The sequence below is a fragment of the Candoia aspera genome, chromosome 1 (genome assembly GCF_035149785.1).
Source record: "Candoia aspera isolate rCanAsp1 chromosome 1, rCanAsp1.hap2, whole genome shotgun sequence".
In the NCBI taxonomy this organism is placed as follows: Eukaryota; Metazoa; Chordata; class Lepidosauria; order Squamata; family Boidae; genus Candoia; species Candoia aspera.
The window spans coordinates 180,934,546-181,006,634 of NC_086153.1; positions in this window are offsets into that span (position 1 = coordinate 180,934,546).

A 72,089-nucleotide genomic window follows, 5' to 3' on the forward strand; every position below is an offset into this window, starting at 1 on the left:
CATTGCATACTTGCATGCTTGGAAAGAAACATCATAGTTAATAACTACTCCTGGTATCAGGAATAAGTACACATACAAAGAAATAGAAGATCAGGCAGTATAAAGTCTGTAGCTTAAAGGTGTGTGTTAGCCATGACTAGAAGGAGGAATACCTGGGGAAAGTAGTGAGAACGGAGAAAGAGGAGCACAAAAATGGTGGAAGGAGAAGGTTTTGAACACCTCCATTCCAATCCATTCAGATTATTGATTCCTTTTACTTTTTAGCTCTTCGGGAGTGACTTGGTGACCTTGACCTTGATCTCCTATCAAAAAAAGTAACTCAACTTTTATGGAATTTGAGACTGGATGAGCTATATTAGTAGCCTGCATGCTGGATTCAGACTAACCATGGAAAGAATTCTAAAGAATGCCAGACAAAAGGAATAGTATGGCCAATATTTGCCCGTTCCTAAATCCCACGTAGTCCCTAAAATTGTCCTTGTGGACTGGAGGCTGTCTTAGACAGCACAGGGATTATAGTGAAGACTGCAAACAGATAGGATATCCCACGCAAGCCATCTCCTTCCTTTTGGATTCAATCCATTCTGTGAAAAGGAGAAAGCTTTTAGTCCAATGCAAGGCAAGCTTGGATGCTGCTAAATTTGTTAACATAATTGCCACCCTATTGGTCAGCAACTGTCAGATATAAGGATATATTGTACTCTGAGGGATTACAGCAGGATAATGCTTGTGTAGCACTTCGGGCACTTTCAGTTACTCTCTAAATGCTAAGTATTTTTCTCCCTCCTTCTCTTGAAACAGTTCTGGCTCCAAGCTTGGAAAGAAATAAATCAACCAATCAATACTATATGGTTTTCCACCTTCAACACATCCTGTTTCTTTTCTCAGTTATTTTCAGTCAATGACATTCTGCCTCCTGGAATATTTTACCATTTTCACTGAGAAGCAAACTCATTTTGATGCCAACCATTTCAGGGGAAGAATTATTAGAATACATCTGTAAGGATATAACGCTGTCATTAAAATCTATGAGTGTTTTGCTGTTGATTTGAAGAGCTACAGAGCCACTACCTTAAAGCTTCTTAGCAACGTACAGTGGAAACTGCTATTTGGATTTGGATTTTAGAGTCACTTTATCTTTAAAAAGACTCCACATTTTCATTTTACTTTCCTCTGTCTCTTTTTATAGATTTCCACACAAAACCATCCTATCTTCTGTTGTCTGTAACTTTTTCCATCCAAATGGCAACGTATCTGCTTCCTGAGAGTACCAGCCATACCACATTTCCTATACTCTGGAACAAAAAAATTCCCTTTTGGAGGCAATTAATGATAAGCTTCCCATTATTCCCTGTTTCATGTGGTGTTTTCTGGGAGAGTGAAAGTAAAAGTTCATGGAAGAGAGAAGCTAAGCAAGAATAATGCAGACATTAAAGAACAATAGATTTAAAATATTGTTCCACTGAAGCTTTGGAGCTAACTAAATGCTTAAACACGTTAAAGGAAAGTTTGAAATTCAGTTCCAGCATAGAGACAATTATGTTAGTTCTATTTTTTTTTTTACTTCTGATGGTGTTAGCTGCAGTGTTGCTGGAATCTCTGCTAAATGTTTCTAAATTAAATCCATAATATCTAAGGACAAAGGCAGCATGACTACCATTGGCTATATATTTACCAGCTGAACGGTCTTTTGGGGTTTCATTGTAATGAGACTTCAAGGACTGGTTCTTCCAGAACACACTCACATACCAGTCAGTAAAATAATAACTTCCAAGGAATCAAGGATGAGCAAGTAATCCACACTAAATTACAGGAGAGCACATAAAGAATCCTTTGTTAACCCCTTACATTATTGAACACAATAGAGTCAGGTACTTTCCTGCCCACATACCCTTCACTCTCATGTGCTCACTGACCTCTCACACCAAGCAACTGATCAAGAAGCTGGGGTAGGGAGAGGAAATGTTACATGTGCACATGTTGTTTTCCCCCAAGTGTCTTCTCGTCCAGCCCTCCATTTAAAAGCAGTCCTTCTTTTGTTCACCTCAGCTGTAGAATAACATGGTTGTCACTGTCATTGCTGGCCTAAGTCTTGCTTAATGTGCAATTTTCACCTAATGGCCAGCTTCCAGACTGATTTGGTTTCAAACTGGGCCACTCACTGGTTTTCACTCATCCAAGGCTGCATTCCATAGATTTCATTGCATCTGTTTGTTTGCATTTTCTTACCCACTTCTTGCTCAGGCCCTTGTGTGGTTACTGACTTCAGATAGAATCCATCATATTTATAAGAAGGGTCCAGTTTTCACAGCTATATGCTACAACTGGGAAAACTCTGGAGTTACCAATATGCATCTTGTTGTTAGTGTGATGTCTCTACAGTTTAATATTGTGCCTGTCATACTCTTTCACTCAAGTAGCAGATGTCTCTTTATTTTATGGTTACAGACACCATCCCTTTGAATTTTTGAGCCCAAGAAGATAACATTTGTCACTATTTCAATTTATTTTCCTTGCATTTGCATTGGATAGGCATTGCCTATTAACATAAGCTTAAGGTTTAAAAAAACCAAAACAATTGTGCAGAAGATCAGCTTTGGTACTCTCTTCTTTTACCTTTAACCAAAGAGTTCTTCAATCTTCCTCACTGCTACCCATCAGATTGGGATCACCAGATTATCTGAGCTGTTGATGCTTCTCCCAGCAATTTCAATTTTAATTCCAATTTCTCTTTCTTCCAGTCCAGCATTTCTCATAATATATCTTGCATATAAGTAAAATTAATAAGGTGACATGATATACCTTGACACAATGCTTTCCCAATTTTGAATCATAACTTCCTTCAAATTCTTCAGTAGAGAAAAGAAGTGGCCAGGGACCCCTATGTTTTAATGGTTGTATTGTCTACGCAGTCAAAAGCCTTAGGATAATCAATAAGTAGACATCTGTATGGAACTACTTGCTTTTTCTATTATCCATCAGATGTTAGCAATGTGATTGCAGGTGCCCTTTCTTCTTTGAAATTCAGCTTGTAAATATGGCAATTCTCATCCCATGTAATGTTAAAGGCTGGATTGTAAAATTTTGAGGGTATCTTTCTAGCATGTGAAGTAAATGCAGTTGTTCAATAGGCAAGCATTTCTTAGCCCTGCCATATTTTGGTATTGGAATACAAACTGATCTTTTCCAGTTGCCTGGGCACTGCAGTGTTTTCCAAATCTGTACAGCACTATATGGCTTAGTGTTGAAGTACCCACAGGACCATCTTTTCCACCAGAACTGAGCCATCTAATATGCACATCCCAGGAAAAATTGCTGTTGGTCCCTCACTTCCATGGAGTCAGCCTCTAAGTCCAGAAGAACATGGTGCTCACGTTATGGGAGAGAGTCTTTCTATAACATCAGCTAGGGCACTACAAATAAGTAAATAAATGATCTTGCTGAGAAACCTCAAGTAGCACTTTTACTGTCTTGTTAAATCATCTTGTAAGATTTTAAAGTGTTCTGCTGGTATTATTCTGCTGGTAGTACATCAACTTCTGCAGTTTGTCATTAGCACTGTTTTCTAGGGCCCATTTAATAATGTCTGACTGCAGTTCTGTGATCACACCTTTGTATCTGTCACCAATTTGGGAACTTTTTTATAGGGTTCTGTAGATTCATGCCATCTTTTCTTTGTGTCTTCTTTCTCCAATAGATCTTTGCTTCTTTGTCTTTTATTATGCCCATCTTTACACAATACCTGTTGATTTCTGTAATTTTCTTAAATACATATACTGTCATTCTCATTTGGCTGTAATCTTCCATTTCTTTGCATTGCTTATTTAGACATATCCCCTTGTTTCTTCTTGTTCTTCCATGCAACTCAGCATTTAATTGGGTAATTTTTCCTTTGTTCCAGTTGCCTATTGTTTTCTGCCTTTCTCCAGCTATTTTCAACATATGAACAGACAGCCTCTTTTTTTAAAAATTTATTTTGGGATATTTATGTTTGACTCATCTTTGATGAGTACAGATAACTCTAACTCTTTGCTGCTATCTAGTGGTCGCCCAGATGTTTCTTCCTATGGAGATCCTTAATCTTTGATTTCTTATCAGTAACTTTATTTTACTATATTTCACACAACAATGCACTGACTTTTGAGTGGAGTGAATTCAAAACTGCAAAACAGCAGGATAAAATAAATCACATGTCCTTAAGGCTGCAATTGTCTATTCTGTAGATAGAAAACTGGATACTATCCATGTGTTTCTGACACCTCACACAGTCCCTTGTTGCTGTAGAGTTAAAGTAAAATCACTGAAGGAAATTATGAAACTCACCCTTGCAATACACTTTTATGTTAGGCATGTCTAGGCTGTAAAAATCCTAATGTCCATTAGATGGCATCAGAAAGACACAAAAATCCTGAACTGTTTGCTGCCTTCTATTCATCTGGACTTTTGCAGCCAACATCTGATTGCTCTAAATATGGGGAATTGGGAGGTGGGTGGGAAATTATATTGTGCTGTATATGTTAGCTCAACCTCTCTGATTAAATCTTGGTCAAAAGAAGAATGACAAGAGAGCCCCCACTCTCATTCAGAAGTCTAGACTTTTACATAGAGTCAGGAACTGAGTGAGACTCTTCTACTCCTTCAGACCCCTGTAACTCATAACCCTGATCTTAAGCCAACTTCATCATTCCAAATCCACAAGAGATCAGTGAATGGATTAACAGAAGTATAGGATTCTGTGGGTGGGCTACTTGGGAGAAATGACTACACTTGAATAGACTTGTGGTTTGTTAACTGATTAATTAGGATCAGCTTTATTTGATTCAGATCTTATTACTCCCATATAAAAATCTCAAGTCAGAGGTTTGTAGAGTGTTGGAAGTAATATCTCTTGTGGCCTTGTCTTACACTTGAGTGTCTAGGGCTCTGATTCAACTCACTCTGTTAAATTACTGAAAGTTACCTGTTGCTTGTATTGAATCCTGGTTTGGACTCTGATCATCCTCGCTAACTGGCTTCTTCTATAAGTGGCTTATGTGCCCTGGTCTAAGTTCATTCATTCTGTAGCTTGTACCTCATTAGATAGGACTATACTGTATATGTGACGACAGGGGAAGGCAATGGCAAACCACCCTGCTACAGTCTGCCAAGAAAGTGTTGCAAAAGTGGCATCCCCCCAAATGGTCAGACAGGACTTGGTGCTCGCACAGGGGACCTTTCACTTGCGTACTCTATTTAGGGTTTCATTAATGCTTGTAGGGTTGAGTCCCTCCAAACCTGTTTAAGTTATCAGGCCTGGGGGTCCCAAGGGAATGATAAATTGCTGAGGTGGCTCCACTGTGGTTAAAAACTATCATATCTGTTGCTCTCTCCTTGCCTTTTAATCATATTTTTTTAAAACTTAATAGTATATGGCAACTGCATTTTGATGTTTTTTTGTCACCATAAACTTTGAAAAAAAAATACTGCATTTATAGGGCTTCAAAGAATATGATTTCAGAAAAGGAAGAAGAAAGTGGCCCTTTACTCATTAATAAAGCTGTCCATGACTAGTGGCAATTTGTGTGACTTATGTCCATAAACATTTTATATGACCTAGGTTTTACACATATATGATCATTTGTTCAAATTATTATTGCCGGTCATCTTCTTTCCTTCCACCTTTCCAGCATTACATACTGTACTTTTCCAGAGGACTAGGTGTTTGTGTAATGTATCCAGAATATGATAATGTGAGTCTGTCCATTTGTGCCTTGAGTGCAAACTCTGGGTTGATTAACTTGATGATCTATTTGTTTGTTTTCTTGGCTGTCCATGGTATTCTCAGAATTCTTCTCTAACAGCAAAGTTCAAAAGCATCAACATTCTTTCTTTCCTGCTTTTTTTAAATCCAATTTTTACTCTGAAACAGTGTCACAGGGAAAACCATTGCCTGAATGATTCTGATCTTTATAGGTATAGATACCTCATGGCGTCTGAATGTGATTTCCAAGGCCTTCATTACTATCTACCAAGGGTTAGTCTGCAGATTATTTTTGAATGCCTGATTCCTTTACTATTGATAGTCTCTCCTAAAAGCTATCCACCACTTCAGTATCTTCATTTTCAGTTCAAAGGCTGGTTGCTGTATCTGTTGTCATTAATTTAGTCTCCTTTACATTTAATCTTAGTCCCGTTTTTTCACTTTACTAGAGTTTGCAGATAATTTCCATTTTCAGATATCAGAATAGTATCATCAGCATTGTACAGGTTATTCACATTTCTTTCCCTATTTTAAAACCATGCTCGTTTTTAAGTAATTAATGTAATTTGTATAGCCACTCATCTCACAGCAGTGACTTTGGGTGGCACACAAAATATTAAAATATTTTAAAATATTAAAACCTTCTTCCAATGCAGCCACCCTCAAAATATATTCATCATGGAATTCATTAATTACATATGGAGAGAGTATACAGCCCAGTGTTATTCCCTGAAGCCAGTCCATTTCACCATGTTCCATCTAAATTCTGGCTTCCTTCACTTACATAGGGTAGGCATATATACATATATCTCCTTAATGCATGCATATCTTTAGGGCAGCTTTAGCAAGATTTGCAAAAATCCAGACAACCACAAGATGGAAACAAAGAGAGCCTTTTTTTTTTTTTTTGCAGCCAGACATGGTAACCCTAATACCTTACCTTATTTATATTTGACCACTAAACCATCAGATCGTTTTAAGACTTTTCTTGGCTGGTTATTTAATAGCAATCTTGCAGTATTAATGTTTTTTGACTGTTACTATTTTAGAGTTAAAATAGTTTGGTGTCCTCGTTGCACTCATAAGCATTAATGGACTCTCTGTGTTAGTAATTCAGAGCTAAAATACCTTGTGTTTGTCACTGTCACACTTAACAGGGAAAGTCAATAGAAATTGTTTTAACATAGCCGTTTCTCTTGGAGGAAGACACATAATGCTATTGCTCTGCATTTTTTCAGTTTCTGATGATACATACTGAACAAAACATAGTACTTCCTAGAGATAATGACTGGACGTAGACATTAGAAATCCTTGGCACTGGAGACAGATTTTATTTCATGGCCCTGCCAATTGTGATGAGCTAGATATCGGCAGTGATGTGGGGAATCAGTCTCATGCTGCCCCTCATCACCTTGGGGCAGCAGTGCTGTCTGTTTTCAGGGCTCCCTCTGCCACAGTGAATAGTGGTGGTTGATGCATGGGGAAAAAATCCATAACATGCTTTTTCTCCACAGAGCTTTAATTTACTTACGTATTGTGAGAAAGGGAGGGAAAGAGGGAGAGAAAGAAGGATGCCATTCCCTGAATTCGCCCTTCTTAATGCAACTTTCCCTTTTATACAGAATGGAGCTGTAAACTACATCACAAAAGAGTGCTTTTTGCATCATTAAACTCAAGTAATTATGACACAATAGAACAAGAAAAATAAGAATATCAATAATGCATTTCAGTAGTTAGTATACTATATGGTTTAATTTAATAGCATACCCTATTAATTTATATGGCATGTAAATAAAATGCAAGAAATTACAGTAAAATGTATCATCTCAGATAAAATGTGTTGGAATGGTTTAACAAGCTGCTCTGAAAAACAGCACAGATACTGCCAAAAAGCACATATCTACAATCTACGCTGTCAAGTATAGATTTATCCCTCTAATCTATATTTGCTTAAAAACATTGACCAGTGAAATTCTGTCTTCTCCTCATGCTTATGCTCCTTATGCTATTTTGTTTAAGACAATGTAGAAAAACAAGAGGTTTATTTTTAACACAGCAGACTCAGAAGAAGGAGAATTCCAGATTTGAAAATCCCTGGGAACCTCCTGTGTTGGGCACTTGGAGAAAGATGAAGTGAAGCAAATAAGGTGGTACTTACTTTATTTGAGTTTCTGTATTGGGAAACAGAGAGAAAGGCTGGATGAGTGAGCTTATTTTGCCTACTTCTTTTCATAAGTCTTTTTCATCCTATCAGGGAGGTTATCTATAATATTTTTTTTTCTATGTGTGTTTCTACCTTTAAAATTATTGAATCATTGTATTATTGAAATGCATTATTACCATTAAATAGATATCCATATACTTAAAGAAAACTAGCATTGCTTAAAAAAAAAGAAAGACATGTTCAAGACAGGTACCACTACAGAGATGATTCTATTGGCTGATGTTAAACATTTATGGATGTGCAAGTTAAACGGGCCTCTGTAATGCCAATAGTTAGGCAGATCAAGGAAGGAAAAGCTATTTCCACAGGTATATTTGTTACAATTTGTTCAGGGCTTAATATTTGGCCCAACAGCGAAATTGACAGCCACTTCCATTTTTTTTTAACACCAGCAGCTTTGGGCAGAGACCTCCAACTGCCTTCATGGGTAGATACTGGGCTTGGAGGTCTTTCCAGCTTAGTTCACCTCTGCCAAGGAAGTAACTGGTTCCAATTCATTTCCAGTTTAAAAATATGAACTGGGCAAAAAACAGCACCTATCATTTATTTATTTATTTATTCATTCATTCATTTATTCATTCATTCATTCATTCATTCATTCATTCATTTATTCATTCATTCATTCATTCATTCATTCATTCATTCAATTTATATAGCTATCTATCTCTCATATGTAAGTCTGGGCAGCTCACACAATTAAAATAAAACAAAAAAACAGTTACAACTAAACAACTAAAATGAGAACTATTAGAAAAGCCAATTAAAACAGTTTAAAACTTAATTTGTAGGAAAGTACAATCCATACTATTACTAACAATATAGCCAACTGACAGGCTCCATACCACCACTGGATCCCCAGGCCTGATAACACAAGTATGTCTTAAGGGCCTTCTGAAAAGCCAGCAGAGTAGGTCCCAACCTAAGGTCCAGGGAATGATGTTCCGAAGGGCAGGCATCATGGCAGAAAAGGCTCTCTGTGTCATGAGTACTGATGGTGAGCAGGAGGGGGCCCCTATCCAGGGGGGAAAATGCATGCGTAGTAGAGAGAGTTTGAACTGTCATTCAAAGAGAACCAGAACAGATCCGCCTTGACTTTTGGGTTTTATCTGTCTGGGTTTTCCCACACTTCTTCAGTTTGGTAGGATTTTCTGTCTACTGTAGCAGTAATAAACACTAGAGACTCATTCCTCATCTCGGTGTGGTTCCTGCTTGTCAGGACACTCTGTCCTGTCAAATGACATTCCATGATAGACAGGACCCATAACATGCCTCTCCTGCTGGATCTGATGGGATGGATAGATTTAACCAGGGAGAGGCAGTCCCTCAAATAATCTGACCCCATGACCTGTAGGTGTCAGATCCCCCCGATCAAAGGTTTTACGAAACCCCTTATCAGAGCATCTACCATAATTTCCTTCTCCAAGGAATGGACTCCATGTTGCCAGATGGGAGGGGGTGTGAAGTTGGAGTGTGAAGTGGTTTATTATGGCTATGGCAGACATCAAGGACACCGGGTTGAGATATGCCAGGAATACCATCTGGATGGGAGGGGGGTGACATGGTTTCATGGGAAAGGGGACTAACTAAGGGAATGTAGTTTTTAAAGTTAGGTTTGAGTGGGAACTCTTTATTCACAGCTTGCCTTCTATACCATTCATTATGCTTCATTAAAACAGTTAAAGGAATCCCAGCCTCCTGACTGTGATTGTGTGAATGCTCAAATGATCAGGTGCTGACATTAAGCTGCAAATCCATTTTTTCAAAAACTCTTCCTGAGCAAGTAAATCAGCTGAGAGTTGACGAATCATGCCTAAACACAGAAAATCCCAGGCTAAGCAGCCATCACCTTTACTGTCATCAGAGAGGACAGTGCTGTATGCCAAAGTGGAAGACGAAAAAGTTGAGACGGAGGAGAGTTCAGGGAGTGGGGACAGCAAGTGTGAGATGGAACCCTGGCTCAACACTACAGAATTGGAAAGTGCCCTCCGCTCCCTCAATTTCATGAGAGAGCCTCAGATGCCAAGCATTATCATAAAAGAACCACAGATGGGTCCTTCCCAGCCAGGTGCCAGAGAGGAAGAGAGAAGAGCCCTCCACCCATGAAGGCACAAGTAAGGGTGCAGAGTCCAGGGTTGCATGGGACTATACCAGACCGCAGTGGAACTCCACAAGAAATGCGGAGCCTGGAGGCGAGGATGTCTGCTATGGAAGTGGTGTTGCAGCAGGTCTCGAGAACCCTGGAGACCATGGTGTACCCCTTGGCAGAGATTTCAACTCAGCTATCTAGAGTGGCATTGCTGGACTCATGAGGAAGACGCCATACCCTAACCCCAACCCAGGATTTTGAATCCCCAGTGAGGTGCTGGCAGAGTGGAGGCCACCCAGAGAGCCAAGGTGACTGGGGGAGAGCTCTGCCCAGCAGGGCGACACCGGCTGCGACCCTGAAGGACATACAAGTTAAGTCTGATGGAGATCCACGACAGTTGGCGTTCTTGACCAATGTGTCCATATACATGAAGGAATATGGGTCTTGCTTTCCCAGCGAGTACAAGAAAGTGAGCCAGGTAGGCTCCAGGCTTCAGGGACCTGCAGTGGAATAGTTTGTGCAACTGCACGATGCCATGGCCCCGGAGTTGAACAGCCTGAGAGACTTCATGAGGGCACTGAGAGACCAGTTCAAGGACCCACTCAAAAAGATGAGGGCAAAGACAGGTATCCAGCAACTTAGGCAAGGGGGAAGAACTGTGGCGGAGTATGCCATGGAGTTCAAAGCTCTTGCCGGAAAAGTTATGGACTGGTCGGAAACCACTAAGATTGATTACTTCAAAGGGGGCTTGCAGCCAGAAATCCTGAGATGGGCGCTCTGCCGCAGAGACCTCCCCACTTTGAAAGAATGGATCTGCCTAGCAGGGGAGGTGGAGAATACCCAATACCAATTTGGTCAGCAACTCCAAGCACAAACGATGGGAAAGAATACCGTAGTCCCAGGTCAATTTCTCTTCACTTGGAGAAAACTGTTCCATGACAAGGAGGACCCGAAAGACCGGCCAGGGAAAAGAGGCAGCTGTTTCAAATGCAGGAAGGACACCCACAGAGCAGCAGAGTGCCTATGCAGGGAGTCCAACACACCGAAAGGAGCAACCAAACTGGCTAAGACCCTGCCGACCAGACACAAGGCAGCTGCTGCAACAGCGCTAGCCCAAAAGGATCCAGAAGTGAAGTCCCTGATGCACTCCGGTGAAGACTCCAAACAGGAGGAACTGGATCTGGCAGGAAACAAATTTCACCTGTTCTAAATTGTGCCCATGAGCAGGTGGAAACTCCAGGGTGCAACATGCCTACTTCGGAGATAGACGACAAAGAAAACCTTTTGGTGAGTGATGATTGCCCCACCTTGCTGGTGAAAGTAGAACTAAAAAACTTAAGAACATGACACAAAGCCAGGCTGACAGCTATGTTAGACTCGGGGTGCACAAAATGCTTAGTACACCCTGCCCTAATTGACACGCTGAGCCTTAAAACCAAAAGACTTAAAAATCCAATTATTTTCACCCAGATGGATGGTTCTATTGCCCATGGGGGTTCCATTGAATTCTGAACTGAGACTTTGGCCATGAGGTTGGGGGGGGGGGCATAAAGAAACCTTGCAATTTATTGTAGCCACTATCGCCAACTATTCTATCATCCTGGGACTCCCATGGCTAAAGAGTAGAAAACCACAAATTGACTGGGACTCGGGTGCTTTATTGTTTAACAATGGGGCTGGCAACCTCTTTACCATACCACAAACTGGGCGAAATGTAGCCTGCATTCTCCTCAACCACACCCCTCCGGCAGAACCTATGGCACAGCCTGGCATTCCACCCGAGTATACTGACTTTCTAGATGTGTTCAATGAAAAAGAGTGTGACCAATTACGTCCTCACAGGAAAACTGACTGTGCCATTGAAATTGACCCAAAGGCTAAACTACCCAAGCCAAAAATGTATGCTATGATAGAAACTGAGAAACAGGTTCTCAGAGAATTCATTGACAAAAACTTAGAGAGGGGGTTCATTGAGCCTGCCAATTCACCTTTGGCAGCCCCAGTACTCTTCCGGGCAAAAAAGGATGTCTCTCTGAGACTCTGCATGGATTACTGTGGAATAAATGCCATCGCAATAAACAATCAATACCCTCTCCCCTTAATGAAAGACATGCTATCACATCTATGGAAAGGAAAAGTATTAACCAAACTTGACCTCAGGGAAGCCTACTTTAGAATTCAAATTTGGGAGGGGGATGAATGGAAAACAGCATTTAACTGCCCTCTGGGTTTCTATCAATACAAAGTCCTCCCATTTGGGTTAGTGGGGGCCCCTGGAGTATTTATGCAATATATCAATGAGGTCTTCCATGAACATTTGTACAAAGGGGTCCTGGTTTACTTGGATGACATTTTAATCTATTCTGACAACTTCAAAGACCATGTTCAGCATGTCAAAAAAGTCTTGTGAAAACTAAGAGATGCTAAGCTGTATGCCAAACTCTCTAAATGCGAGTTCCACAAGCCCCAACTGGACTATTTGGGCTATCATATTTCTTCCAAGGGTGTCGAAATAGATCCTGCCAAAGTACAAGACATTATGGGGTGGGAACCCCCTCGCACCAGGGGGCAACTTCAAAGTTTTCTAGGCTTAGTGAATTTCTATAGAAAGTTTATCCCCTGATTTGCTCAAATTGCTTTGCCTCTAACTGACTTGCTGAAAACTAGAGGGAGGGGGGAAACCCGGAAAGTTACGTCCCCAGGGGCTAGACTTGCCTGGACTTCTGAGTGTCAAACCACTTTTGACCATTTAAAGCTTCTTTTTACTAGAGAACCCATTCTAGCTCACCCAGACCCAACTCGCCCCTTTATTGTGCAAGCAGATGCTTCTGACTCAGCTATCGAGGCAATTTTCGTTCAAAAAGATGAAACAGGTTTTCCCCGCCCCTGAGCATACCTCTCACACAAATTTTCAGACTCTGAGCGCAACTGGCCCATTTGGGAAAAATAGGCTTTTGCTGTACAAACTGCTCTCACACATTGGAGGCATTTGCTAGAGGGTGCTCGTTATCCCTTTGAGGTTTGGACTGATCACAAAAACCTCCAAGCTTTACAAACCCCCAGGAAATTGAATAGCAAACAAATTTGTTGGGCTCAATTTTTTAGCCATTTTAATTTTACCCTAAATTTCCTTCCTGGCAAGAGGAATTTTCTTGCTGATGCACTTTCTCACCTCCCACAATATCACACTGCCCAAACTCAAATTGTAGACACAGTTTTCTCTCAGAAGCAGCTTGGAATGGCTTGTGTAATGCACAGACAAGCAGTAGCCAGGAAAGTGAAAGTGCAGGCTGACCTAAAAGAGGAACTGCTTCAGGCACTCCCTAATGATCCCTGGCTACAATGTAACAAAGTCCAATTAACTGAAATTAACAATGTCTGGTATTGTAACGGCAAAATCTACGTGCCTGAATCTCTTCAACAGACAATTTTACATCACTCCCACAATATCAAATCTGCAGGGCATTTTGCCTTTACAAAAACCCTTCACTTGGTGAGGTACCAATTTTGGTGGCCCTCCCTTCATGTTGATGTACAGTCCTATGTCACCTCATGCCATGTCTATGCCCAGGCAAAGAGGAAGGGGGGGGGGGGGGAACCGCAGGGACTTTTACAACCCGTAGCCTCCCCCAAGGCTCCATGGAAAGAAATTGCCATGGATTTTATTGTAGATTTACCTGAGAGTAAAAAACAAGACTGTTATTTGGACTGTAATCGATTTGTTTTCCAAGCAAGCTCATTTTATACCTTGTGCTAAAATCCCAACTGCTCAAAAATTAGCCAAGCTATTTCTCACTCTTATCTATAAAATCCACAGGTGTCCCACACATGTAATTTCAGACAGAGGCGTCCAATTTACTTCCAAATTTTGGCGGGCGTTTTTGAAATTAATTGGCGTCCAGCATCCCTCAGCTTGTCGAGCCATCCGCAGATGGATGGAGCAACTGAATGGGCTCAGTCTACTCTAGAGCAATTCTTACGCTGCTACATTAGCTTTCAATAGTTAAAGGAATCCCAGCCTCCTGACTGTGATTCTGTGAATGCTCGAATGATCAGGTGCTGACAGTAGGGCTTTGAAGGTCATTACCAGTACCTTTGAAGAATTGGTTCCTTTTTGTTTAATTAATAACATAGAATACTGAGGTGGATGGTTATTTTTTAAAATTTTCTTCCACTATTTTTTTATCTGGCAAGGACAAATAAAGAACATATGAGTATATTACTCACTAAAGTTAATGAATAATTGATTTGTAGGAGGGATAAATGAATTAGAACTAGTTGAAAGCTAGCATGATTGAAAGAATGTTTTAAAAGAAAATGAGGGGTTGTAATATATGAATATGTATGTACTGTATGCATGTTGACAAAAGAAAGGACAATGGAATAGGAGAATTGGGGAACTGATACAAGTACAAATAAACTAAGTGAAGGAACAACAAGGAAGAACAGAAATTTTCGAATTTATAACTTGATTGTATTTCCTTCATGATAAATATTCAAGACAAGACTGGGTGCTGAGGCATGATGGTAAGTAAAAAACAAATATGCAGCTGCCTGTATCAATCTTTTCCTACTGAAAAGCAGTGATTTTCTATTGGTCAACAAATGGTGGCATATTCTGAAGGGTCACTCTGACCTATCAGTAACTGAATCCAGCATCTCCCTACCCCAGTGCATTTTACTGAAAGCAAGTGCCAAAAGGTTTTTAATTGCATCCTCCCCCATGTTGACGTATCTGCTGTTGGGCCACCCTTCTCAGCATGGCCAGATCAGAACAGGCTTACTGGAATTCGAGTAAGTTAGGGAATTCATATTGACCAAGTTTAAAACAATGACAAATTGCCCCATCTTGCACTAGATCCCGTGTGAATCAGAACACAAAAAGCAGCCCTTCATCTTGCACACTATAGTCTGTGTGATTGCTTGTTTCTGCAATTGCTTGGATTTATTTGTTTGAAAGAATGCATTCCTCACTTTTCATGCATATCTCCTAACAGGCACATGATTCTGGTTAATAGAACAAATAAAAGAAGGATAAGCTACTCTGCTATCACAAGGGGGGAAATCATTTGTATGGTTTAAGGATAATAAAAATGATGAATGACATCCTAGACTTACAGGGCAATACTATAAATGTTAACAAAGAGAATCTTGGCTTCTGCTTCAGTGAGTTTTGAATGTCAAAAAAGTCTTGGCCTCTGTCTCCAAGACAGCACAGGAAAACAAAAAAGAAATTACCTTCAGAGACCTTTGTTTAAGGTCTCTGAATGAATTTTTGATTACAGTTGTTTTGAGTGATTGAGTTTGTTTCCATAAATCCCAAGCGTACAGGGTCTTCAGTTACTTTGTGCCCAGCCATGAAAATCATTTTCCAAGAAGTAAGTAAGAGAAGCTTAGATTGGATTGTATGGAAGTAAAATAACATTGCTGGCATGCCACCAATCTCATCAACCTCCATTAGAGTCTGACTTGTCACAACTAGTATGTAGTCCTATATTGTGCCTTCTTCATATTGCTATGGCACCTTGTAAGCTGCTGGTGGTCACACTGTCTCTCCCTTTCATTACCCTCTCAAGCTCTCCCCCTAGTAAATGAGAGACAGCTGGTACTAGACACAGTGCAGGTCAAAGGCATGAGCTGGTTTTGCTGCAGAAAGATTTAACTTCTATTTCAGAAGCAAGGCACATAGTCTCCAGAGACATGAAAGGTATCTGTTGCAGAACTTACCACTTCACACTGTGGATGAGTTCAATACTGTGACAGATACAATAATGGCTCGGAATGAAGGTGACATCACGTACTCCAAAGGCATATCCATTTAGAACACGAGTCCTGAGTATTTGGCCATTTTCCCATACCACGTGCCATTCTATTTTAGAAGAGTTCTCATTCTGTGATGCAAAAGTCTGTGAGAAGGAGCTTCAGAGACACAAAGTCCACACAACGGGTAGACATCCTTTTCCATTTGCAGAACAGATTGTATAATACCAGTCAGTGACCCATGCTTTTCAATCTTTTTAATAGTAGAGGAATTTTTTTCAGATATACTTTTGCAGACGTAGCCTACAAAAATTGCTAAGGTGCAGGTTTTGAGTAAATTAAGGACACAAATCTATTGAAATGCTTATTCTGTGAGGTTATTATCCTACCTCCTCACCTATGCATTTACAGGAGAACAGCTTTGGGTACAAGTAGCATATTTCCTATTTCTGCCCAATATTATTCAGTAGAGGGAAGTCTTGACTCTTTGCCCCGGAACCAAGTTTGCAGAGGGCCAGTGGCATTTATATTTTCTCTACCCGTCTTACCCCAAACAGCAGGAGGGGCATGCTCAGTGTACCATCAGCTCAGGATTATTGGCTGGCGGGGTCCAGAAGGGGAGCCTTTTCTTCCATGATGCCTGCCCTTTGGAACATCATCTCCCCTGAGATTGCTGAAAGGAGCAAAGCAGCAATACGGATTAGGAAAGTCATGTCACACCAAACTTCTCCCATCCATGTCTGCTTATGAAGAGAGAAGTCTTTGGACCAAGAAGGAGATCTGTCCTTAAGCAAACTTCCTATATGGGGTGGCCCTTCACTGCACAAACTAATGTTATGAAGAAAAATCCACTTGCATTTTTTCCCACCAACTTTTTTTTTCAATCTGATGACTTTTTGAAAAAAGTTATTTCCAGGACAAAGAGAATTTCAGCTAAATTTTCATGGGTGAGGTTGATGATCTTGCACTTATGCAGTGATGAATTGGCTAAGGAATATGTACAATTTCCTGTCTTTTGTTGTTTAATCATCTTTTGACTGGCCTCCAACCTCTCTGGCTTCCCATACTTCAATTAAATCCTCAATATGAAGCATTCTTCTTCTTTTTTAAGTAGGAAGGTGGGCAGCTATGGAGGCTTCAAAATGATGGCAAGAGGTACAGTAGAAGTAACATTTCCAACAGTAGCACCCTTTACCACCTCAAACTATAATGGAAGTTCAAGAACTATCAATATAAAATAAAATACAATGGACAAAATATATAACTCAATAATAACATGCAAAAACAGGGAACTAGACCGTAAAGAAAAGGACTTAAAACTAAAAAAATCCCTTATCTTTAGCATAAGAAAGATAAAGGTAAGAGCATTTAATATATAACAACAGAGAGATCTAAGCTATTAGTCTCCTAATAGCAATGGCAATTGCATAAAACAGGGCTAACGTCTGAGAGACGTTGAGACTGCGTTGGCCAACAGAAAGCAATGCTTTTTGCCATTATGATAGTCCAACCAGAACCGTTTGATAATAAAGGGATTATTAAATCTGCATGCTATCTCATGTAAAAAAGGGCAAAGTAGCAAAGCAATGGATGGATTTAATCTCTTTCATAGGACCATATTAGATTATACAGTATATTGGGGTGGTATTGTATCTATCGTCCATTAGCTTAGAAGGCAAGGAATTAAATCTTGCCAGGTGAAGGCTCTTCAGTGTGACATACTGAAGATATTCAGTTCTACATTAGTTCCCTCATGCCTTACAGAGATTAAATAATGTCTGACAGATCATGCTATCTGAGGTCTACATCAATAGCCCTTTTCTCAGGTTGAACAAAAGTTATCCATGAAGGTCAAAAAAATCAAAGATCTTTCTGTGAAGATCAGTTTAATCCAGAACCTGAACTGACACCCTCATATGAGCTCCTTAGGAAGCAAGTCCTGATTCCAATTCCAAGAATTGGAACAAAGAATTGGAAACATTCCAAGGTACTTGGAAAACAGATCTGTAATATACTGACGGGACTGTTTTGATAGGTCTTATATCTTTATAAGAGCAAATCCAGGAGCCATAGAGGAGAAAGCTAATAATTTTGGTTCTAAGTATGTTTATAGCAGAAGGTATATGATTACCATATCAGCTTCTTACAAAATATAAAAGAGTCCCCCTTTTAGGGGGAGATGGGTGGTGATAGAAATGTGAGTTATAAATAAATAAATAAATAAAATTGCATCTGTGGTCAAATGGGCCTGGTTAGTGACAGCTTTCAACTGTTACTTCCAGGCTACAGAGGATTGAAAGAGTTATGTTTTCTATAACTTAAGCTCTGGAAAATATTGAAATCCACCAACCAAAATTGGGCAATACATTTATCTCATTCCTTTTATATGCTGATGATGTAGTCATCCTCTGTATAACCCAAGTGGGTCTGAGGGTTAGGGTTCAGGCAGAACAAACCAAGGCCATTAAATACCTTGCCATCACCTTTCAATCCTGTAAACACTATACAAAGTTAAGCAGCACAAAATCAGATAAAATAATATTTACCCAAGAGGCAAATGGTGCTCTACACAAAGTAATTATTCCTCCCTGAAATGTTATTAGAATAAGGTAATTTTCACAGTTTCTCAAAGACTGACAAGGATAGGTGAAGTTCTAAACAGAGTTCCAGCATTTGGTACTGCAACTGACAACATTCTCTATGTTCAGCAACAACTGTTCCGGTGATGGTGGGACACAGACTGGAACCTCCCCTGAACATCTCAATTGGCCAGCACAATAATTGGGAGAGAGTCGTTGAGAATCAAGTGGCATACAAGCTTAATTAATAATAATAATAATAATAATAATAATAATAATTCCCTTTAACTATCTGCTCTTTTATTAAACAGAGGCTCTTCTGTTACCTGCAATCTTCTTTTCCTTATCAGTAGGATGCTGATTAGTTTGGCAACTGTCTTAATTGCTCAAAAGTTAACATTAGCAGAACAAGACCGTTATCTATCCAATGAGGTGGGAACTAGTACCAGGGTTTAGGAGGTCATGACATCTGCTTGGTCTCCTTTGGAGACATTAGTATCTAGGGATAAAACTATGGTGGATTTATCATTAAAAAGCAACAATATGGGATTCAAGCTGATGTCATGACTCTGGAAGATGAAAAAGTAGGGAGTGGTGAGAAAAATTTCTCTTAACTGGGAACCAGTAACTTATAGCAATGGGTTTATATAACAACTGTGTAACAACCAAATCTTTTCCACTGTCCAAATAATTCCCATCATGGAACATTAATTCAGATATTTACATGGAGTCAATGATGCATGCAAATTAATAACATCAAATAGTAGATATTCTTGCTTACTACAGATATAAAAAGAGAATTTGTTTGCTGTTGCTTTCCTTTCTTATTAATTGCCCTATTAGGAGTGCAGATCAATGTCCATAATGTAAAATTAAAAACACAGAGGAAGAAAAAAAAATCAATTCATGTCATGTTGTGCATGGTTTAGTATCTATTTTTTATTTAATAGCGTCAAAATGTTGATAAACAACCTTGAATATTAATTGTACTCATGTAAACTGATATTAACTCGTATGATTTTCATTCTCTTAACTTTGATTTCCCTTTTCAAAATAATGAAAATGGTCAGACAGGATTAGGTTATAGGGTATACAGCGCTAATTGAATTAAATTAGATGAAGCCTCTTTTTTTTTTTAATGTAACTGGAGCCCATGAGCGGAAATCTTGTAGTCTGCTAGATGTTGCTGAATTTCAATTCCCATTAGTTTCATCCAGCTTGAAATTGAAATCCAGCAATATCAGGAAGGTCCTGATTTCCCACTTCTGCAGTTGTCTGTTCAATCACTCCTTACTTTTGGAGGAGTGACATATGGCAAATTTATTCCCCCCTACCACATTTCACAAATGGTACCTCCACATTGCACAAATGGTAAGGTGCTATTATAGAATAAGGGAAGGAAATACCATTCTTTCCTGAATTGTCTCTTGTGATTCAGAACTACTGAAGCATTTGTCATAAACCATGATAATCCTCTTCTTTTCCCCATAAGAAATGAACTGATCTTTTTTGCCATCTCTAAGGGTGTGTGCACTGTTGCAAAAACTGTAAGGTAAGGTATTAATAGGCCAGTGTTCCATTCTGTCATTTTTGGGGTGAATTTAGGCAAAAACATAGAAAATATTTCCATTTACATTCACAGCTTCTCATAACAATAGATGCCTACTGTTAACATAAACTACCCAAAAATATTTTCTCAAATGCAAATCACTCTGTTTCCATCATTTAAAATACATATGTTTCCTTCATGTGGGATTTTAAAATGCCAATTCTCTTGATGAAAGGTCTCTTTTGAACAAAACTGCTAAGGCCATGCAGAGCTTCATAGGGGCATTTCACTTGGACCAATTTTTCACTGACATGCCCTTTGAACTACACACCTTTTAAATAATGGAGTCCCATCACATTATGAACAACAAAAGCAGCTTCTGGGCATGCACAGTGTATGTGCAGATGCCACTTTTCTCAACCTGATGCTTTTAATTGAAGTGTTATGGCAGAGCGCACTGCCTTCATGGCATTAAGCAGACACATTTCACACATCCCTGCTTACTACCAGTGCTTACATTAAACTTTCAGTAGCTCTCTTCGTCCCCCACCCCCGATTTTCTGGGTATGTGTGAAATTTTGATTGGTAAGAGTCAAAAACTAGCAGTATTTGATGGCAGAAGATTGAAACAGATGGAATGTTAGATAGATAGAATGACCCAGAGAGATAGAGGTAGAGGTAAATAGGCACACATACATATTTACATATACTGCCCCCCCCCAAACCTAGGATTGTCTACTCCTCATTTTAATGGAGCCAAAAAGTTGTATTGTGGAAACCACTTTATTGCATCTTGACTTACAAGGCCCATTATATTTCTTACCTAAACACTGTCTTATTCATAATACCTCACAGCGAGCAAGCACCAAACATTTCAATAACCCTGTTGGCCCCACTAAATAGACCAGATGAAGAATTCAACTCCACAGAAAGACTAAAACTATTTTTATTGAGATTGACTATAATAACAGAATCTTGCAAGTCTGACTGTGCTGCCCCTCCTTATACCCTAGAGAAATCAAGGTTAGGGTTATAGAAACAGGGTTAGGGTTCTGTTCTGAAACAGAACAAGAACAAGTGAAAGAATGTATGATAAAATGGGCTAAAATATTTGGTTACAATATACAAATGGAACAATGGGAAAATATGTGGCTGAAAGGATTGAAATTTACACTATGTTATAATCTTAAAGAGAGTTCTTATAAAATGAAATACTGATGGTATACTGTATATCAACAGAGAAATTGTCTAGAATTTATAAATTTATGTTGGAAATGTGAACAACAAGAAGGGACATTTTATCATGTTTGGTGGACATGTAAAAAAGCTAGAACATCCTGGATTCAAATACATACATATTAACATAACATTTGCTATCCTGATTGCCAAGCCCTGTTCTTACACAGAAAATTATGCTGGTGATACCTGGTGTCTTTACTGAGTTAATGTGGGACAAGTTAAGAACAGTGATTGGTGGATTCCTCAAGCTTCATTTTCCCTCCTTCCAAGTGTCATCTGCTGGTTGAAAGGCAACCACCAATCATTCTCCTTAACATGGGGTGGAGTGGAATTGTAGAGTGTAGGTGGGTGCTTGCAACAGTGTGTTTAACTCCCCGTCAAATGCTCCATGTTTGCAGCCTGTCAGGCTATTTCTGAACATTGCTCTAATGTTCTGCTAAAACCAAGCTAAACTAGTATCTAAAAAGAGTATGACTAAGTCATAGCCATGGAGGAAGGGCACTGGGTGAAACAGAAAGGAATGATTAACAGTGAGAGTTCCATCTTTGTCCAGTGCTGGCAGCAAATCTAAGTCTGTCCTCATGGCCAGCAGCATCTGGAAGAAGTACATGAACAGCCATGGAGCCAGAATGAGGTTGGTGAAATGGAACTGTACTCCCTGCCGTCCTAAGTAATAAAAACAGTTGGTCACATGAAGACTCTTGTTAGCAGAAGCAGCACAAAACTGTAATGCACCCCATGGTGGCAGCATGAGCAACACACAGCTGGCTGAACATGGCTCTCCTTCTCACATTAAATCAACCTTCTGTGCAGTGTTAAATCCATGTTTATAAGGAGCCCACAAAAGACCAGATTAACATTTTGGAAGCAACCATTGTGCAGGTGGAAGCTTCAGCAGAGGCCAGGTGTTTGGTTTCTCCTACAGCATATGCCCACATGGTCATGGAGGGCTGCTCCTAGCAACTGTGGGGAGGAGGGCTGTGTGCCCACAGTAGTCTAAAGTGGCAAATAGGAGCACATCACATCATTGATGGAGCATGTCAGGTCATGTCTGTGGCACAATTTGTGTTAGAAACACCACTTTAAAACTGGACCAATTAAAGATGACTTCATCTGTGGGCTGGGGATGACAGAAAGGCAATATCACGAGGACATGTTTGTTCCATGATAGGGAGACACAAGGATTAGCTCACAGAAAGGAATGTAGTTGTTTTGAATGTCATCAGCACACTTGTACAGCAGTGTTCTGACATCCTCAACTGAATGTATGTACAGTTTTCTAACATCCAGGTTTTAGAGCAAAATTAATATTTACTTCAAAATATTTCACTGCAATCATGTGCATGGCAAGTCCAAATTCACAAATAAATCCTGCAAAAATCACAATAATATTTCCTGGAAATAAACATAAATGAACACTGGGTATTTCATTTTAAAGGAAGCTTCTTCCATCTGTGGTTTCTTTGGATTGTGCTACTCATGCTGCCAGTTTTAGTTTTTCAACAGAAGTGCATAATTTTAGCCAGAAATTACACACCATAAAATTGGAGAAAGACTTTATTAACATATGGGTTAATGAATAAAGATGTTTCTTCACTGAACAAAAAAGAGGACTCATTTAAAAACCAGATCCTCAATTTTGTGATTCCTTTCATTTATACTGAATGTGAATATAATGAGTAAAGATTCTACAGTATATCTACTTAACATCTCCTCTGGAAGGTGTCTTCCTCTGAACTTTTGGCTTCCAGTTTAGAATAGAATACGCCACCTTGTAGATGTGAAACTACTTCGTCCTTCTAGTCAAGTGTTATCTACACTGAATGGAAGAAGTCTTCTGAGCTGTCAATCAGGCTTTCACATCCAGGGGCCATCTAGCCTTGAACCTGGGATCTCCTACATGAATAGAATAAACTCCACATCTGAGTTATCATACCATAAATGATCCTTCCATTGGAGGTTTGGAAGCTCAGGCACAGTGTAGTAATTGTAGGGACATTTAATTGTGAAGAAGTCAAAAGAAGTGATGGGATAGAGTAAGAGAACTAGAGCCAATTTCCATCAAAATGTCTATTTTGTATTATTGCTTTTTTAGCCACCAAGCAGTATTGGAGTTTAGAGAAGTACTGTAAAATGTGTAGACATTTAGGAATATAAAAATTTCTAGAATATGCCAGCTGTGTCCCATCTTTTAGGATGTGAAGGGCAGCAGAGAACCCTGGAGAGCAGCAGAGCTGGAGGGAACAGATTTCATAGCTAATGGTGCTCAGCTCAGGCCAGCAGGGATGGGTATAAAGTGGAATGACAGCAGCATGCTGCTAATGACTTCATTATCTGTCATGAATAAGAAGGTCATTGATGAAGTGCCACATGTAGTGATATGCCATGGTCATGGGGTGCTGAATCTCTTTTGTACCATGGCAATGATGGAAGGGTCACTAGCCACTTCTCTTCCCTCTGGATATGATAGGAAAACTGTAACTGTGTCTTGGCATTTGCATAAGATGGCTAAGGGCCAACACTGGAGATCCATGAATGCATCCCTCCAAAAAAAAAAGGATTAATATCTCTTTATAGGGAAGTGAGGAAAAGGATTAATTATCTTTATAGGGAAATGAGGAAGAGCTAAAGAACAATACTTGGAAGTCTGAAAATTACTAGATTGACTGAGATTATCCCTGAGGTAGAATTACAAATGCTACCTTCCAATTCTTTTTTTGAAAATTATTTTTTAATAGAAATTTTATTAAAAATTACAAATACAAAGATAAAAACTAAAACAAACTAAAAAAAGAAAAGAAAAAAGAAAAAGTGCAGTAAAGGAAAAATAGGAAAGAAAGGAAAAATAAGAATATAGTAAAGAAAAAGAAAAATACATAAAGAAATTATTTCCCCCTTTATCACAACAAGTATAAACAATTTTAGTAACTTATCACCTTCTCTTCAAATACAACAAATGATCTCTTCTTCCCATATCCCATCTATATAAACAGATCCTTAAAGCCTAATCATTTCAGTCCTGATGTCAGCAAAAGTCCATCAAGGGTTACCAGAGATAACAACTTATCTATTTTAACCTTGATCAAATAAACCAATTTTATATTCCTTCCTTTTACTTCTAACAATCTTGATTTTTAGTCCCTTCAAATAATGTTGTAGAACTTGATTACTTTTCATTTTTTCTTTGTCCTTTCTCACAAAATCCTTCAAAGCTTTAACAAATCTCTCTTGTAAATCCAATGTAGGAAAATTATCCACGTCACTCTCTTGGTTTGTTATTTGTATATCCCCTTTAATTATGAAGACATCAGCAGGTTTCTTTTGTATGTCCAGTGTAGCAACTTTTTCCATATCATTCTTGTAGCCTGTCATTTTTAAATCCACTTTCAGATCAGTCTCAGTCTTGTCAGGTAAGACTTGTTCCTCTTTCATAACAACTTTTAAACACAGTCTGTCTATAGAGGCAGACACTCTTAAAATTAACTTCTGGGTCCACTGTTCACAAATATCCTTCAGTATATTCAGTGTTAAAATATTTTGCTTCATTCTGTATCAGTAAGTCAAATCTAAGTGTTCTTCTCCTTTAATTGTAATCTTTCTGTCCAACACTGTCCTTTAGTGTCCAACCTTCTGGTTCCCTAGTGTCCAATGCTTTTGTTTTGAAAGAATTCAAAACAAAAGCATTTTCCCATGGGATTCCTAGAATTAATTCCAAAACCTTATTTCAAATCCATCTGGAGCCTTAGTCCATTTGTAACTTTCCAAAATCAAAGTTCCAATCATCCTTTTGTGGTTTATTCCAAACTAAATCTTTTTAAAGTCCTTAAACTTGTATTTAAAACTTATTTTGCTAAGGATTGAAGGAAACTCATCTGGTGCTGTAAAATGTGTGGATCCAAAAGTTCCTAATAGCTGAAAAACAGTTAAAAAGCAATTTCTGAAAGTGGTTAGAAAAGGAAGTATGTGAACCCAGTGTCCTTTTCAAGGTACAGACCATGGTTTGAGCAAGATGTCTATTCCCTTGTCTCCCAGAACTCAAAACCCCCCAGAGACCTCTGTCTTGCAGTCTCCTCATGAGGAACAACTGTCTAGAGCACTTGTGAGTGATTTCAAGTCCTCTGCTTGTCCATAGAGAAATTATGAAGAGCTGGTCTACTTGCTGGCTCTTCATTCCGCCGTGGTCATAGGTTCAACTTTAGTGGAGCTGTCTTCAGTTCACCATTTCTTTCCCAGAAGTTGCTACTCTTCCAGTTCTGAAGGAATTCAAGTTACTTTGGCGACCGTGAGAAAAAATCCACCTCTGTCCATTCCTGATGATGATGATATAAATAGCACATTTCTGATGCACAGAAACAGCTGTCTCACTTTGCCAAATGATAGGATTGTCCAGAAGAGACAGTTTCATCCAACTTTTTGGAAGAACTGGGAAAGTAAATCCAAAAAAGAGCAGAATATCTATGGTGGTTTTATTGAATGTTATAATTTGAGGCACAATCAGACTGAGGGGCATTCTGAGGCAGATGGAAACCAACAGTTTTACTGATCTGCAGAATGGTTCTATTCATTCTTATTCTCCTTTTATTTTTATAGCATGAAATTTAAATATGTTCACACTCATCTTATAATTCCATGTAATCTTGAAAAATTAAAATATACCTTAAGCTTTATCAGATAGACTGATTCAGAAAACATTGCTAGGTTCAGCAATTTAAGTGAAGGGGAGCTTTACCTATGGAACTCAGGGTAACACTGAACCCAATGAATGTTTGAAGAACTTGAATATTTAAGTCAGCAATAAGACAAATATATAATTAATTTACATAGAGGTGCATAATTCAAAGATATACAACCCAATTCCATGGGGCAATGACAAGTGTAGTCATTTGGATTTCAATAAAAATATATTTATTATCTCTAATTAGTTCATTTATTCATTGCCAGATACATAAAAAGGTCCTTAATTTTAAAGTAAAATTTTATTCATTGAAATTCAAAGGAAACTGAGCAGGAAACATTATCTGACTTGATTTGTCTCATAATTAATACACTTACTCATTGTGAAGCACAGTTACAGCTCCCATTATTAAAAAAAATAAAATGTAATACATCGACTTTTAATACATTAGCCTATTACAGGGGAAAATATCTTTGTATGTCTCGGTGTATAAAGGATAGCTACATGTCTGCATTTTTTACCATTTAAATCATTTTTGTGCAATCCTTTCAGGACTAGAAAATGGTATGATTTCAGAATCCTCAACCTGGAATTTGTTATACAATTATTATTAACCAAGGACAGATTATCAGTGCTAGTCTTCAGGATACAAGGCTAATGTTTAATGGGAATAGGGTTTTTTTCCTGGCTCTACCTTCAGTGTTGCATTTGTGTTTGGAGCACATGTATGTTTGTGTGTATCTACACACACACATGAAGCAACCTTGTTCCTGCTTGGCTGCATCCTTTTGACTTTCGTGCATTCATTAAAGGTCTAAAGGGACATGAACTATACCTGAATTATACTTCCACAATCCCGGATCCTGTGCAATCAGCACTCTCAATTTCTGGAAGGAATATCTGGAAAACATAGCCAGCTCTCCTTTTGTTACTTCCCAAACAACACAAAAGGCAGAGAAGATTTGGGAATATAGACAAGTGCTCCTGATGCTGAATGTCTGTCAGAACGTTGCCCTGCCAATGTATTTCCTATCTGTCAGATTCTCAAGTCATGTTAAAACATTTACATTAATATTACTGACATTTCTCAGATGAGTTTTTGCTCATCTTTCTTGCCAGAAATGTTTGCCTAAAGCAACCTTTGCTCTGTAAGCAGAAGATCCTCAGTTGCCTTACTCTGCTGGATGAGGGAAGGCCACTTCCAACATCTTTGAAGAGCTGTCGCCTCTCAAAATATAGAGAACTTGGGAGTAGATGAGCTGCTGATCTGATTAATTACAAACCACTTTCATACCTCAATGGCTCCTCTCAAGTCAAAAATAGGAATTTTAATCTATGTTTAATCTTATAATCATTTTACTACCTACCTAGAACCTCAGAGAGAGGCTGGATCCAATTCGTCTTTCTGGGATATTTCGTATGTACAAACTTTACATATTCATAGTCCTTTTCCAAAGAACAATTTTGGAATAGAAAGGCAGATTAAAAGCAGAAAAGAGATCATGTTGCTCCAATTTTGGATTGCAGAAATACTTAAGATAAAGATGTTCCCACCACTGTTGTAAAAATTATAAGGCCATGTCCAGGAATAATATGTATTTCTGTCTGTTCCACTTTCTAAAATGTTTGCACATTGGCAAGCACCATAAAAAAGGAAAGTAAAACACAAGCAAAAGAAAATTCACATACTTTTGTTAGTGCGTCCTGACTACACATGCATCCATAAGTGTTTAACCCAATGTAACCATTTTTGAAAGCCATTTCCCCAATGTATGCACTTTTTGTTTGAAATTTCTCTAATGGGTGGATTTTGTAAGTGTGTTTTTGATCTGAGAATTGCATTGCAGAATTTAGGGAGGAGTAAAAAATATATCTGATGGATAATTGAATTCTGCTTCATTTATCTCTTTGGGAATTACAAATTCACTTAGGTAGTATTAAAGTATAATCCAGCTGAATTTATCTCCTTTTCCTGATAATGACCCACTGAGTTTCTCTACAGCATTGCTATGGAACACCATGCTGTTAGGTTTCTGTATCCTCCATAGTTATCAATAAAATGCAACATCACAGATAGAACTCTAGAGTGCAACCGTGCCATGTTGAATCAGATGATGGAGTCATTCACCCTTTCCCATCTCTCAAACTGTATTGTTCTTCAATGTTGACCTAAAAAGACATCTATGGGCAACCCATCTGCAGAGATTTCATTAGCACTGTATGCTGTATAATTCAGTATCAGCAATTAAGTCTATTTCAGCATCTTCTATCTAGTATTTCTCCACACTTCAGTGAGGTGGTTTTAATAATTTACTTTTTTCCTAGTACTTCAGACATATGTTTGGTATATAAGATTTATTCCCTCTTGCCTGTCACCAGTATATTTTATTTAAAGCGGTTGAGCTGAAAAATTTAATATACCTCCTAATATAAAGCAGACTTTGCTAATCTTAACAGACCACAAGGAGGATGTTGTGTAAATTTATAAGCTACGGAAACAGTTTAATACGAAACAGCTGAGCAATTTCCTGTACAATGGCACAATTTCTGTCACATGAGGACTTTTCTTAGCGTCTGTTAGGGTGAATAGGAGCTGAGGACAGCCAAATTCTGCCAGAGCAATGTTTTCTAAAATCCTAATCCTTTTCTTACTTTCTATCTTTTTCAGGGGTTTGTATACTTTTACTGTATCGAAAATCCATTCATATATATATATATATATATATATATATATATATATATATATATACACACACACACACACACACACACAAACACACACATACACACAAACAGACAGACAGACAGACACACACACAGACACACACACAGACACACAGACACACACACACAAACATACATATTTATTGTTTATTCGTTCAGTCGCTTCTGACTGTCCGTGACTTCATGGACCAGCCCACACCAGAGCTTCCTGTCAGTCATCAACACCCCCAGCTCCCACAGGGACGAGTCTGTCACCTCTAGAATATCATCCATCCACCTTGCCCTTCGTCAGCCCCTCTGCCTTTTGCCTTCCACTCTCCCTAGCATCAGCACCTTCTCCAGGGTGTCCTGTCTTCTCATGATGTGGCCAAAGTATTTCAGTTTTGCCTTTAATATCATTCCCTCAAGTGAGCAGTCTGGCTTTATTTCCTGGTTTGATCTTCTTGCAGTCCAAGGAACTCTCAGAATTTTCCTCCAACACCACAGTTCCAAAGCATCGATCTTCCTTCTCTCAGCCTTCCTTATGGTCCAGTTCTTACAGCCATATATTACTACTGGGAATACCATTGCTTTAACTATGCGGACCATTGTTGTCAGTGTGATATCTCTGCTCTTGACTATTTTATTGAGATTTGTCATTGCTCTTCTCCCAAGGATTAAACATCTTCTGATTTCCTGACTGCAGTCAGCATCTGCAGTAATCTTTGCACCTATAAATACAAAGTCTTTCACTGCTTCTACATTTTCTCCCTCTATTTGCCAGTTATCAATCAAGCTGGTTGCCATAATCTTGGTTTTTTTGAGGTTTAGCTGCAAGCCAGCTTTTGCACTTGGTCGTTATACAGATTCCTCAGGAGGCAGACAAGATGACTTGGTATCCCCATACTGCTAAGAACTTGCCACAATTTGTTATGGTCCACACAGTCAAAGGCTTTAGAATAGTCAATAAAACAGAAATAGATGTTTTTCTGAAACTCCCTGGCTTTTTCCATTATCCAGCGGATATTGGCAATTTGGTCCCTAGTTCCTCTACCTTTTCTAAATCCAGCTTGTACATCTGGCAGTTCTCGCTCCAGGAATTGCTGAAGTCTACCTTGCAGGATCTTGAGCATTACCTTACTGGCATGTGAAATGAGTGCCACTGTTCGATAGTTTGAACATTCTTTAGTGTTCCCCTTTTTTGGTATGGGGACATAAGTTGATTTTTTCCAATCGGATGGCCATTCTTGTGTTTTCCAAATTTGCTGGCATATAGCATGCATTACCTTGAAAACATCATCTCACAAGATTTTGAACAATTCAGCTGGGATAACATCATCTCCTGCTGCCTTGTTATTAGCGATGCTTCTTAAGGCTCATTCAACCTCACTCTTCAGGATGTCTGGCTCTAGCTCACTGACCACACCGTCAAAGCTATCCCCGATATTGTTATCCTTCTTATACAGGTCTTCTGTATATTCTTGCCACCTTTTCTTGATCTCTTCTTCTTCTGTTAGGTCCTTGCCATCTTTCTTTTTGATCATACCCATTTTTACCTGGAAGTTACCTCCAATGTTTCTAATTTTCTGGAAGAGATCTCTTGTCCTTCCTATTCTATTGTCTTCTTCCACTTCCGCACATTGCTTGTTTAAAAATAATTCCTTATCTCTTCTGGCTAACCTCTGGAATTTTGCATTTAATTGGGCATATCTCCCCCTATCACTGTTGCCTTTTGGTTTCCTTCTACCTTGGGCTACTTCTCTTTCTTTGGGATGTATTTTGTTGCCGCCTCCTGAACAATGTTGCGAACTTCTGTCCATAGTTCTTCCGGGACCCTATCTACTAAGTCCAGTCCCTTAAATCGATTCTTCACCTCCACTGCATATGCCTTAGGAATATTAGTGAGCTCATATCTAGCTGATCTGTGGGCCTTCCCTAATCTCTTTAGTCTGATCCTAAATTGTGCAATAAGAAGTTCGTGATCTGAACTACAGTCCGCCACCTTTGGCTGCAAAGGATGTAGTCAATCTGATTTCGGTGTTCTCCATCTGGTGAAGTCCATGTATAAAGCTGTCTCTTGGGTTGTTGGAAGAGAATGTTTGTTATGCAGAGTGAGTTGTCTTGGCAAAATTCTATTAGCCAATGTCCAGCTTCATTTTGTTCTCCCAGGCCATGCTTACCTGTAATTCCAGGTGACATTTGACTGCCCACCTTAGCATTCCAGTCTCCTGTGATGAAAATAATGTCTCTTTTAGGCATGTTGTCCAGCAGGTGCTGCAGATCCTCATAGAACTGCTCTACTTCAGCTTCTTCAGCATCTGTGGTTGGGGCATATATTTGGATCACTGTGATGTTAGATGGCTTGCTCTGAATTCGAATTGAGATCATTCTATCATTTTTTGGATTGTATCCAAGCACTGCTTTAGCCACTTTACTATTAATTATGAAGGCTACTCCATTTCTTCTGTGGTCCTCTTGTCCACAGTAGTAGAACTGGTGGTCATTTGATGTGAAGTGGCCCATTCCAGTCCATTTCAGTTCACTGACGCCCAAAATGTCTATCTTTTACCTTGACATCTCACCAATAACCACATCCAATTTGCCCTGGCTCATAGATCTTACATTCCAGGTTCCAATGGTGTGTTGATCCTTAGAACATCGGATTCGCCGTTCACCACCAGCACTGTCGGCCGCTAGCCGTCCTTTCAGCTTTGAGCTAGCTGCGTCATCACGTCTGGGGCTAGTTGAACTCATCCTCTGTTCCTCCCCAGTAGCATTTTGACCATCTTCCGACCTGGGGGTCTCATCTTCCGATGGTATACCAACATATCTCTGGTTGTACTGATCCATTTAGTTTTCACGGCAAGAAGACTGGGGTGGGTTGCCATTACCTTCCCCAGGGATCGCACTTAGTCTGACCTCTCTGTCATGACCTTCCCGTCTTGGGTGGCCCTTCACGGTTTAGCTCATGGCATCATTGAGGTGCTCAAGCTCCAGCACCACGACAAGGTAACGATCCTTTGGTGAAGATAGATAGATAGATAGATAGATAGATAGATAGATAGATAGATAGATAGATAGATATGAAAAAATAAAAATAAAACACTAATCAACATATCCAACAATGGAATAAGTTTTCCACTGTGGCTTTTTTTAAAATACTCTTTATCTTTAAATTGGACTTGCACAGATAGTCTTTCAAACCAAGGATGCCTTCAGATATGGACTCTGAAAGCTCTTCATATAGAGAAGTCTCCACTAAAGGCATAAGATCAGTTATCCATTCTAAAGCCCACCTGAAGCTGCTCAGATTAATTTTTTAAAGAAAGGAGCAGAAGATTATATATTGCCAAATATGGATAAACTTTATCTGAGAGAGTACGTTCCTAGAAACGCACAAGCAAAAAGTCTGATACAAAAGCAGCCCATTACCAAAAAGAGAGAGGGAAATTGATGCTCCTTTCCAAAAGGAAGTGGCTGTCATGTTCACCATTTCAATGTTCTGTTAACATCGTAACGTTTCACATGTCAAACCTTTAATCCGTGTATTACATGCTTGAACGTTTGCTGGTATTTTCCATTATTGCTGTGTTCTTTATTTTGCTACGTTGGAATGTATGTTTGGGTTTGCAACTCTGTTCAAGGTTACTTTCCCAGGCAGATGTAATGGTTGCTAGCACCTGGGAGGGGGTGGTCGCTAACGAGCGCTCGGGGCAGGACTGGGTTGGAAGCAAGGCTTTTAAGTTTGTATTTGGCGCGCTTTTGCTCATTCTCAGCTTTCTCTGTATTTGCACACTATTCCTTTAATAAATCAGTTATCTTTAAGCCCTGGCTTGTGAGACTGAGTATTTGGGATTAGGCAACCATTACAGTGGCTTCTAGCCTGATCTCATGGGCTTCTCAGAACCTGAGAAAGTGTGTAAGAGAGAGAGCTGAGAATGTCTGCACTGTTCTCCATGATTAGGAAAATGGTTAGCCACCCCCATACATCAAGGCTTTTTTTTTTTTTTTGCAGAAGGATTAAGAAATCCCCCCCACAATGTTTAGAGATAATTTGGGTGCTGAAGTGGATCAGGTTATTGAAATCTCTGTAACTTAGTATCTTTCCCATTTTAGTGAATCTGATGATTCAACTTTATAAGAATCTTGTTTTCTATTGCCAGGAGATTGCCACCTGTTATCATCACACAGGTAGGAAAAAGGTGCAAGAATCTGAACTTTTATTTCCCTGTAAACAAGGCTTTCATTTGGTACAGGGCAGAATGCTTTGGCCACAGCTTCATTAGCCTTTCTGCAGTAAATCTATTAATTTGAACTTCTTATATCCTTGAATACCTGTTAAATGCTTCAGTTCAACCTTTTGGGAGAAGCCCCACAGTGTCCAATAGAATGGATGCTGCTAGCAGATCAGAGCCTTCCTCACCATCCTGGGGCCTACTATTGCCCTCCCAAATCTGCTCCAGAAAGTTGGGGTCTTTTCATAGTGTATTTGGGACACACCTGTGGAGTAGGACTGCGGCGGAGAGGAACAAAGGAAAATTATAAGTGAAAATCTGCTTGCATAGTACAGAAGTAAGGTTGCTTCAAATCAAGCTTGATTCCTGTTGACATACATGGATATCTGTAGGTAGTTTTATGAAAGTGGTTTGCCATTGCCTTTTTCTGAGATGTTGCTTTAACTTTCCAATCTAACCTCCAGCCCTGGACTTCCTAGGTGGTCCATCATCCAAGTACTAACCAGAGCTGATCCTGCTTAGCTCTCTAGATCAGCCAAGCTCAGCTAGGTGTTCCTATCTTCTAAAGCAACTTTGAAGGTAGCCTTTAACAAACACTTGTTAGAGTGGTGGTTCCTATAGGGCAAGGTTGAGGAAACTGCATCTTCCCTCACTTTTGGGAGGGAAGATGGATCTATACAATTCTTCTGGTTAGTATTTTGAAAATCAGTGTTATCATTGCCAACATTTTAAGGCACCAAAGATGCAGACACTTAATCCAAGTCCTAACATGAGCATAACTTGATTTTTTTTAAAAAGAAGATACCCACCCCACCTCCCTGCAAAAAAACAAACAAACCTTGGGAAATAAAAGCTTTCAGGTATAATATGGCCCTGTCTATTCTGCATCAGTGGCCATCCCACAATGGCCTTTCCATCCCCTAAAAAATGATATGTGGGCCATCTTACCATCAAAATGCTTCCTTCTTGTGATAATTGGGTGATAATACATATTATTAAAAAGTACAATAAAAATACATGTTGTTAAAAAGAAACTAAAAGGGAATCAATAATAAAAAAATAATCCCACTCCCACTGTGCAGAAACAGTAACTGAAACTGGATAATGAAGAGAGACTATTCACAGGGCAATTAATATTGTTGTTGTTTATTCATTTAGTCGCTTCCGACTCTTCGTGACTTCATGGACCAGCCCACGCCAGAGCTTCCTCTCGGTCGTCAACACCCCCAGCTCCCCCAGGGACGAGTCTGTCACCTCTAGAATATCATCCATCCATCTTGCCCTTGGTCGGCCCCTCTTCCTGCAATTAATATACTGTTCATTAATCTTCCTACCTGCAAGATAATGTGCTGAATTCACAAGGAGATATTTTTAAATTAATTGTTGGGAACTTTTGCTAATATGGATATATTTCCAAGTAAATAGAATAGGAGTAGCATGGTCATACAAAATAACATAGATTCCTTGACCATATATTACTATATGAAGTGTCTGTATGATTCCTTAGTTTAATTTCATTACTTTCTAAGTCATGAGAAAACAGTACCTTAGTTGTGCTAGAGGATTCTAATATGTGGAAACTATCTGATGGAATGATAGAATTTTATGTGGGAAGAGGGATGCCCACGAGGTGCAAAAAATGTGATACCTCTACAACTGCCTTCCCTTGTATGCCTTCCCTTGTATGTTCTACTATAAATGAAGTAACATTTCAAGGAGAAAGTGGTACCCTCTCAGGAATGAACCCTCAGATTGAATGACAAATAAAAAATGAATGTCACCAACAAAAAAATTGTCAGGAGAGAGCAGAGTTTTGCTAAAGACCAGAAAAAAATGAAAAGAAATCAAGTTCTAGGACATTATTCGAAAGGACTAAAGATCAAGATTGTTAGAAGTAAAAGGAATGAATATAAAGTTTGGTTTATTTGATCAAGGTCAACATAGACATGTTCTTATTTCTGGTAACCCCGAATGGACTTTTGCTGATACCAAGAGAGAAATGACAATGCTTTATGTATTTGTTTATAGATAAGAGATGAGATATGAGAAGAAGAGATCATTTGTTGTATTTTAAGAGGAGGTGATAAGTTACTAAAATTGCTTATACTTGTGACGAAGGTTGGAAGTAACTCCTTTATATATTTAGATGTATCTTTGTGTCACTGTTTAATTGGTACATCAATTGTCAAAATAGGTATTGTCTGAAACAAAAATAACATTCTAGGCAAAGCATTCATCTTAATCACAGAAATTCTCCCCAACAATGATAATTGTAATTTGTACCATTTTAATATATCTTTTCTAACTTCATTCCATGCTTTAACGTTATTTGTTTATTTATTTATTTAATAAATTTATTCACTGCCCATCTCTCCCCTATGGGGGGACTCTGGGCAGCTTACAATAAAACAGGATTAAAATTCAAAACCATTACAATACAAAATACAATAAAAATACAAATATAATATAATATTTTATATAATATAATATAATATAATATAATATAATATAATATAATATAATATAATATAATATAATATAATATAATATAATATAATATAATTATTTTGAATAACATACAGTTCATATTTGTCAGAGTAACACCCAAATATTACCCTTTTCTCAAGGTTGAAACCTGTTTTGTTCATCAATTCTGTCTGATCTTGTGTCTTCATACTTTTGTTAACATCTTGTCTTCTGTTTATTAATCTTAAAACTAGCTAATGCACCAAATTCTTTCTTCTCATTAGCAATTCAATCCCCTTTAAAGGATCTTCCAAAACCAACAGCAGATTATCTGCAAAAGGTCTCAACTTGTAAGTCTCTTTGCTGTGACTTAGTAATAACCTTTGAACAGATACTGTAGTTTCATGTGTTCTTTTTAACTAGTTGCCAGTGCCCTCCCTCCTTCCCTACCATTTTCTTTCTCTTTCCCTCTTATGTGGCATAATTCTTGGGTGGTTCCTTACATTTTGGGTTCTTAAATGGATTTCCAACATGTCACAATAATTATTGCATATAATATATTGTGAGAGCCAGTTTGGTGCAGTGGGTAAGGCACCAGGCTAGAAACCGGGAGACCGTGAGTTCTAGTCCAGCCTTGGGCACGAAGCCAGCTGGGTGACCTTGGGCCAGTCACTTTCTCTCAGCCCTAGGAAGCAAGCAATGGCAAACCACTTCTGAAAAACTTTGCCAAGAACACTGCAGGGACTTGTCCAGGCAGTCTCCAAGAATCGGACACGATTGAACAGATAAAAAAATAATTAAATAAAATATGTTAAATTGTAACATACAGTATTAAGTACAATAGATCCATAATCCTTGAGGGCAAGGGTCTGTTCACAGAAAGTCTGCCTGAGATTCCCTGTTGTTTATTGTTGTTTTTGTTGTTGTTTGATTGCTTTTGTTCTTTCATTTATGGACATGAGAGGACACAGAGTACCTTCCTGTATGCCTTCAGTGTTAACATGCCCATCTGGGATACAGGGAAATTGAAGCAATTGCCAGACACTCAGTTCAGACAAGGGGATGTAATAAACCACACCAAAGGGAAAATTAAGAAATGCAAAAAGAGCAGAGTGGCAATATCAGAAGAAAGAAAAAAAAATAGGATCTTTTGGGATTAGTGAAGTCAAAAGGGCCAGAGTGTATGGTGATAATGAGAAGGAGCTTCGATTCAGCAGAAAGCAAGTATGAAGGAAAATTAGATCACATAGAGGGAAAAGCAACCAATTTGGAACAGAGGAATCTGCTTGTAAAATATAAAGACAGATGCCTAGGGCTTAAATTAAAGGAATGTGAAAAAGCATCCTGGCAATATGAAAGAGAAAGTAGAGGAGTTACATCACACAGCTGGGAATATTTTTTCTCCTTTCTTTTATAAAGAAATGAAATAAAATGAAAATGAATACAACTAATTCTGGAATTCATAGGGTGATTACAGGAACAGAAGTGTGTACATTTAGCAAAGGTGTCTGGAGGGAGGCAATGGGGGCTAGTGACAAAATAACATCACAACACAAACCCTTATGACTTCTGTTCTGTTCTTATGTTCTGGCACTGTTGTGCAAGTGTGAAAAGGTGGAGTTTATATTATGACATCATGGCACATATTTGATCCTTTATTATCGTGCTGATTAATATCAGATTCCTTTGGTGTTTAGTATGAAAATTCCATTAATGCTGCATCTTCGATCTGGTTAACTTGGGGCTTTTCCCCCATGGTGCAGTTAGCACTCTCCACCTTTCTTTGAGCTGGCAAAAAATGTATCACATACCAATTATATCAGTCCTTTGGGACTGGGGCAGTTAATAAATGTTGTATTTAACTAACAAAATACATCAATAAAATGTGCTGATCTCACTGCCAATCCCTATCCTAACTTTAAGATGTATAGTGCATGTTTAGATATGTCATTGGTTAAACCCTCCAGTTTTTTGCGCTCCTTCTTTCTGAAAGTCACCAGCTGGCTTAAAACCTAGACCAAAGGGCTTAGCCATCTGTCAGAAACTAGTCTCTCCCCCAAACCAAGTGAAGTGGGAGAGCCCAGCTCTTTCAAATCTATCACTTCAAGAAGACAGTGGTTTGGCTAAGTTTGCTGTCAAAACGAGGCCACTGAACAGTTGAGGAAAGTCCCAATAAAGCAGGGGAGGTTCTTCTGATTTAGAAAGAGTGCTAAATCAGCTGTTTGGTGGGTTGCCAAGTACAGTGGCAACCAAAAGCTGTGCCTTGTCCTTTCCCTCTTTGGTGTGGGGGGGAGCAGGTCTGCAACTAGGGTCTGTGTCACCCGGGGCAAACATGGATTCCGTGCCCATTTTGGTGCCCACCCAGTGCTCATTTTGGCTCCCCACCAGCACGGCACCCGGGGCACATGCCCTGCTGCCCCGCCAGTTGCAGCCCGGGGGTGGAGGGGAGAGGAGGAATGCAGGTCAGAGAAGGGTACCTGGACTTGAGATGAAGAGATATACTTGTATCAGTCTGAAATGCCTAGTAGAAAAAAGGCTCATGCCTCTCCTATGCATGTTCCATTGGCAAATGCCATAAGAAACAGCATTATGGGGATGGAATAAAGATCTTCTCAGGGTATGATTGTGCATTTAAGATGCAAGTGGAGAGAGGCCCTTTGGGTTCCTACAAGAAAGATCCAATCCCACTTTTTTTTTGCTACCTTGAGTTTTCTTTTGCTAGATTTTTTTCCCCCAAATCATAAGATCATAAAAATTTCCAGTTCTTTTTCTTTTTTTCCTTTGTCTTCATAATAGTGTCTGGGCAAATCAGTCTCCCAAATAGGATCATTCTATGGTATTGGCTCTCAGCATACCTAAATCTGAGACAATCTTTGGAGGCCCCATTTGTATATCTATGACACCTAGAGCCCAGTGAATGAATCCAGGTGAAGAAGCTTTCAGTGGAACTTTATTATAACTTATTTTAGCTGAATTGGTATTTATATATTTATTGTAGACAAGCATTTTTAAGATAGGGACTAGTTTAACGAGATATTCATAATTCTTTCATGAATATTTTCTCTCTCATTGATCAGTATGGCTAGTCTTCTGGAGCTGATATGCTATGGATTTATCTCATCTGACTAACAAATTTTGTGGTAGAAAATTCCTTACCTAATTTAGGACCAATATGCAATAATCCTTTCTTTCTATCTTTATATTTTTGATAGACATTACTTTAGCCACACCCAAAACAATGAAAATAGCATCCGTATTAAAACATACATGCGCATACACAAACCCTACACATACAGCTACTTTAAGTTCTGCTTGACGTATAATTTATTGTTTTATACTTACATACTTTTATCTGGCCAAATCAACAAGACTGACACAAAAGCGGTGCAAAAGAAGAGTTGACATGAAGCTGTAGCCTGATGGGGGACCAATAACCTCTCTCAGAATTGCCTGCCTCTCTTAAGGATATTGGAGAAATAGGCCTTAAATTGATGACCCTGGAGATTCCATGTAATAGTAAGTTTAGGATTCCAAAATAATTTGGTTTAAGAACAATAATCATGATAGCTGATAATTCTTCCAAACTTAAAAAAAGTTATTGAACATATAAAGTTCTCATGGTGATATTTTGCAGATTTAAAAATATACATACTAACCATGCTTCTATTGTTTGTAAGTAAATCCCTGATTTCCATTCATATCTTTGAAGCCCTACCTGCTCATGGGGCAGCCCTGTGAAGAACGATTTGATTAGAACACTCTTTAACTCAGATATCCAGATATCAGATTCTAATTGGATCCATTCCTTTCCTCTGTAACAGAGGCTCAAGAATCCTGTCTGGGCTTGAATGATTCCTCATTGAGAAATCAGTGTAATTATTATATAGTTAACATATGGGAGAAGTTTGTATATTTCTTCTTTACTACCCTGCATATAAGACCAGCACTTTTACTAGCTCAGGACAAAGAAATCCATACTTTATAATTTCCAGATTTGATTGTGTAAAATGGAATACATTCATACCCACAGAGAGAGAGAGAGAAAGAGACATGGGGCTTTAGTTGATTAGGGTTCATTACCTTTAGCTATTCTGAGGTCATTTTTTTAGAAAATAATTTTTTATGCACCACCACTATTCTTTTTTCCCACAAGGGAAGGTAAGCAATGCGTCCTCTTGAAGCCTAGTTTTATTTTATTCATAATTTTATTTTGGAATTTTATATTCTATTTTTCAGCTTTAGTTTCCAAGATAGCTTACAGTTTGAGAGAATACCGTATAATGCAACTCTTCATAAAGCAGATTAATGAATGGTTAATAAAAACATGATATAACAAAAGTGCCACAAATTGTAGGGCATAATAAAAACTGATTCTGGAAACAGAACTGGCAGTGAACTGATCCACTTCCAGAGGAGCAAGCTGAGAGCTGAGAGCAAATTGTGCTGCTTGTCAATTATCTACATAATGGTTCTCATCCAACAAGGCTCACATTGTTTCTGTGTTTTATCACTTGTTTTATCACATCCTGCATTTTTATCTTACAATTTTATCTCTATTTTATCTTACCGTATTTTATCATATTTTATCTCAACATAGTATATTCTAGTTAATTTTACTGTTTTTAGCTGTTTTATGGTATCACATTTTATATTTTATATTTTATAGTGGCTGATGCCCAACTTTCTGATATAGTCATTTGACTAATCAATAAAGTTCTTCTTCTTCCTCTTCTTCCTCTTCTTCATCCAACCAGGTGTGTTCAAAGCTGAATGTATGTAGCCACAGTTACGCTGCTTTTTTAAGAGGGGGAGACCCAAAATCTACCCATCAGTTGTTTTTTGCAGACAGAACATGCCCTGAAATGGGGATTCTAATAGCTAGAGGCTCATAGGGTTGCCAGTGATCTCTTGGGGAGCCTTTCACTTTGATGGTGGTGGGATGCACTGTAAGCATGCAAGAAGAAAATGTATCTAGTAACAAAGTCTTTATATATAACGTCTGAGAGCAAGTAGTTGCAAAACGGATCAGAATTATCATCCCATGGCTTAACATTAGAACCTGCTTTATGCAAGTCTTGGCATGTGCATAGGTTTACTGAAAGGCAATACTCAATGGAAAGATAGTTTTCCTCAATATTCAGGCTCTCTGTTCATCTAGCTTGTCATCCTTCTCCAGCCTGGCACCCTTCGGATGTGTTGGGGTTACAACAGTTTCCAAATCTGATCTTTCCTATCTGCCCCCACCTGATGTATTGGGAGGCCAGGTCGCTGGTATTTCTTGGAGCTGCAGTTCCACCAAATCTGGAGAGGGCAAGATCGGGAAGGGTGATCTACTCTGCCACTCTCAGGCAGAGTTATTGTTGTTGTTTATTCGTTTAGTCGCTTCCGACTCTTCGTGACTTCATGGACCAGCCCACGCCAGAGCTTCCTGTCGGTCGTCAACACCCCCAGCTCCCCCAGGGACGAGTCCGTCACCCCTAGAATATCATCCATCCACCTTGTCCTTGGTCGGCCCCTCTTCCTTTTGCCTTCCACTCTCCCTAGCATCAGCATCTTCTCCAGGGTGTCCTGTCTTCTCATTATGTGGCCAAAGTATTTCAGTTTTGCGTTTAATATCATTCCCTCAAGTGAGCATTCTGGCTTTATTTCCTGGAGGATGGACTGGTTTGATCTTCTTGCAGTCCAAGGCACTCTCAGAATTTTCCTCCAACACCACAGTTCAAAAGCATCGATCTTCCTTCGCTCAGCCTTCCTTATGGTCCAGCTCTCACAGCCATATGTTACTACAGGGAACACCATTGCTTTAACTATGCGGGCCTTTGTTGTCAGTGTGATGTCTCTGCTCTTAACTATTTTATCGAGATTTGTCATTGCTCTTCTCCCAAGGATTAAGCGTCTTCTGATTTCCTGACTGCAGTCAGCATCTGCAGTAATCTTTGCACCTAGGAATACAAAGTCTTTCACTGCTTCTACATTTTCTCCCTCTATTTGCCAGTTAGCAATCAAGCTGGTTGCCATAATCTTGGTTTTTTTGAGGTTTAGCTGCAAACCAGCTTTTGCACTTTCTTCTTTCACCTTCATCATAAGGCTCCTCAGTTCCTCTTCACTTTCAGCCATCAAAGTGGTATCATCTGCATATCTGAGATTGTTAATGTTTCTTCCAGAGATTTTAACTCCAGCCTTGGATTCCTCAAGGCCAGCTTGTCGCATGATGTGTTCTGCATACAAGTTGAATAGGTAGGGTGAGAGTATACAGCCCTGCCGTACTCCTTTCCCAATCTTAAACCAGTCTGTTGTTCCGTGGTCTGTTCTTACTGTTGCTACTTGGTCGCTATACAGATTCTTCAGGAGGCAGACAAGATGACTTGGTATCCCCATAACACTAAGAACTTTCCACAATTTGTTATGGTCCACACAGTCAAAGGCTTTAGAATAGTCAATAAAACAGAAATAGATGTTTTTCTGAAACTCCCTGGCTTTTTCCATTATCCAGCGGATATTGGCAATTTGGTCTCTAGTTCCTCTACCTTTTCTAAACCCAGCTTGTACATCTGGCAATTCTTGCTCCATGAACTGCTGAAGTCTACCTTGCAGGATCTTGAGCATTACCTTACTGGCATGTGAAATGAGTGCCACTGTTCGATAGTTTGAACATTCTTTAGTGTTCCCCTTTTTTGGTATGGGGATATAAGTTGATTTTTTCCAGTCTGATGGCCATTCTTGTGTTTTCCAAATTTGCTGGCATATAGCATGCATTACCTTGACAGCATCATCTTGCAAGATTTTGAACAGTTCAGCTGGGATGCCGTCATCTCCTGTTGCCTTGTTATTAGCAATGCTTCTTAAGGCCCACTCAACCTCACTCTTCAGGATGTCTGGCTCTAGCTCACCGACCACACCGTCAAAGCTATCCCCGATATTGTTATCCTTCCTATACAGGTCTTCTGTATATTCTTGCCACCTTTTCTTGATCTCTTCTTCTTCTGTTAGGTCCTTGCCATCTTTGTTTTTGATCATACCCATGTTTGCCTGGAATTTACCTCCAATGTTTCTAATTTTCTGGAAGAGGTCTCTTGTCCTTCCTATTCTATTGTCTTCTTCCACTTCCGCGCATTGCTTGTTTAAAAATAATTCCTTATCTCTTCTGGCTAACCTCTGGAATTTTGCATTTAATTGGGCATATCTCCCCCTATCACTGTTGCCTTTTGCTTTCCTTCTTTCTTGGGCTACTTCTAGTGTCTCAGCAGACAGCCATTTTGCCTTCTTGGTTTTCTCTTTCTTTGGGATGTATTTTGTTGCCGCCTCCTGAACAATGCTGCCAACTTCTGTCCAGAGTTCTTCCGGGACCCTATCTACTAAGTCCAGTCCCTTAAATCGATTCTTCACCTCCACTGCATATTCCTTAGGAATATTAGTGAGCTCATATCTAGCTGATCTGTGGGTCTTCCCTAATCTCTTTAGTCTGATCCTAAATTGTGCAAGAAGAAGTTCGTGATCTGAACTACAGTCAGCTCCAGGCCTTGTTTTTACCGACTGTACAGATGTCCGCCACCTTTGGCTGCAAAGGATGTAATCAATCTGATTTCGGTGTTGTCCATCTGGTGAAGTCCATGTATAAAGCCGTCTCTTAGGTTGTTGGAAGAGAGTGTTTGTTATGCAGAGTGAATTGTCTTGGCAAAATTCTATCACCCTGTGTCCTGCTTCGTTTTGTTCTCCCAGGCCATACTTACCTGTAATTCGAGGTGTCATTTGACTGCCCACCTTAGCATTCCAGTCTCCTGTGAGTTATTACTCATCATCTATTATATGTTTTTTTTCTAATTGGAGATGCCAGGGATTAACTCTTAGAACTATCTGCACATGAAGCTATAATTCTTCCCATCCTTTTCAACTCTTTATTACCCAGGAACTAATTAAGCAAACATTCTATGCATGAATTCCATTTTTGACATGATATGCTCATGGAGAAGTAACACTGTCAGGAATAACCTATTTCTAACAAGAAAATATGAGTAACATGAGTAAGCCTTTGCATTATTTACTGCCATGTGATACAAATGACATGTAAAACAGTCCTATATAACTTCTGAACTGTGTTTAGATTAAAAACGAAAGTGGAAACCTAAGTCATCTATGTTCTGTCCACTGGTGAAATACTAAAATAGATGTGTGTGAATTATCCAAGTTCCAGCTGAAATTGGATCTTGAAATCTGAAAGTGGAAATATGCAAATCAAATTAGAGATTGGAGATTCAAAGGCAAGATTCTGTTTGTGGCAATTTGAGATTCCATTTGACTGTAGGCACAGTCATTGGCAAGGGGACATGGGGGAAGGGCAAGTCAGAACACATTTGTGACAACACAAATGCTGTAGCTTGTGTCAGAGGTTGGGATGCAACTTCATCGTAGTGCCATTTGCATGATGACAATGCCATCTGCGTGTTGTCATTGTAGATGTCATGAGTAAGGATGGCGAGCAGGGGGCTCCCATCCAGACTGTCAAGCGCATGCGTAGCACTGAGGAATTGTTCAGCCATTCAAAGAGGCACAGATCGGGACCGCCTTAACCCTTGGGGGTTATATGTCTGGGTTTTTCCCACACTTCTTCAGTTTGTTAGGATTCTTGTTAAGTACTAGTAATAAATATTAGAGACCAGTTCATTGTCTCAGTGTGTTTCCTGGTTGTTAGGACAGTAGCATCCTCACAGATGCAGATACTATAATGTAATAATGCATAATATAAGACAGAACAAGGTATAACTGGTAACAGATATGTTTGTTGTTTATTCGTTTAGTCGCTTCCGACTCTTCGTGACTTCATGGACCAGCCCACGCCAGAGCTTCCTGTCGGTCGTCAACACCCCCAGCTCTCCCAGGGACGAGTCCGTCACCTCTAGAATATCATCCATCCATCTTGCCCTTGGTCGGCCCCTCTTCCTTTTGCCTTCCACTCTCCCTAGCATCAGCATCTTCTCCAGGGTGTCCTGTCTTCTCATTATGTGGCCAAAGTATTTCAGTTTTGCCTTTAATATCATTCCCTCAAGTGAGCAGTCTGGCTTGATTTCCTGGAGGATGGACTGGTTTGATCTTCTTGCAGTGCAAGGCACTCTCAGAATTTTCCTCCAACACCACAGTTCAAAAGCATCGATCTTCCTTCGCTCAGCCTTCCTTATGGTCCAGCTCTCGCAGCCATATGTTACTACAGGGAACACCATTGCTTTAACTATGCGGGCCTTTGTTGTCAGTGTGATGTCTCTGCTCTTAACTATTTTATCGAGATTCTCCCAAGGATTAAGCGTCTTCTGATTTCCTGACTGCAGTCAGCATCTGCAGTAATCTTTGCACCTAGGAATACAAAGTCTTTCACTGCTTCTACATTTTCTCCCTCTATTTGCCAGTTATCAATCAAGCTGGTTGCCATAATCTTGGTTTTTTTGAGGTTTAGCTGCAAGCCAGCTTTTGCACTTTCTTCTTTCACCTTCATCATAAGGCTCCTCAGTTCCTCTTCACTTTCAGCCATCAAAGTGGTATCATCTGCATATCTGAGATTGTTAATGTTTCTTCCAGAGATTTTAACTCCAGCCTTGGATTCCTCAAGGCCAGCTTGTCGCATGATGTGTTCTGCATACAAGTTGAATAGGTAGGGTGAGAGGATACAGCCCTGCCGTACTCCTTTCCCAATCTTAAACCAGTCCGTTGTTCCGTGGTCTGTTCTTACTGTTGCTACTTGGTCGTTATACAGATTCTTCAGGAGGCATACAAGATGACTTGGTATCCCCATACCGCTAAGAACTTGCCACAATTTGTTATGGTCCACACAGTCAAAGGCTTTAGAATAGTCAATAAAACAGAAATAGATGTTTTTCTGAAACTCCCTGGCTTTTTCCATTATCCAGCGGATATTGGCAATTTGGTCCCTAGTTCCTCTGCCTTTTCTAAACCCAGCTTGTACATCTGGCAATTCTCGCTCCATGAATTGCTGAAGTCTACCTTGCAGGATCATGAGCATTACCTTACTGGCATGTGAAATGAGTGCCACTGTTCGATAGTTTGAACATTCTTTAGTGTTTCCCTTTTTTGGTATGGGGATATAAGTTGATTTTTTCCAATCTGATGGCCATTCTTGTGTTTTCCAAATTTGCTGGCATATAGCATGCATTACCTTGACAGCATCATCTTGCAAGGTTTTGAACAGTTCAGCTGGGATGCCGTCGTCTCCTGCTGCCTTGTTATTAGCAATGCTTCTTAAGGCCCACTCAACCTCACTCTTTAGGATGTCTGGCTCTAGCTCACTGACCACACCATCAAAGCTAGCCCCGATATTGTTATCCTTCCTATACAGGTCTTCTGTATATTCTTGCCACCTTTTCTTGATCTCTTCTTCTTCTGTTAGGTCCTTGCCATCTTTGTTTTTGATCATACCCATTTTGGCCTGGAATTTACCTCCGATGTTTCTAATTTTCTGGAAGAGGTCTCTTGTCCTTCCTATTCTATTGTCTTCTTCCACTTCCGCGCATTGCTTGTTTAAAAATAATTCCTTATCTCTTCTGGCTAACCTCTGGAATTTTGCATTTAATTGGGCATATCTCCCCCTATCACTGTTGCCTTTTGCTTTCCTTCTTTCTTGGGCTACTTCTAGTGTCTCAGCAGACAGCCATTTTGCCTTCTTGGTTTTCTCTTTCTTTGGGATGTATTTTGTTGCCGCCTCCTGAACAATGCTGCCAACTTCTGTCCATAATTCTTCTGGGACCCTATCTACTAAGTCCAGTCCCTTAAATCGATTCCTCACCTCCACTGCATATTCCTTAGGAATATTAGTGAGCTCATATCTAGCTGATCTGTGGGTCTTCCGTAATCTCTTTAGTCTGATCCTAAATTGTGCAATAAGAAGTTCGTGATCTGAACTACAGTCAGCTCCAGGCCTTGTTTTTACCGACTGTACAGATGTCCGCCACCTTTGGCTGCAAAGGATGTAATCAATCTGATTTCGGTGTTGTCCATCTGGTGAAGTCCATCTATAAAGCCGTCTCTTAGGTTGTTGGAAGAGAGTGTTTGTTATGCAGAGTGAATTGTCTTGGCAAAATTCTATCAGCCTATGTCCTGCTTCGTTTTGTTCTCCCAGGCCATACTTACCTGTAATTCCAGGTGTCATTTGACTGCCCACCTTAGCATTCCAGTCTCCTGTGATGAAAATAACATCTCTTTTAGGCGTGTTGTCCAGTAGGTGCTGCAGATCCTCATAGAACCACTCTACTTCAGCTTCTTCAGCATTTGTGGTTGGGGCGTATATTTGGATCACTGTGATGTTAGATGGCTTGCCCTGAATTCGAATTGAGATCATTCTGTCGTTTTTTGGGTTGTATCCAAGCACTGCTTTAGCCACTTTACTATTAATTATGAAGGCTACTCCATTTCTTCTGTGGTCCTCTTGTCCGCAGTAGTAGATCTGGTGGTCATTTGATGTGAAGTGGCCCATTCCAGTCCATTTCAGTTCACTGACGCCCAGGATGTCTATCTTTAATCTTGACATCTCACCAATAACCACATCCAATTTGCCCTGGCTCATAGATCTTACATTCCAGGTTCCAATGGTGTGTTGATCCTTAGAACATCGGATTCGCCGTTCACCACCAGCACCGTCGGCCGCTAGCCGTCCTTTCGGCTTTGAGCTAGCTGCGTCATCACGTCTGGGGCTAGTTGAGCTCATCCTCTGTTCCTCCCCAGTAGCATTTTGACCATCTTCCGACCTGGGGGTCTCATCTTCCGATGGTATACTGACATATCTCTGGTTGTACTGATCCATTTAGTTTTCACGGCAAGAAGACCGTGGTGGGTTGCCATTACCTCCCCCAGGGATCGCATTTGGTCTGACCTCTCTGTCATGACCTTCCCGTCTTGGGTGGCCCTTCACGGTTTAGCTCATGGCATCATTGAAGTGCTCAAGCTCCAGCACCACAACAAGGTAACGATCCTTTGCTGAAGGGTAACAGATATAAAGTAGGATTTTATTTAAGTGGTCAGACTGACAGTGAAATTAAAGACATTAAAAAGGGAGAGTGAAAGAGCTAAGGAACTGCAGAGTCCCCCAGAATTGGGGCAAATTGGAAATACTGAAAAATGAATAATAAATAACAAGGTCTATAATACAAAAACACATACTGAGTTAAGGAAGGATAAAAGTAAAAGAATAAGTTAGAGACAGCTAGAGGACCATATAATGCAAATCAGATGAAAGAAGATCAGCAGAATAAATTTGTTGCTTTCACTCTGTCTGAATACATTCTAGCAGAAGAGTTTTGATAGGCAGGTTCTGAAAGGCAAGTCTTGTGAAGTGAGAAAAATTATTGGCTGACATGTCATTATCGTTCCACTCATTACCCCTTCAGCTTTGTCCATATATGGAAGGAAAATGGTAACAATGCAAAGCAGAAAGTCACTGAATCTGCAGATCGCCTTTGAAACTCTCTGGAGTAACTCAAAGGAACACAATTTGAATGATGACTTGGATCTAGTTTAAAGATTGAATTGAAAGGGCAATTTGATTGAATCCCCTTCAGAATCATATCATCCTTTTAATTCTTGCAACCCCTATTAAAACAAACCAGTTCTGTTTTATTGTTTTATTTATTTTCTATCCCGCCTTTATTATTTTTATAAATAACTCAAGGCAGGGAACATACCTATTACTCCTTTCTCCTCCTATTTTCCCCACAACAACCACCCTGTGGGGTGAGTTGGGCTGAGAGAGAGGGACTGGCCCAAGGCCACCCAGCTGGCTTTCATGCCTAAGGCGGGACTCAAACTCAGTCTCCTGGTTTCTAGCCCATTGCCTTAGCCACTGGTTTCAGTTAACACAAAGGACTGAATATGCTTGAAATTCCAGCTAACAATACCATCTTCAAGTAGAACAAAAACTGAAATAGAATGCATTTTAATGAATGTTCTTTGTGCTAAATAGAATGCATGAATTACACACTGACATATCTTTCAACCTTTCAGAGGCTTCATCATATTGGCTATGCTTTTTCATACAGAGATGGTTAATAATGAAAGTTTCTCTCCCTTCCCCTCTCCCTTCCCCCTTTTTTATTGACTTCTTGTAGGAACAAGTACTGTCCTGCCCTTTGTTATGGTTTTGTAGTCAGCTGTAGCTGTGTTATGTCTCCTGAATCTGGATAAATCACTGGCCTTCTTTCACTGGATAATGTTCTCATTCAGGTCTTATGAGTAGGGGTCTATCCTGAAATAATGAAGACACAGAATCCAAGTTGCAATATTCTATTTAAAATCATTTATTTGCCTGGCTTGATTATGGATCATGTTCTGTGTGGAAAGAGGAGGTGGAGAATCTGAATTTACCCACAGTTTTCATGGTCTCCTTTTCGTTTTATCATAAGGAGGACATGTGTCTTATTTTATGGAGGATTGTCCTTTATTTGAAGGGCTGTTCAGTCCAAAACCAGATGTTTAAAGATCAAGACCCCTACAAGGAGACCGAGAACCTTGAAAATACTTACAGTGTCAGTCATAAGTGTCTGGATAGATATGAAGCTCACCTGGTCCCTGTCTTCCCCCAGTAGTGCAATATATTTATGTAAACTCCCATCCCTAGCATGGAAAAACAAAAATTCCTAATCTCTTTTATATGATCCATACTTTGAGATCAATCTTGGAACTTATTGGCACATAAAGGCCACCCTCTTTACCAGTCTATTGCTGGAAATGCTGAATTGGGGGCTCAAAAGAGAGGTTTCCAGCTCCGTTCCAACTTTTCTAAATAAGCATTTGCCTTTCAAGCCCCATATAGCAATATCTTAAACAAATCTTCAGTATATAAATATTGTGCCTTTGAGTCAATATCTTAACCTCTGGTGACTATGTAGACGAGTCTGTGCAGTTTTCTTAGCAACATGTTTCTTTTTAACATATGTATGTAAAACATGATTTAAATCTCTTTTTCTCTCTCTCTTTCTCTCTGTCTATGCATGTGTCTGTTTATCTACAGTATGTCTCTCTCCCTCCCTCCCTCTGTGTGTGTATACCTGTATGCATGTATGTGTGTGTGTGTGTGTATGTACACACACACACACACATAAGCATAAAGAATTGTTTTGCATACCATCTGTACCATTTTTGTTCTATTTATTTCACGGTATTTATAATCTCCCCGGTCCAAACGGGAGTTTTATTATTGGCGCATAAAGGCCACCCTCTTTACTAGTCTATTGCTGGAAACCTCTCTTTTGCGCCCCCAGTTTGCCACTATGTTTAAAATGATAAAATTGTTTTAGGGTTCCATCTTTCTGCCAATTCAAATAATTGCCAAAGAAGGCTGGCAAAAATGAATGCTGCATTTGTAGCTGTAGGTGAAATGCGGCTGCACCTGGGGCCAGGTTGAAGGGTACCCAGGAAGTGACTTCTAGGCATGTCTGAGCTAAGACATGTGTCATTTTGGAAAGTGTTTTTTATTCAAAGACCTATGCCTCAGTTGATTGCATGTCTGTGGCCGAAATTTCCTTGAGTTCTTCCATTAATGGGGTCTTCACGAGCAGAGGGGAGAGTACAGGAGACTGTAGAAGGAAGAGAGAGGAAAAAGAGCTCTGTTTCAAGAACATTCTTTCTCTCTGTATGTTTACTAAATAAATAATATTAATATTTGTGGTCATCAGTATAGGCTTTCATCCCTTGCCTTAGCACATAAACATGGCAATATTTTTGATGGATAGTATGCATCAGTGATAATTTTCTTGATGGCTTGAAGTCCATGTTTGTGGGCGATGTTGGTTTATAATGCCTCAGCATCCATGGTGGCTACAGTGGTATTGTTAGGGAGATTGCCTATGGAGTTCAATTTTCTTAGGAAGTCTGTGGTGTCCCTTATGTAGTTGGGAGTGCTGGTAGCATATCAACTATTCTTTCTTGTTGAGGTTTTGGTGTGTGACTTTTTTGACCTCTCCTGGGCTAAAGGCTTTCCCAGCATCTGCTAACATTTCTCTCTCACACATTTCCACACAGAAACACAAGAATACACACACATTTCCCTCCTTCCTCTTGAGGGAAACTACAAAACAGAGGAGAAAGGGGAAAAAATATCCAGAATCTTGGTTTCCGGGAAGGGGAAGCTGGGGAAAAAGAAAGAGGGGAGCAAAACTGGATAGAACTCAGGAGGTGGAAGGGTATAGGAAAAGGACAAGGAATGAAGTTAAAAAGAGAGAAGTCCAGTTTCGGTGGCACAGAAAGAGCTAACATTCAGCAGGGAAGCAGACCTTTTCAAGCATTACCTTCCGCTAAATCTTCAAAGGCATCCATACCTGCTTCTCTGTTTTATAGTTCAGAGAAGAGGATTTTTTTTACCCACTCTATATAATAAATGCCTCCCTGTGCCTGGTACCTTTCAGCTGTATTGAATTATGGTTCCCATTATTCCCAGCCAGTTTGATTGGGCAATTGGAGCTGTGGTCCAACATATCTGGAGGGCATCAGATTGGGGAAGGTCACCTCATATGAGGCAACACATTCTTTGAAGATCCAGTATTTTAAATTCTTTTTCTTTACCCCCACCCACTGGAGATTGCAAATTTCTTTGCAAGGGAAGAGATGAGAATGACAAGGAAGACCATTCTTCTACATTTTAATATCATCATGTTCACAAATACGATTCACTGACAAGAGCTATATTTGGCTTCTCTGGAAGAACAAAGAGATTTTTTTCTGCCCACAAGGGAAAGTGCATAATATTCTGATTCCACATCCCTTCCCCACCAATAATTATCCTCTTGCAGGCTTCACATAGGCTTAGATGTCTGATGAAAGGAATTGCTCATTTCCAAGTGGCTGATTCATCTGTCTCAGGAGAAAGCTCCACACAATGTGAGACAGAGACAGATGCCTTTCCTTTCCCCCCACATGCAAGTGGTTGGTTTACAAATACCCTGTGCACATGTTGTAAAAATGTAAGCCATCCTGAAAGTGGCCCTGTGTTGTAGACAGAGTTTCCCATAGCTTGATATTCTACTTCTAAGGACAAGAAAAACCAGCCATTTTCTGCCCAAGTCTGCAGGTCTGTTCTATTCCCAACTTATATCTCATTCATTCATTCATTCATTCATTCATTCATTCATTCATTTTGCATATCTCACCTTAGTGCTATTTTGGTTTCAGATCAGCTGGCAAACATACTGTAGATGAATAAGTTATTTTTATCCTTCAAAGGAATTGACAGGTTGGAAGCAGGGCAAGGAGCAACCTTCCAGCAAACTCACGTCAGGACTAAAGTCAATAGCAACGGTTAGCCAATTGCTAAGGACATTGCTAGCCATACAATTCTTTTTACAAGTAATTGTTCAAACAAGTAGCACAGAGAGGCAATGGAACTGCTCTCCTTCTATTGCAAATGTCCATGATATATCTGGTTGTCTTGGCTTCATGTTCTTTCTGGAAACACCCTTTTGACCCAACTCAACAATAATAATTTCTGGCCAAGATGTCAAGTTTTCTTCATTAAATAGTTATTTCCACTAACATCTGGCCTGTGTCCATGAGAGTTGCCAGACTTGGATGGAGAAGACAAGATGATGTGGGTAGAGAAAGAAATTAAAAAGATCAGAAACACTAGTTTTAAGAAAGCTGGAAGAAAGATGCAGAAAAATCATCAATTTTGCTCTCTATAGTCTTCACATTTGTTTCCAGCAAAATTCTTTTCTACCTCCATATATGATTCCTTGTGAAGATCTATATTTATTTTTCATATACTTTTTTTCTTATTTATTTATACAATGAGCTGTATAAATGGGAGTAATTTTGGTAATATATGCCCTTTGGTAAGCATTTTCCCCAAATGTATGCATTTTTTCATGTATTTTGTTTCTATGAGAACATGCATTGCATAATTTAAAGAAGTGTGAAAACCCAAAGATAATTGCTTTCCTGGGCACATATTAGTTTGTGAACTGCAAATTAGGTTGATTCATACTAAAATATGAACCAAATGCATTTCTCTCTGACCCTAGCTGGGAGTAATTTGAGAGGCATCACTTTTAGTGATGAATATTCGTTTCATTCCTCCCTTGCCTGTGGCTCTCAAGATGTTTGAAACAATCCAAAACCTTGCAGATCTGTTGCCAGAGGTAGATCTAGGTTTAATGTGCACCATCTAACAACCCCACTTTCAAACTATCTTTACATCTCTGTTTAAAACAAGTGCCTGAGGCACCAACAAATGTGCTTAATGCACACACTTATTTTTATGGGCTGAGTATAAGTAAACATACACTTTAAGGAATGATCACTAAGCACTGGTCATGCTAAAAGACAAGCCAATGCCCTGGCAATCATGGAGGATACTAAGAAAGGAAAGAAAGAAGAAAAAAATCTACCTTATATTTTATACTTATCAATTGGTTCACTAATGAATTCATTACTATACCATGCTCAATACAACCATAATTCCTGATAAACAGTCAAATTCTAAAGTTTTGGTATATAGTCCAACATTACATTAACATCTTTAACTTTTAAAAAGTTTCCCATATATCTGCGTATATAGATTATCCCAAAAAGATACCAAATGATCACAGTGAACCCTCACATTTTTTACACCACCACATAGCAAATCTGATATCCATCCTTTCAAATACATTCTTTGGGGAGTCCAATATATCCTAAATACATTTATTTTGCATCAATCAACCTTAGATCTGTTGATACTTTTTAAACATTTTTAAGGACACAAATCCATCAATCAGGTTTGATCAGAGATTCCAGTTCTTTAGTCCATGTTTGAAATAGCCCAGAAATGTCCACTTTAAAAAGTCTCTTGAGCTTTTGATAGAGATACATTACAGGTTTTAATTCTGTCATGGATTCCATCAAGTAAGAAAGCAACTCAGGTGCCTTTGAGGCAGCCTAAGTGTCAAGTCCAAATTGATTTGTTAGAACATACTTGAAGTTTGACTTGACATGACTTGGTTGCTTCCTTTATTCTCCAGGTTTTGGTGGAAAGGAATTAGGATTCTTGGGGTTTGTTTTTGTTTTTTTGTTGGGGTTTTGTTTTGGCAGTATCACTATATTGTCTAGCTCAAATTGGCAGATACCAGATCTGGGGTGTGTGTATCACAGATGCCATATAACAAGGCTGGAAGGGACTAGTTACATTCTTGCAACTAGAGAGAAGAAAATTCACATTTTTAGATGAGACTGTAAAGTTTTCCCATGATATTAGAGCAGTACAAATCCTTTGAAAGAGATGCTTTGCAAGACACAGGTTGATAAACAAAGCACTTCTCTTCGAATCCGTTAAGCAGCTATGTCTTTTTTTTTTCCAGGCTTAGATAGCACTTTTGAAGCTGCATTTGTCTGTGTCTGTATACACATCACTCCTGCACATTTGAAGCACATCTTTTAAAGGATTTGCATGACCCAAATATCTATCAATCTATCTATCAAAAAGCAACAGCTCCCCCTCCATAACTTTAATTCAGATAGGGATATTTTAATAAACGAAACAGGAAAAAAATCTTTGAAATGAGCAGTTTTCAACCAGGTCCTAACGGTCATTTCCATCTCTTTATTTGTGTCAAAAAAAGATACTACTTTAATTTTGGGAAAAGGTGAAACTCATATGGTACCAAGTCTGGATTCTATGGTGGATGGCATCACAATGGGAAATCCAACTTCTCAGTTGCCTCTTTGGGTTCCTCATGAGGTGTGAAGCTGAGCATTGTCATGTTGCAGCAAAATTTCCTTCTTCTGCTTCCAGACTCTGCTTAATTGTTCTTTCAAAGTCTGGGTGTTTCACTGTAACATTCTGAATTGATAGCGGTGCCAAGTTCAAGAAAATCCATGTGAATAACAATATCTGCATTCCTAAAACCTGTAACCATGAGTTTTCCCTCAAAAGCTGATTGATTGATTGATTTGCAGGTGAAGCATTACAATGATATTCTATGGAGAAATGCTTCATTTCCAGCTCATTATAATGACCTCATGTTTCATTAGCCGCTACGATACTATGAAGAAATTCCTCACCTTTATTCTCACAATATAACAAGAACTGATAGGAAATTTCAGCGCTTGAAGCTTTCACCTCGGCCATCAGCATGCAGGGAACCCATCTTGCACAAGCCTTATAATACTGAAGGACATCCACATGTCAGGTGACCCACATGTTCCTGTGAAATGCCAATCCTGATAGCAATTTCTCTTTGAGTGATCCATCAATTGTCTTTAATCAGTTCATCAACCTTTCACATGTGAAATTTGTCAGCTGTGATCACAGGTTGTCCACTTCATTCTTGATCACAGAAATCAGTTCTTCCCAGTTCACCATCTTATTTATCTATCTATCTATCTATTTATCTATCTATCTATCTAGTCAGTCAGTCAGTCCGTCCGTCCGTCCGTCCGTCCCAGGGATGCACAGTACTCACATCCACACATCATCATCACAAACAACCTGCATTTGGTGGTGAATTTCAATTAGAGGGACACATTCAGCCAACAAAAATTCATCAGTTCATTCCTTAAAATGCACTGAGGAGTATTCACTGCAGACTGCCATTTCATTTAGAATAGCAGCACAACCTTTTTTCACAGGAACTTTTTGTTGATTGAAGTAAAAGAACAGATACTAAAGAACATGTCAGAGCTTCTAGTGCATCAGTACTGCCATCTGTTGGTGGCTTATAACATTGGAAGCATTACTTTTCATTCAACATATAATTTTTATTCAGAAGTAAATCTCACTCAGTTCAGTGAACTTTCTTCCTTTGTATATATCTTTCAGATTGCAACCTCAGTAAATTTCAACTGTGCAGCCCAAAGGGGAATAAAATAAACTCCTTTTGAAATATGTATTTCAATAACTTATTTTAATATTAATCGTTTAGCAACATACAATGTTTCCCAGGTGCTGGATCATTGCCCATGATCAAATGTTTTCCCAGGGCTCAGCTTGATTCACTGGCAAAATAAATACACAAATAACATTACTGTGATTTGTTCATTAAAACAGAATATTTGAAAAGAAGCTCTGGACAAACCTGAGCCTTTGATGTAAATGAGGAACATGATTTATTAAAACTCTGCTATTCTCTGGGATTAAAAACCAATCTAATGGCCCATAATTTGTAACTGAACACCAAATGAATTTGGTTTGAGGCATTACAAATGTTACCACTTAATTTAATAAATCTGATATTATAATGCATTGCTGCAATGTGCAGTCTAAGACCAATTTCAATATTCCACAATGACTTACTGTGATATTTCTCACTTTTTCTGATCTCTCTTTCTGATTATATTGTTTTTATCTTGTCTGCTGTATTGTGAGCCACTCAGACTCACTTGGAATCAGGTGGCACCAAATCAAATAAATGGATGGATGGATGGATGGATGGATGAATAAATAAATAAATAAATAATCTCTGTCTCTTTAACTAAGCCTCATTTCTGAAGTGAAGCACTATCTTAGGTATTAATAATGTTTTATATGATCAAGTTAGAATGAAAGATTTTTGAGCCTCACTGATATCTATAAGAGTGATTCTTTCATTTTCCATTTTGTGTCTCCAACATCATACCACTTATTTATTAAATAACACTTACTTTTCTTTTGAACAGTAACTGCCTAGACCAGGGTTTCTCAACCAGGGTTCTGTGAAAGGTCACTAGGGGTTCCCTGGGAGCTCACAATTTATTTTTTTAAAAATGTCGAATTTGGGCAACTATACATTAAAGAGGTACATTTCATTCTTTATTTTTAATTCAAGAACACTGTTAATGCATATACGCAGGAAACAAATATAATTTATTTATTTATTTATTTCTTATTTTTAATCCCGCCTTTATTATTTTTTATAAATGACTCAAGGTGGGGAACATACCTAATACTCCTTCCTCCTCCTCTTTTCCCCACAACAACAACCCTGTGAGGTGAGTTGGGCTGAGAGAGAGAGACTGGCCCAAGTTCACCCAGCCATCTTTCTTGCCTAAGGTGGGACTAGAACTCTCAGTCTCCTGGTTTCTAGCCCGTTGCCTTAACCACTAGACCAAACCTCGCCTATATTTGAGCCTGAATGTGCAGGAGTTCCCTGAGGCCTGAAAAATATTTCAAGGGTTCCTCCAGAGTCAGTAAGTTGAGAAAGGCTGGTTTAGACAAAAATAGGAGTGTCTTCCTAAGTATCAGGATGATGTACAAAATGCCTACTTTCACACAACCCAACTGACTCAATCTGACACTATATCTGGGTTAATGGTGAAGCGCCATCAGGAGCAGCTAGTATTCCACTTCTTTTATGGAAAACAGCTGTCATTTTTCAAACTATTTGAGAAAAAATAAAAGAATCTGTAGTGGCCCTGTTGACAGGAGAACCATCATGGATGGGTTGGGAAGACACATATCCTCTTTCATCCCCTTTTTTTTGCCCTGTTTAGTTCCTGTGCATCTATGGGGGATGAAAATAAAAGCAAAAAGCAAAGGGATGGAGTCTTCCAGCTTCTCATCTCTTTGCAGGAGTGCAAAAGAGAGAGTTTATCCTGTGTAAATCCTTTTTCCCATGTTTCAGCAACTTGGCTGACCAAGAAATAGGTCCAAATAAATCCAGAGCTTTTTTCAATTAAAACTGACCCTCTACTTCTCTGAGTTTACATGTTTGTATGATGCTCTAATCCTGCCCTTGACCCCATGAATAATGTCTTGGAAATCCAATCTGTGGATCCCTAAAGAAAAAAAAATATAACATTACAAATGATATTCAGAGTTGCATAAGCAGACTTTCCCTAAAACAAGAATAAACAAACAATATCCCTTGGACTAACTTCACAAGACTCTAGATCTGATTTCAACTGTCTCCCATGTTTCCTTCTTTTAATCTTCTGCTTGGAAGAGAAAGAAGAGGCTAGTAGAAAAAGAAATAATAGGGAAAGCCTGCAGAGCATGGCTCCTGGAATTCTTTCCAGCCCTATAAATAGTTCTGCTGTGGGTCACATGACCAGGAAGAAAGAAGGAGTGGGCTTAGGATGGAGGTGTCAACAACATTCTGAGCACCTGCCCAGTTGTCTCTCCCATAGTGCCAGCCCCACTCAGTAGACCAGACCAGGAAACCAGCTCTACAGGAAGGCTCAAACTACTTTTATTGAGATTTGCCATAATAACAGAATCTTGCAAGTCCAATTGTGCTGTACCTCCTCCCCCTTCTTATAATTCAGTGAATTAGAGAGGTGTCTGTCTGAACCACTTTCAAACATTATCTGCACATTCAGGACTTAAAAAGTATGTTGACCCCTATTGCTTTGGCAATGGAGTTGGCATATCTCCATTAAGGTCATCTTCCTTATTAATTATTTTATTTATTTTCTATCCTGCTTTTATTCTTTTTATAAATAATGCAAGGTGGTGAACCTACCTAACACTCCTTCCTCCTCCTATTTTCCCCACAACAGCAACCCTGTGAGTTGGGCTGAGAGAGAGGGACTGGCCCAAGGTCACCCAGTCGGCTTTCATGCCTAAGGAAGGACTAGAACTCTCAGTCGCCTGGTTTCTAGTCTGGTGCCTTAACCACTAGACCATAGAGATATATAGGGGATGGTTTTTCTCTGCAGCCCTGGGGCAGTCATGGCCCATTTTTAAATGTGATCTTTCTCTTTGCCAGCTTCTCTCATTGCACCAAATTTGGTCTTGTTTTATTGTGATTTTGGAGAGTAATCCTGCTAACAGTTCAATAATCAGATGGATAGTCCTGAGCGCCTTTCCATAATTTATTTCCAACATTCCTTTGGTTGGGAAGAATGACAGAGTTGTTCATCCCTGGCCTAAAGAAACAGAAGCTTTCTGTGCCTTTTTGACCTCCATCATCCATCCCCACTTCTGTTCCTGAAAGCTGCCTAACCTACTAAAGCCCTTGGGGAGGAATTCTGTTCCTCTGACCCCCACCATTCTATTGAAGAAAAAAATGCATATGTCAGTGATAATGAGGTATGATAAAATGGCATACTAAAATCTGCAGTCTCTCAAAATCTTTCTTCCTCTGAGAAAGAGGCTTCTGTTTTTCTATCTTGTTCCCTGGGTGTTTGAAAGTTCTTTTCAATATGTCCTTGGGGGCATTTTGGAACTTTTCTAGAACTTGCAAAGAGGTAGAAGATGCCATTGTTGACATCTTACGTTCCATCACTCTGAAGCCTCCCTGGCTACCACACTTTCCAATCTGAAAAACCCCAGTGAGAGAAGTTCTGCTAGGAAGCCATCCTTTTTGACTGAATGGAAACGTGGGAAGCTGCAGTCCCCTTGAGAGATGTTTGCACCATGAAACCTCATAAATAAAGAAGTGAAGGAATATCACACTCTGTTCATCCATGGAAGTGTCTCTGGCATTCTGTTCTTCTCTGAAAGCAAAGTCAGAAGATTATCTGAAGGGCTGCTGTTAGGAGTTTTTGAGGAATCTGTTAGATAAATCCACGTCTAGTTGCTCTGAGCTGCACTCCAGCTTTCCAGGTCCTATTGAATTGGCTGAAGCATGGTCTGCTATAGCTGGCTGGGAAAAGTTGGGCCCAGAGAAAGTAGACAGAGCTCTTGGAACCATGAGTATGAATATCTTTAGGTCAGGGCTCCTCAACCTTGGCAACTCTAAGCTGTGTGGACTTCAACTCCCAGAATTTCCCAGCCAGCAAAGCTGGGAAATTCTGGGAGTTGAAGTCCGCACAGCTTAGAGTTGCCAAGGTTGAGGAACCCTGCTTTAGATCCATAGCCAACCTGGTTGATTAAGGCCTCTTGGGGCGGGGAGTGAGTGATAAATGGCTGGATACATTTACAGGGTGACAGGGTGGTTCAGCTTGCACTTAAGGAGGCAGTGGTCTACCCCCTCAAGAAGCCATAACTGGACCCAATCATGTTGGACAATTTCTGACCCATTTCCAACCTTCACTTTCTGTGGATTGATATTGAAAAGATGATCTGGCTTCAGCTTTGGAGGAGAAAGTGGATCACTTCCAGTCAGGCTGCAGGTAAGGGCATTCTTATCTCTTGCAGGACAGGAATGGAGTGGTGCATCCATCCTGTGCTCCTTTATCTCTTGGTGGTCTTTGATACCACCAGCATGGTATCCTTCTGGATCAGCAAAGTGAGTTGGGAGTGGGAGGCACAGTGCTGAAGCGGATTTCCTTCCTCTAGTTAATATTAATAGGACAAGAGTGGGCTAGCCTTTGGCCCTTGCTTTATAGGAATACCTCAGGGCTCAAATCTCACCCTGCTTTGTTTAACTACATCTTCTATCCACATGAGATTAATTACAAATCTCAATCTTTGGCTAGCCAAGTAATGCCAATGAGATTCTGTCTCAGTGTCTGGAAGCTGTGGGGGTCTGGATGGGGAAAAACCAGGCTCAGAACCAACCATAGCAAGACCAAGAAGCTGCAATTTTTGAGCCACTTGGATCTTGAGATCTTCCATTCTCAGTTCTGGATGGAATTGCATTGTGGTAGACAGACCCAATGCTCAACTTGGGGTCCCCCTAGATTTACAGCTTTGCTTGAAGGTGGAAAGTGGTAGCCATAGTTTGGAGAGCTTTTGAACAAATCCATCTTGTGCCCAATTCCTGAAGTGGGAGGCCCTACTTATGAGGTCACCTCTCATCTAGATTACTACAGTGCACTGTACATGGGGCTGCCCTTGAAGACTACTCAAGCTCTACAGTTGTTCAGAATGCAGTAGTTAAGGACATACCTTGGGATTCCCATATGCGACTGCTATTTTGTGAGCCGCACTGGTTGTCAGTGGGGTTCTGGGTGCAGTTCAAGGTGTTGGTTATTACCTATAAAGGCCTCATGGTGCAGGGCCTGGGTTATTTGGAGCACTACCTGTATCTAAATATCTCTGCCTATCCAATAAGATCTGACAAGGTTGGCATGCTTGGGGTCCTATCACTTAAGCAGTGTCATCTGGTTCTCTGTCACCATGCTTACTCAATGGAACAACATTCCCCCAGAGATGTGGATGGCCCCAGCCCAGACTACAGTATCTTCTTAAAGGCTCTGAAAAATTAGTTTTCCCCCAAGCATTAGTTCAGAATATTTTATGAGCCCAGCTTGACCAGCTGTTTGAATTGCTTCTGGCAGAATATGTTATATTCTATTCTTTCGCTGGTTTTAATTGTATACACCTCCCTGAGTCACATGTTGCATGGCCAACTATATAAACTGAAATAATACATAATAAACATATTTTTCATTACATGAGATGAAAATTGGTAAGAAAAATGAAACCACCACAAAGTTTATCCATTTGCTTTTGCTGTGTATCAGTAAGATATACTGAATGTAGGGAATGTATCTTGAAATCTTAAAACAGGTACTAAACAAATGGTTCAAATGAGGAAGGGTGGAGAGCTTAATAAGAAATATAAACAAACATCTATTAGGAATTTTTCACACCTGTATTTTCTTCCAGAGCTGGGAAGCTCTAGTCACAGCAGAAGTGTGAACACCATTGTCCAAGGTAACCTGGCATAGAATCTCTAACAATTTGCACATCATTACTGAGGTGGAAATTCATTCTCCTTCCTCGCCTTTCTGAATTTTGCAGGGACAAGAAGGTTGATATTCTATTTTTCAGTCATTGTGGGTTACAGAATACACTCAACTGTGGGTACTGTTGCCATCACTGTGGCAAGTCTAAACAAAGCACATTGATTTATTTACTTAATGGATTTATAGTCTGCATTTGCAGGCCTGAAAAGAGCACTCTAGGAAGCTAAACAAAACATGGAGAGAGACACACACAGAGAGAAAGACAGATATGTCAAAAACAGTCAAAACACACAAACACAGCAATAACCATCATATGGATCAACAATAAAATCCATATATATGGAATTGTTCAAAAATTAACCCCAAGAGATGCATCCCGATGTCCTTTATCATAGCAGTGAATATGGGTGCTAATTTCTGGTTTTCAGATGATGCCAGAGGAGGTCGTCTCCCACAAGAAGATCCCCTGTAAGCCAGTGCATCTTTAGAAGGATTTCTTCTGCAAAGCTAGGGACAGACAGAATCTTAATATTTCAGAGCAATTTTTAAAACAATTAATATTACAGGGATCTTGATCCTTTACCTTTCTAAATATGGAGAAGTAGTACTTTGAACTTTCCCATCTTACTTTCTGTGAGATTACTTAACTGCATTTTCTCTAAAGGGACTGGATATGGTACCAGATGTGCACATTTTGCTCAGATGGACCTTCTTGGGTTGGGTTGCTCTGAATAATTTTATCAGGAAGATTTAGAACAAGGGAAATATTTCCTTGAAATATCATTCCAGTGGCATTTTTGTCATATAATTTTCAGCACTATGGGAAGAATGAAAGCAATTTCTCAACTGTAAACTGTTTAGCTGTTGAAGGTCTTCATGCTATGTGAAGGACATCTTGCATATAGTTGAACATTAACTTATGCAAGTGAGCCAATGCACATAAGTACCAGCTACCTTTCTGTTCTTTTTTTATTATGGATAGTACTCATAATTTGTCTGTTTGCATTAGAGTTAAGAAAGTGGTGTATACAGTTTACATAGGTCAAAGCTCATTGAGTGAGCAACAGGGAGTTTTGTGTGAGAGTTCAGCTGAGGAGTGGGAGAAGGGAGAAGGGGGAGGAAGAAGAAAAATGTGGAAGAACCAGATAGGTGGAGATTGCTGGCTGATTATTGCTGGCTTTTTTCTGATTGTTACTGTTTCCAGAGTGTTGCTGATTGTCCATTGTGCTACTCATTGTCAATTAAATGTGATGGAGCATTGCTTGCTGCTGAGCAAGTTGAGGCACTTTCAAGGGACATATAAGGAAGCCAGCTTCCCAGCAACAAAGTTGACTGATAAAGCAAACAGGAGAGAGTGACAGTGGGAATATGGGAGGGAGACTTCAAGCAATTTGGACAGTAAAAGAAGCTTTGAGATGTTCCCTCTGCTTGAGGCAAAAGTAAATGAATTGATGAGAAGGTTTCTATAAGCAACACACCAGGGAAGTTGAAAAGTTCCAGGACAGAACTGATGAAACTCCTCAGGAGGGGCAGAGAAAGGAAGTGAATGCCAGAGAACATGAAGAGGAAGACAAGTGGAAGGATGTGACTAAGAGAAGCAAAAGAATCAGGCATGAGATTTAGTGTATCAGGCCCAAGTGGAAGGTAGGTTAACTGAAAAGTAGGATTTTGCAGGAATATTAAGTCCTACAAAGTAATGCAGTTTCCATTTCTAGCTTAAAATGTAAACCTACAAACAAACCATTTTAATCCTGGCTTAACAAATAAGCTTATTTAGCAAGCATGGTTCTTTTAACAACTTTTAGCTTCATGTACAGCTTTCTCTACATTTTCTCAAAGGAAAATATTGCTGCTTTGCTCTTGGGTCTCACTTATATGGATAATATAGGCTTTTCTTTGGTAGGCGAAATAGTTGATTAACATGGCATTATGCAGCTATGAATGCAAAATTGTTAAAACAAAAATGTATTTACACTCCTTTGATTTGTATCCCAAGCAACTAGGAATCGAAGGAACTAAGATACAGAGGACTTATCCCTTTATTCTGCTACATTCCATGGCTCTGGCACAATTGCTGGGGGAAAGGGTTACACAATGGTGAAACTGAATCTTTGAACTCCCACACGTTAGTCTGGTTGCAATTTCATGTCCAGATTAATGAATCCTGAAAGGAAATTGCTGTAAACCTAAACTCAAAAGCTGAGATCTCAGTGAATCAAAGCCACTGTCTCATGCAGCTTTCATAGTGATTGAATTATCCAGCAGGGGAGTTTGGAAAGAGAAGAATCTACATGACTGTAGGAAATAGGATACTTTTTACTCTTGCATAGTTCAGCCATGCACAGTTACTGCCAAATGTGTGGCTTCTTTGCTAGAGGAGGCCTCCCTAAATTGAGCCAATTTAGAAACAAAGGAGAAAATTTCAAGGGAAGCTTTTTGTATAATTGGAAACTTAATCACAGACTCATCCTCTGCTGATTTACAAATTGGTCGGTCCATACATGTCCAGATACAGGACCTGAGGCTGCAGAAACCCAAATATGAATCCCGTCAGTAACGTTCTGAAAACAAGGGATGAATGACAAATTCATTTTATTTGTTCTTTTCCTTTACAACTATTCAAATCCAGTCTCCCAAACAAGGTAAAGCACATGTGTGAATTAAAAAAAAATACACTTTTCAAAAAACTGTAATATGGTTAAAAATATACACTCAGATTTGCATAGGTATAAAGAAAAGGTGTGCACAAAAATGTATGTATTTAGCAACATAAGCACATAAATGCATTGGATTAGGGAATAATTACTTCCAAGAATTGCTCTACCTAGGAGAAGTGTTCATATAGATTATAATATGTGTGCATAATAATAGGAGGGGGCTTGTGGAATTTGAAAATTGATGTGGAGACAAAAGAATTGGCATTCAGGAAAATGAAAAACTGAGTGTATTGTGAATGCATCAGATTTGACTATCCCTGGAGATCAACGAAGGCTATTGTTTCATTATAGCCAGACATTACTTCATCAGTGCCAGACAAGTTTTAAAGGGCCCAATGATCAAGGACCATAAAAGCCTTCATGAAAAGGGCCTTCTAAAATATATTTCCCCCAGTTTCTCTCCTTAAACAACTGATGAAGTTTCAGTGTTTTTTACTTTTTATTAGACATTGTGGACGTGCACCAGGTTCAGTCAAATCCTGAATCCAAAGGCACAGGGCAGTAATCTAGACAGACTGTTCAAGGCCATGGGAATAGACTTCAGTCTGTATCTGAATTTCCACAAAACTCAGGACCCAATCTGTAGATCTGAAGTTTTGAAGCTACCATATCAGTCCTCTTAGAAAATATGTTTTCTGGAATAACTAATAGAGAGAGTAAAGTCTCTGGCCATCGATCTTTTTGTTATATGCATAGACACAGTGCCAAGGTGTCCCTCAGAACAGATTGTGCTGCAAACTTCAACTGAAAAAGATATAGAAAACTATAAGAAGCACTGCCTCCTGAATGGAGCATGGGCACAATTTACAGAAACCACTCTAGACTTCCTCCTTAAATGACTGCAGCACTCTACATCTTCAAATGGGTGTATTGATACCAGCTTATACCACAAGAGTGTTAATCTGAGAGCTGATGAACCCTTGACTCTCAAGGATTCCCCAGCTCCATTTTTGCAGCCATTGAGTCTCCCAAGACTCCATTGCCAAAGTTTGACTGCAAAGTTTTCACAGCACAATTTACAAGAAAATAAATTCTCCAGTAGGTATGTTAAACCTCAGGTAGGTGTAATGATCTAAGTAGTCTTCCCAATTCTCTTTTTCCAAAGGAGTGAAAAGTTCAGTCCTGCCCCTGCCAGTGACATCCATATGCCACTTTCTGAGATCAACAACATAAGAAATAAGAAAATATGAACCATAAAATCATAAGACAGTTATAAGATGGCAAAAATATTGTCTGCCCCTGTTCTGGCGTACTGATCAATGATCTGCATTCTTGCCTTCAAGATCTAGGGTTGACAGAGGGCCTTCTTTCCTCCTGAGTCCATGAAGTGCTGCTTCAGATGGAGTGAACTTGTCTCTTCAAAGATAAAGTCTATTTAACATTGTTTTACTGGAAGAAATGCTTGAGTTGCACCTATCCTGAAAAAATGAGGTTATTCTTGCCTTAGGTCTGACCATTCAACTGGATGATCTACAGTTCTTTTTGACCCCATGATTCTACTGTCTTGTCATAACAGATGATTTTGAACATAATCCAACACAATTTTCCACATGATCTTTTCTTAAAATTTGATTGAATATAGAGAGGTGACAGACACTGCAGTGGTTAAATCTTAAATATTGTGGGTATTATTGTTGTTGTTGTTGTTGTTAGATAGCCCTGTATTTAACTGGTGTATTTCCTAGAAATGAAGTGGGATCAAATGTCTTCCCTACTGAAAATCCACTGAGTAATCAAGAGAAACGGATGTTATTTTGCAACAGCTTGAGAATTTAGAAACCCCTGCAGTCTGAAAATTGAGGATCTAAATTCTTCCCCCAAATAATTAAATTGTTTGTCTGCCTTTGCCTATAACAGGAAAAAGTGCCCAGAATATCCATTACCAACTCATTGGTGCAGAAGTCTGGTTGTGTCTTTTGGCATTCTAGTTAATATCAACAAGGCTACTCACATGCTCCTGGAAACAAGAACCAGGTTATCAATCTTTTCTTTGTGCTGTTGCTCATGAAAAGCAAGTCAAGTTATCAGTTCAATAAATGGTTGCCAGTTCAGTTCCCATAACAGTTTGAAATAATTGTTGTTGCTTTTAAGACAACCTCCTCAACCTGGGGTTTCTACTTTCCTATATATGTTTGGCTACAGTTCTCACTATTTCCAGCTGGGATGGCTATTGGCCATTGTGACTCTAGGAAGGTAAAAGAAAACCACTGTGTATTTCTTCTCAGATAAAATGGTATTATTTGGCAGAGTGGAATCCATCCTAGGATGAACAGACATGCAATTCATGATGTTTGCTAATGTCTGTCTGGCAATATTTCTCATTTCAAAAACTGTGCATTAGAGGATGCATTGGAGAAAGATGGACACAGAAATGCATGCATGGGTACTTACATATGTAACTGCATACAGAAAATGACATGTTAATAAAAAAAAACTGTATACAAAGCTTATTTTAACATATTTTAAGGAAAGTTATAATCAACAATAAATCTTGCTCTCTCTCCCCCCCGCGCAACTCCCCCCTCCCCAGTTTGGTAAAACAAAGTGCAGAAAACCTGATGGAGCAAACTAATACCTGAATGCCTATGATAAAGACAAGAACTAGGTTTAGACTGCCTGAGATATTCTTGCTGGTTGGGAATTATGAGAATTATGAGATATATATTTGTCTACAGATCTAAGGATTCTAGCTGAGGAAGATTGCCTTAGAATATATTCTTCTAGTCATTAGTATGTTACAAACAAAGTGATTTGAAAAGCACTTGAACTGACCAACATTGATAGTATGTGGGCAATAGTATGCTGGTTTGCAAAGTTGTCTTTAGATTAGAAATTTAACTAAGGTTAGACATCCTAACTTGCATAGAATAGTATAAATGTACTTGGGATAAAATTGGGCTTTAGCTGTCCTTGTGGCATACTGGCTAACATGTACCAGACTGATAGGTAATATGTCCTTATTGGTTCATGTGGCAGGGGTACAACTGAAACTGATAATGGGCTTATTTGGTGATGACTTCAGCTTTGTGAAAGCTTTGAGCAAAATTGTGATGAACAGCAGAGGTTCTATGGGCCCATTTGGTGATGATTGTATATTGCAACTTTGATGTAAGAAGAGTAAATGGTAAATAGTATGAATTAATAAATAAAAATTTAAAAAAGAAAAATAGAGACGTTATATCTGTAAAACTACAAGAAAAGGGAAAGGTGTACTACATCATAATGGAGGTGGTCTGATCTTATGGAGTGGAATTGATGAAAACATGCAGGAAAGTGAAAGTGTAGGCTTCATTATGAACAAAAGGGCTAAAATCTATGTCAGAAAGTGTAACTAATTGGTGTAACTAAGTTGTGGGGGATGTAGATGAAAGTAGGAATCCATAGATATGTGAGAGTTGCATGTTGTACTCCACTGTACAGTGATAACAGAAGAATCAGCTTTAGGAAAAATTGTGCAACGTACTGAATGAATGCAATCTCAGGGAGGAGAGAAGAATGTTTGGTGACATGAATGGATGAGTGGGAATGAGACTAAAGAGTGCATTCAATAAAAAGTGATTGAACTATGCAGAAACTCAAGAATGAATGAGAAGGTGACTATTTGGAAAGCACTTCCTTAGAAAAAGGTTTGTTCCTTTCAAATACATACTTTAAGCATGTCAATTAATATGCACACCTGGCAAAGGAATAAATATTAAAAGCCTGACATTATAGTTTATGATGAAAGACTGAAAGAATGAGTAAAAGATGCAAGGGTGATAGTTCTAACTGTAAAAGAAGCAAGCTCTAATTGTGGGACGGGGTATTTTTTGGTGGTGACAGCAATGGATCTTGGGAAAAAAGTGGACATGGAAGAAAAGGAAAGAATGAAAGAAACAAGAGTGAAAATAGAAAGATTGCAAGAATAGCAGGTGTAAATTCTGTATGACCAAGTGTTAGAAGATAGAATAGTCTCCCATCAAGGTAAGTGGACAGTGAACTTAAGAAAAACGGATGTTAAAGCTGCTTGAAACAGAATGAAAAGAATTACGTTACAGAGCATCACAAAAAATGTGAAGAGTTACACTAACGAGAAATAAGAAAAAGGATTTTAATGGAATGGTAAAATGAAAGAGGCTATAGAGAGAAAATGCACGTAAGAGAAAAGGCTACTGTGTAATACTATATACAGTAAAAACGGTAATTGCAAAGAATGTAGTCGAAGAAAACAAGGGATTATTAAGACTGAAAGTAACAGACAAAATAAAGTGATTTTGATGGATTTAAAAAAAAAAACATTTGAAATGGGATAAAGAGGGTTAAAGAAGGAGCTTCTAGCAGAATGAATGGAACTATGAATAAAAATGGTGAAATTATTTGGGAAGAAACTGAAGTGGGGGAATGCCAGCAGAAATATTTTAGAGATTTGTATGGGAATAATAATGATATATTAAAGACAAGCATGGTAACAGATGGTATAAGTGTTAAGTCTCCAGGAAAAAAGGGGATTAAAAGGGGAGTAATAAATACTATGAGAACACTGAAATATGGTAAAGTTGCAGGTATAGATGGTAACAGGAGAAATGCTAAAATATGATTCCGGTATGTCTGTGGAGTAGCTGTGCAGCACGTTTAACGTGTGTGTGAAGACTGCTACTTTACCTAATGATTGGAGGTATGTTGTTCCCTGTACAAAAGGGAAAGTAGCAAAAGTGAATGCAAAAATTATAAGGGAGTTAGTTTGTTAGCTGTGCTTAGGAAGGTGTTTGGCAGAATCTGGATTCAACTAATATGAGAAATAACAATAAGCAAAATTTGGAAAGAGTCATGAAGCTTTATGCTGGGCAGAGTGTATGAAGACCAGATTTTTGGTCTTCAGCAGGTTACTGAGAAATGTAGGAATGTATGCACGAAAGCTTATTATTCATTTATTGATTTAAAGAAAGTTCATAGGGTTGAATTATGGAATGTTTTATGTGAATATGAATGGCGGTTGCTGAATTAGATAAGAGCAGTAGATGAGGGAATTGTGGCAAGTTCTTGGTGGTATGGGGATACCAAGTCATCTTGTCTGCCTCCTGAAGAATCTGTATAACGACCAAGTAGCAACAGTAAGAACAGACCACGGAACAACGGACTGGTTTAAGATTGGGAAAGGAGTACGGCAGGGCTGTATACTCTCACCCTACCTATTCAACTTGTATGCAGAACACATCATGCGACAAGCTGGCCTTGAGGAATCCAAGGCTGGAGTTAAAATCTCTGGAAGAAACATTAACAATCTCAGATATGCAGATGATACCACTTTGATGGCTGAAAGTGAAGAGGAACTGAGGAGCCTTATGATGAAGGTGAAAGAAGAAAGTGCAAAAGCTGGCTTGCAGCTAAACCTCAAAAAAAACCAAGATTATGGCAACCAGCTTGATTGATAACTGGCAAATAGAGGGGGAAAATGTAGAAGCAGTGAAAGACTTTGTATTCCTAGGTGCGAAGATTACTGCAGATGCTGACTGCAGTCAGGAAATCAGAAGACGCTTAATCCTTGGGAGAAGAGCAATGACAAATCTCGATAAAATAGTTAAGAGCAGAGACATCACACTGACAACAAAGGCCTGCATAGTTAAAGCAATGGTGTTCCCCGTAGTAACGTATGGCTGCGAGAGCTGGACCATAAGGAAGGCTGAGAGAAGGAAGATCGATGCTTTTGAACTGTGGTGTTGGAGGAAAATTCTGAGAGTGCCTTGGACTGCAAGAAGATCAAACCAGTCCATCCTCCAGGAAATTAAGCCAGACTGCTCACTTGAGGGAATGATATTAAAGGCAAAACTGAAATACTTTGGCCACATCATGAGAAGACAGGACACCCTGGAAAAGATGCTGATGCTAGGGAGAGTGGAAGGCAAAAGGAAGAGGGGCCGACCAAGGGCAAGGTGGATGGATGATATTCTAGAGGTGACGGACTCGTCCCTGGGGGAGCTGGGGGTATTTACGACCGACAGGAAGCTCTGGCGTGGGCTGGTCCATGAAGTCACGAAGAGTCAGAAGCGACTAAACGAATAAACAACAACAAAAAAAGTAGATGAGGGAGGTAGAGCAATTTTTAAGAAGAAATGGAATGCTGAGCAAATGGTTCAACACTGAAAAGGAAGCAAGACAAGGATGTGTGGCATCCCTTGGTTGTTTAATATATCTATGGATAAACGTATAAGTGGTGGTGGTAGAGGTGTATTGGGCAGGGATCTCTGTATATATCTTTGTATACAGGACACTGCTTAATTGATGGGATCTGCAGTGCACCCACTCTGCCTGATCTTATCAGACAGAAACAATCAGAAATAACCTTCCTTCCTTCCTTCCTTCCTTCCTTCCTTCCTTCCTTCCTTCCTTCCTTCCTTCCTTCCTGTTGTTCCTTTGAGTCAATATTGACTCCTGGCAACTGCCTGGTCAAACCCCTGCAGTTTTCTTGGCAAGGTTTTAGAAGTGGTTGGCCCTTGCCTCCTTCCTAGGGCTGAGAGAGAAGGACTGGCCCAAGGTCACCCAGCTGGCTTTGTGCCTAAGGCAGGACTAGAACTCTCGGTCTCTCAGTCTCTAGCCTGATGCCTTAATCATTACACCAATCTGGCTGTTTCAGAGAGAAGTGGTCCCTCATATAACCAAACCCTATTCCATGAAAGGCTTTATAGGTGATAACCAGAACCTTGAACTGTGAAATATACATAAATGGTGAAAAAACCGGAGTTACTATTTGAATTTTGTTACTTTAGTAGAATGTTTACTAAGGATGGGAAAACAGATGGAGACATTTTAAGATGTGGTCACTAGTGGGTAGTAATGGAGAAGACCAAGGAGGTGGACCAAAAGAAAAAGGTTAAAATCTTAAACAACAAAAGACAATATCTCAAGCCTTCTTTGTTTCTCATGCCTTGATTTCTTTGTCTTATCATTTTTTTAAAACCCTTCAACACTTTGTATAATGTTACTTATACATTAATGTTCCCAAAAGGGAAGAGTGTTGAGAATATGCTTGTATGTCTCTGTGTTTATAAACTATAACATCATAGCTGAAATACAAATTCACACTGAAGTTCTTGGTGGTAGAATAGACATAGTGTCTTAGGAAGATAATTAAACTATTTATTTTGGTATATTAAAATACAATTGAGTCCAAGCTACAAGCAGCAATTTTATCAACAACAATGCGGCAAGTGTTCTTTTTCCCATGCTGCTGTAGGCAGGCAGATGGCCCTTCCTACAGATCTTACCTCTTCATTCATCACAGTTCTGCTGAATGCATTTAATACAGTGCCAAATGTATAAATATGCAGAAAAATAGTAATTGCAGAGGGAAGGAAAGAAAGAGAGGAAGCAATAACTGGAATTAAATAGGCCACAACTTGATTAAATAGACCATATGGCATAATACATTGTTACAGTGCTCCTGGTAATTTATATGTTTGATTCTCTCCATTTCTCTCTCTTTTTTTTCCCATTCAAATCTTCCGTGCATCTTAATTCCTCTGCTACCATATCATCTTTTTATGATTTTTAAAACAAAATGTGCACTAAAATTTGTGTGTATTTTTATACAGATATCTTCAAATGTATGCATTTTTGTTTGCAAAAAATTGAGTCTGTTAGGCAAAATAAACAACATTCTCTCATATAATGCTTTATTGTACATTATTCCCATGAATATATGCATTGCTGTGCAAATTTTTCCTTAATACTGTATTAACTATAGTGGGTAGGCAAACTGCAATGGAAAATTCAGAGAAGTTCAAGTGTTGAAGATCAGATCAGCTTTGGCTCATGAATTAGTTTGGCAATGTGAAATTAAGTAAATTCACATTCAACTTATTTTGATTCAGATTTGAACTGAATAAATCTCTCTCCTATCCCTAACCTTCACTACTATGGAAAGTAAGCATTGACTGCATTACCATCAGCATCTTACTTAAAATTGCCTCCTGGGCACATTCATATAGTCCACACCCAGACAGCAGATACAGAGCCCCAGTTGGATCTATCCAGGGCCCCCACCTTTATTGCCAGTGAATCCAACAGGTACTCTGCCTCCCCTATGGTATACTTAACTAAACTCGAAGTACCTAAACACTGGAGGACATTTACTCTGGCACGATGTCATGCTCTCCCCTCAGCTGTCCTTGAAGGCAGATACAGGAAGATCCCTTAACTGGAGAGACAATACCCCTGGGACTCTGGTGCTCCTCCAGTGCCTGTATTACAGAGGCATTCGAACTAGCCTCATTTTACCACTGTTATATAAATACCCAGGGCTCTCAGGATGATTTTACACCTCCCTGCTGCTGTCAGATACCGACCCTGCTAAAACATACAATGTTGCCAGGTTCTGTGCAGCAGCACTTAAAATTCACCAGATGAATGACCTGTGCCATAAACTAGACTTAATGAACATCTCATTCATTATACTAGACTGTGTTGTAATTTGATAGGTATTGTCACATACTAATCTTTATGCTCCCCTACACCCATCTTATGCTCCTACCTCTCCTTTTAGATTTCTTTTAGACTTTTGTTTTATATATACAGTATATGTATATGTATATGTATATGTATATGTATATGTATATGTATATG